Source organism: Pristiophorus japonicus, unplaced genomic scaffold, assembly GCF_044704955.1.
Source record: "Pristiophorus japonicus isolate sPriJap1 unplaced genomic scaffold, sPriJap1.hap1 HAP1_SCAFFOLD_709, whole genome shotgun sequence".
Taxonomy (NCBI): domain Eukaryota; kingdom Metazoa; phylum Chordata; class Chondrichthyes; family Pristiophoridae; genus Pristiophorus; species Pristiophorus japonicus.
Genome location: NW_027254623.1, coordinates 93,177 through 165,265, shown reverse-complemented (window position 1 = coordinate 165,265; position 72,089 = coordinate 93,177). Strand labels below are relative to the sequence as shown.

At 47.1% G+C, this 72,089-nt stretch overlaps 1 protein-coding gene across 4 annotated transcripts; it reads left to right on the top strand.

Annotated features, from left to right (window-relative positions):
- The first annotated feature begins 22,054 nt into the window (after positions 1-22,054).
- LOC139256311 (zinc finger protein 436-like) lies at positions 22,055-43,980 on the top strand. 4 transcript variants are annotated; one of them, XM_070874190.1, is made up of 4 exons: positions 22,055-22,165; positions 22,955-23,185; positions 29,158-29,261; positions 42,043-43,980. In XM_070874190.1, the coding sequence occupies exon 4, from the start codon at positions 42,398-42,400 to the stop codon at positions 43,322-43,324; it is 927 nt and encodes a 308-aa protein (XP_070730291.1). In that variant the 5' UTR covers positions 22,055-22,165; positions 22,955-23,185; positions 29,158-29,261; positions 42,043-42,397; the 3' UTR covers positions 43,325-43,980. The 4 variants fall into 4 exon arrangements, with proteins under 4 accessions (XP_070730291.1, XP_070730290.1, XP_070730292.1 ...); XM_070874189.1 differs by lacking the exon at positions 29,158-29,261 and having other exon boundaries at positions 22,056-22,165; XM_070874191.1 differs by lacking the exons at positions 22,055-22,165; positions 22,955-23,185; positions 29,158-29,261 and adding an exon at positions 23,192-23,638.
- The last annotated feature ends 28,109 nt before the right edge of the window (positions 43,981-72,089 follow it).

Sequence of the window (72,089 nt, the reverse complement as noted above, 5' to 3'; positions counted from 1 at the left end):
AGCAGTCGGGAGGAGGTAGTGAATCCCTTCCCACACATGGAGCAGGTGAACGGCCTCTCCCCAGTGTGAGCTCGTTGGTGTGTCAGCAGGTGGGATGAGGTAGTGAGTCCTTTCCCACACACAGTGCAGGTGAACAGCCTCTCCCCAGTATGAACTCGCTGGTGTATCAGCAGATGGGAAGAACAAATGAATCCCTTGCCACACTCAGAGCAGGTGAATGGCCTCTCCCCACTGTGACTGTGTTGACTAATTTCAAGGACAGATGGGGAATTGCATCTCTTCCCAGTTCCCACATTCCCACGGTTTCTCCATGGTGTGGGTGTCCTTGTGTCTCTCCAGGTTGGACGATCAGTTGAAGCCTCATCTACACACAACACGTGTACGGTTTCTCCCCGCTCTGAATGGTGCGATATTTTTTCAGGCTGTGTAACTGGTTAAAGCTCTTTCCACAGGCAGTGCACTGGAACACTCGCACTCGGGTGTGTGTGTCTTGGTGCTCTTCCAGTTACACTGATGTTGGAAATCTTTTCCCACAGGCAGAACAGACAAACATTTCTCCTTTCACATTCAAAGGCTGATGATATTCAGGTCCTGATAAATCAAGTGATTGCATCAGACCTTGACGTGATGTTTGGTTTGAGTTTCCCTTCTGCAAATCATGCCTTTAATACCCTGGAAAAGGAGTTTACAAAAACCATTACTGCAAATACAGGACAGAAATTCAGAACAGACAATTCTAGATTCTATGGAACATTCTTTCCTCTTGTTCCTCCAAAGCTGTAAATCACCATCCCATACCCTCTCCATACTCTCTGTCCTGAAATTCAAACACAATCGCACGTCTGAAGACAGCTTCTCCTCCACTCCCAGGTTTCACCACCAATTCTGGCTGGGTTCAGTTCTACACTCACTGGTTCCCCTCCCTCTCCTCCTCTGTAGGTGCTGACTCTGACTGGGTTCAGTTCTACACTCACTGGTTCCCCTCCCTCTTCTCCCCTGAAGGTGCTGACCCTGGCTGTGTTCAGTTCTACACTCACTGGTTTCCCTCCCTCTCCCTCCCCTGAAATCGGCATCTCAACACCCGGCCCACAATCATGACTGAATTACTGCTGATAAAAGGGAATTATTGATCCACATCACCATTAATCTATATCTATATATCCAACCGCAGTGAAGGGGGAATAGAAGGCAGCCGCTGCTGATGGGGTGATTTGGAGATTAGACTTAAAGGGAGGGAGTGAGAGTGAGATTGAGCCGAGCGAGGTGGTGGCTGGAGTCCAGCGCGGCCGGAGAGAGGGCGATAAAGCCCCGAAGCTGCAAACGCCGGTAGTTCAGGTTATTATTCATGGTTTGCGGCGTACACCAATTGTTTATGAAGCCTCCCGTCCATCTGTCGGACCATTACTGCCCTCCGCTCCACCGGCCCACAACCACCTCTCCCGCTACAGAGAATCCACCCACAGCATCTCAAATCTTCATTTCAAAACTAAAATCCTAAAATCCATCGTTCCTGTTTGTTTCATGCTGACTTGTAGCCAATTACATCTGGAGAGAGCAGAGTGGGAAGGCTGAAGGGATTTGCAGTGATCAGGATCAAACTACCCAGAGCAAGTGTGTGTCGGTGTAAACAATAAAGTGAGCAGAAAAGGACCTGTTTGATAGGACACTGTAGAGAGAGCTTCCCTCTGTTTTTTAAACTGAAACTATATAGAAATTATGAGTTGAAACTTTCACAAGACAGAGAGTGGAGAGCACCAGTTCATACAATCACAGGACAGAAAGTGGAGAGCTCCAGTTCATACAGTCACAGGACAGAGAGTGGGGAGCATCAGTTCATACAATCACAGGACAGAGAGTGGAGAGCACCAGTTCATACAATCACAGGACAGAGAGTGGGGAGCATCAGTTCATACAATCACAGGACAGAGAGTGGAGAGCACCAGTTCATACAATCACAGGACAGAGAGTGGAGAGCACCAGTTCATACAATCACAGGACAGAGAGTGGAGAACATCAGTTCATACAATCACAGGATAGAGAGTGGAGAGCATCAGTTCATACAATCACAGGATAGAGAGTGGAGAGCATCAGTTCATACAATCACAGGACAGAGAGTGGGGAGCATCAGTTCATACAATCACAGGACAGGGAGTGGAGAGCACCAGTTCATACAATCACAGGACAGAGAGTGGGGAGCATCAGTTCATACAATCACAGGACAGAGAGTGGAGAGCACCAATTCATACAATCACAGGACAGAGAGTGGGGAGCATCAGTTCATACAATCACAGGACAGAGAGTGGAGAGCACCAGTTCATACAATCACAGGACAGAGAGTGGAGAGCATCAGTTCATACAATCACAGGACATAGAGTGGAGAGCACCAGTTCATACAATCACAGGACAGAGAGTGGAGAGCATCAGTTCATACAATCACAGGACAGAGAGTGGAGAGCTCCAATTTGGACAATCACAGGACAGAGAGTGGAGAGCATCAGTTTATACAATCACAGGACAGAGAGTGGAGAGCTCCAGTTCATACAATCACAGGACAGAGAGTGGAGAGCATCAGTTCATACAATCACAGGACAGAGAGTGGAGCATCAGTTCATACAATCACAGGACAGAGAGTGGAGAGCTCCAGTTCATACAATCACAGGACAGAGAGTGGAGCATCAGTTCATACAATCACAGGACAGAGAGTGGAGAGCTCCAGTTCATACAATCACAGGACAGAGAGTGGAGAGCACCAGTTCATACAATCACAGGACAGAGAGTGGAGAGCACCAGTTCATACAATCACAGGACAGAGAGTGGAGAGCATCAGTTCAGACAATCACAGAACAGAGAGTGGAGCACCAGTTCATACAATCACAGGACAGAGAGTGGAGAGCTCCAGTTCATACAATCACAGGACAGAGAGTGGAGAGCACCAGTTCATACAATCACAGGACAGAGAGTGGAGAGCATCAGTTCAGACAATCACAGGACAGAGAGTGGAGCACCAGTTCATACAATCACAGGACAGAGAGTGGAGAGCTCCAGTTCATACAATCACAGGACAGAGAGTGGAGCATCAGTTCATACAATCACAGGACAGAGAGTGGGGAGCATCAGTTCATACAATCACAGGAGAGAGAGTGGAGAGCATCAGTTCATACAATCACAGGACAGAGAGTGGGGAGCACCAGTTCATTCAATCACAGGACAGAGAGTGGAGCATCAGTTCATATAATCACAGGACAGAGAGTGGAGAGCACCAGTTCATACAATCACAGGACAGAGAGTGGAGAGCATCAGTTCATACAATCACAGGACAGAAGTTGGATCAACGGTCTTTGCAATGATTACTTCTCATTGTGCCTTTTGATCGACCCGAGAATTGATTTACTGATTTAATGAGACAGCTCGAGACTGATTCAACTTTTCAATTACTCAAATTCTGATTTTAAGTTTATTTATAATTGATCTATATATTAATCAATTTTGTTTCAATATAATTGATCTTGATTATACTGATTGCACTATTGTAGAATCCCTATTGTAGTATTCCCAAGTCACTGTGTAAACTGAGTTTTTTTTTCCTGTGTCTATTTGCTGCCACTTCGGACCAGAGCCATTTCCCTTCTAGTTCCACTTCCTTCTCCCACTTTTTCTTTTCTAGCTATCCCTCCCTGACCAGTCTTTCCTGTCATAGAAACATAGAAAATAGGTGCAGGAGTAGGCCATTCGGCCCTTCGAGCCTGCACCATCATTCAACAAGATCATGGCTGATCATTCCCTCAGCACCCCTTTCCTGCTTTCTCTCCATACCCTTGATCACCTTAACCATAAGGGCCATATCTAACTCCCTCTTGAATATATCCAATGAACTGGCATCAACAACTCTCTGCGGTAGGGAATTCCACAGGTTAACAACTCTCCGAGTGAAGAAGTTTCTTCTCATCTCAGTCCTAAATGGCCGACCCCTTATCCTAAGACAATGTCCCCTGGTTCTGGACTTCCCCAACATCAGGAACATTTTACCCGCATCTAACCTGTCCAGTCCCATCAAAATCTTATATGTTTCTATGAGATCCCCTCTCATCCTTCTAAACTCCAGTGAATAAAGACCCAATTGATTCAGTCTCTCATACATAAGAACAGAAGAATTAGGAACAGGAGTAGACCATCTAGCCCCTCGAGCCTGCTCCGCCATTCAAAAAGATCATGGCTGATCTGGCCGTGGACTCAGCTCCACTTACCCGCCCGCTCCCCGTAACCCTTAATTCCCTTATTGGTTAAAAATCTATCTATCTGTGATTTGAATACATTCAATGAGCTAGCCTCAACTGCTTCCTTGGGCAGAGAATTCCACAAATTCACAACCCTCTGGGAGAAGAAATTCCTTCTCAACTCGGTTTTAAATTGGCTCCTCTGTATTTTTTGAGGCTGTGCCCCCTAGTTCTAGTCTCCCCGACCAGTGGAAACAACCTCTCTGCCTCTATCTTGTCTATCCCTTTCATTATCTTTTAAATGTTTCTATAAGATCACCCCTCATCCTTCTGAACTCAATCGAGTAAAGACCCAGTCTACTCAATCTATCATCATAAGGTAACCCCCTCATCTCCGAAATCAGCCTAGTGAATCGTCTCTGTACCCCCTCCAAGGCTAGTATATCCTTCCTTAAGTAAGGTGACCAAAACTGCACGCAGTACTCCAGGTACGGCCTCACCAATACCCTATACAGTTGCAGAAGGACCTCCCTGCTTTTGTACTCCATCCCTCTCGCAATGAAGGCCAACATTCCATTTGCCTTCCTGATTACCTGCTGCACCTGCAAACTAACTTTTTTTTGGGATTCATGCACAAGGAGATTGGAGGCGTGTCCTGCACAGTAGGAGCTGAGCTGCAGAGAGAGGAGAGCAGCTATCAACTTTTGCTCCTGCCTGGAGAGCCCTGAGACCAGCCCAGGAAGAGAAGGAAGGAAGGGGCTTCACCACCAACTTTCACCCAGAGGGAGAGGAGGAGAACAGAAAACTTTGAACAACTTTTTACCATTCTGCAAAGAGTTGGAGAGAGGGGGAAAAGACCAACAACAACAACATCCAGTGTGGAAGGAGGGAGACTCTACAATTCTACAGGTGGGTGTTGGTGCAGTCCCAAAAAGACTTTGTTGAATCGGTGGGGGGAGGAAAGAAGACCACCGAGGGCCGGAACATCGCGAGGGGTGTGTGTGTGTGGAAAGTGTGTGTGGGGGCCTTGCTTGCAACTAGGCCCCACACATATTTGACCCCCCCCCCCCCAATTGCCTAGCCTGGGATAGATGGAGCTACCAGGCTCAAGAATTTCCTTAATCACCCTAATTAAACATCGTTGGGAGTGTGTGCCTGGTGGCTCTAGCTGCCCCAGGTGAAGACATCTTCTTCCCTCACCTGAAGACAACCCCAAAGACTTTGTGTTTTGCCATCTGGGGATTGCACCCACCCACAGCTGCGAGGGGAGACCTGCCCTCGCAGTTCCCCCCCCCCCTTCCCACCCCCCTCTCTCTTTCTCTGTTACTCTGTTTCTCCCCTCTCTCTCTGAGGCCCCTTTCTCCTAATTTAAAAAAAAACAATTGAGACAACTGAGCAGAGGGAGCAAGGCCCCTCCCCAACTGCCAACTAGGGGAGTGGTGCCTCGTTAAGGGCTCCTCTGCTCAGTTAAATATACAAGGCCAATAAAGACCATTAAGGCCTGTGACTTTGGGGTGGGTGTAGCCCTTAAAGGGACCCCGTGATGGCGAGCCCATCCACGCCGGTGGCGGGGCCAGCGAAGACGTATGCGCAGGTGGCAACCGCTTCCACGGCACCTCCTGCGCCACCCGCTGCCCTGCCACCTTTTCAACTTATAACCAGGAAACACGGGGTCAAGAGCTACACTCACCCCACAATGAGCATTGAGGAGTGCGTGCGGGCGATGGCTGGGGTAGTCGGCCCCTCGGCCATTGTCGCGGCCTCCAAGATGTCTGGGAAGGCTGTTTTCTTCCTGGGGTCGGAGCGGGCGGTGTCCCTGGCCCTTGAAAAGGGGCTCACGGTGGGCGGGACGTTCCTGCCGGTGGACCCTCTCGAGGCCACCGCGCAGAGGGTCATCGTGTCAAACGTCCTGCCCTTTGTTTCCGCTGAGCTCCTCCTCCCTCACCTACACCAACTGGGGGAGGTAAGGTCGGGGATCAACCCCATACCGCTCGGCCTCAGGGAGAACAGCCTGCGCCACGTGTTCTCCTTCCGCCGCCAGCTCTTTGTCCGGCTGGCGCGGGAGGACATGACAGAAGGGCACTTTAATGTGGAGCACGAGGGGACTGCCTACCGCGTCTTCTGGACGTCGGACGGCGTGCGGTGCCATGCCTGCAGAGAGGTGGGGCACGTTCGCAAGAACTGCCCCGCCTCCAAGGCCGCCAAACCACCGAAGGCGGCCAAGGCCGGCGCCGCCGCCACCCCTCCCCCTAGTTGCGTCCGCGTGCCGGGAGCCATAGGTGCGCGGGCATCGTCGGAGGCCTTTGTTTTCAGGGCCTCCGGCGGGGGGGAGGGAGAGCGTCCGAACGGTAAGAAGGCGCGGAACAAGGAGAAACATCTAGAGGCGGGTCCCCTCGGTGCGCCAGACAATTTGTTTACCGCGCTCGGCCCAACCCAGTCACCGGCGAGCGCGGGGTGCCCCGAGCCCGTGCCCGAGCCCTTGAACAACACCGCAGAGGGGCCCGGGCGCGGGCAAGAAAAGAAAAAGGGGGGGGCGGAGCGGGAGGCCTCGGCAGACATGGAGGTCTCCCTGCCTCAGCGCACCTCCAGCAACAAAAGGAGGCGCCGCTCCGTTGAGGCGGAGGGGGAACGGAGGAGTCGGTGCCCGCCGCGTGTCCCGCGTCCCCCATCAGCGCCCCCAAGCAGCGCCGTAGGCGGGAGGAGTCTGTCCCCGGGGAGGGTGAGACAGTCGAGGCTGCCCAGCCTCTGCCTCCCGGGGATGGCGTGGAAGATCTGCCTGTCGGGGGGGGCGTGGGGACCGCGGAGGAATGCATTGCCGCCGGGCCGGGCGCCCCGGGGACTGAGGCGGGCGGGGCCGAAAAGGCCGAACCTGAGCCCGCCCAGCCAATACCCAACTTCCCCCGGGAGTCGCTCGACCCAGCAGAAACCGAAACAAATGTTAATTATGACACTGTAGATGCTGGGCCGGTGGGTGGCAGCGGGGAGGGGGAGGAACACCCACCCTCGCCTCTTGCTGTGGAGCTGGAGCACTTGGAGAGCCTGGGGATTTCCTATGGCTGGGTCTCTCCTTGTTCCCCGGTTCCTGGGGCGGGGGGGGAACCCCTTCCGCTGTCATTTCCCGACACAGCACCATTTTTTAAAAGAGCCCAGTGGGGACTCCTCTGCCGACGATCCTGGGGGTGGGATCGGGGCAGAGCCAGGGCCGGTTGGAGCGGCCGGTTCATTTGCCGTACCTTGTGCGGTCGATGGGCCGGCTGCTGGCGGCCACCTCCCGGAGGAGGACGGGGACTCGGTGGGGGACGCGGGTGAAGACCTAGAGACCACCGCCAGCGAGGCGGTGGATCTGCTCGCGGCCGCCGCCGAGACCATCCTCATTCCTGCAAAGGAACTCCGGGACTTTTTGGCCCAGAGCCGGGGTCGCTGCAACCAAGCCCGACTGGCCCTGGAAAAATGGTCCGAGCCAGAGCTGATCAAGGGGTCCGTCCGCGCCGCCGTCAAAACCTTGGCCGCGGGTGGGCCCTTGACAAAGGCGCAACACCTTGAGCTGCGCGAGCTCGAGGGACTCCTCGCTGGGCTGCGGAGGGAGCGGAGTTCAACAAAAGACTCCGCTCCCTCCCCCACAATAGGTTAAGGTAGAGGTTGCACTATGCTTTTGCCATGAAGATAACCATAGCCAGCCTCAACATCAACGGCGGCAGAGGGGCACGCCGTAGATTTGACAATTTTTCGCTCCTGCGGGAGGGGAAATATGCGGTGTGCTTCCTGCAAGAAACCCACACCGTTCCGGGAGACGAAGCCACGTGGCTCCTGGAATGGCAAGGAGAGGTCCGCATGAGCCACCTCACCGCCATTTCTAGTGGGGTGGCCATCTTGCTGGGCCCGCATTTTCAGCCGGAGCTCTTGGGGGTCGAGGAGCCCGTGCCAGGCCGCTTGCTGCACGTAACGGTTCGCCTGGGGGACGTGCCGCTCCATCTCGTGAACGTGTACGCCCCTCAGCCCGGCCCGCAGCAAACGCGCTTCTTTGAAGAGGTGTCCGCTCTTCTTGGCTCCATCGACGTCGGCGACTGCATTGTCCTCGGGGGGGATTTTAACTGCACCCTCGAGGCGAGGGACCGCTCCGGTGCCCCGCAGTGCATGACGGCGATGGAGAAGTTGAGGGACCTGGTCGGGTCCTTCGACTTGGTGGACGTCTGGCGAAATCTCCACCCCGACTCCAGCGCCTTTACTTGGGTGAGGCCTGGAGTAGGATGGTCTAGAGTCGACCGCCTTTACGTGTCTCGGGCGTACGTTTCCTGCGTCCCGGCGGCCTCCATGCGGCCGGTGCCGTGTTCGGACCACCACCTGGTGTGGGCGGAGCTCGCTTCGCTCCACGCGAGGACGGGGTCCGCGTACTGGCACTTTAACAACCGGCTGCTGGAGGACGTGCGGTTCCAGGACTCGTTCCGTCGATTCTGGTCCGACTGGAGAAGGAAGCAGGGGGGCTTCCCTCCTTGAGGCTATGGTGGGACGTGGGCAAGGCTCACGTCCGCGTCTTCTGTCAAGAGTACGCGAGGGGGTCGACCAAGAGGCGGGCGGCCAGAGTCGGGCGCCTAGAAAAAGAGGTGCTCGACCTGGAAGCCCGTCTCGGTCAAGTCGTCCAGGACCCGGCCCTGCGGACGGTGTACGAAGCGAAGAAGGCCGCGCTGAAGGACCTGCAGCTCGTCGGGTCCCGAGGCGCGTTCGTGAGGTCGCGGATCCGGTTCCTGCGGGATCTGGACCGCGGCTCCTCCCTTCTTCTACTCGCTGGAAAAAAGGCAGAGTGTCCGTAAGCAGCTCTTGACGCTGCTGGCCGACAACGGCTCTCTCGTCTCGGATCCGGAGGGCGTCAACAACAGGGCCCGTGAATATTACGGGGCTCTGTTCTCTCCGGATCCGTCCAGCGAGGAAGCGCGTAGAGTTTTGTGGGAGGACCTGCCGAAGGTCAGCCCGGAGGGCGCCGAAAATCTGGAAGCTCCGCTAAGCCTGGCGGAGCTGACCGGTGCTCTCGCCCGGCTCTCGAGGGGAAAATCCCCGGGGCTGGACGGGCTGACCGTGGAGTTCCACAGGGCGTTCTGGGACGTCCTGGGGAGCGACTACGCGCGGGTCCTGGGGGAAAGTCTGGCGACCTGGGAGATGCCCCTCTCTTGGCGCAGGGCAGTCATCGTCCTGCTGCCTAAGAAGGGCGATCTCCACCTCCTTAAGAACTGGCACCCGGTCTCCCTCCTCAGCACGGACTACAAAATCTTCGCCAGGGCGATGTCTGCTCGCCTTGGTGCCGTGCTGGACCACATGATCCACCCCGACCAGTCCTACACGGTCCCGGGCCGGACAATCCACGATAACATCCATCTGGTCCGGGACCTCATCCATTGTTCCCAGGAGGCTGGTCTGTCGGTCGCCTTCCTATCCCTCGACCAAGAGAAGGCGTTCGACAGGGTGGATTACGACTATCTGCTCGGAACTCTGCGCGCTTTCGGGTTCGGGACGCATTTCGTCGCCCGGATCCGACTTTTGTACGCCGCCGCGGAGTGTCTGATTAAGGTTAACGGGTCCTTGATGGCGCCCCTTCGCTTTAGGAGAGGGGTGCGCCAGGGATGCCCCATGTCCGGCCAGTTATACGCCGTTTGCGTGGAGCCTTTCCTGCGCCTCTTGCGGATGAGGTTGACGGGACTGGCTCTGCAAGGGCCGGGTGTGGAGGTCGTCCTCTCGGCTTACGCCGATGACGTGCTCCTCGCGGTAGAGGATCCCGCTGACCTGCGGAGGATGCGTGAGTGCCAGGAGATTTACTCGGCCGCCTCCTCCGCCAGGATCAACTGGGAGAAATGTTCCGGACTCCTGGTGGGTCAGTGGCGGGTGGACTCCCTGCCGGAGGAGCTCAGGCCTTTTGCCTGGAGCACGACCCATCTCCTCTATCTGGGAGTCTACCTTAGCCCCGACGAGGGAGCCTGGCCGGCGAACTGGCAGGAGCTGGAGGCCAAGGTCGCCGCTCGCCTAGGGCGCTGGACAGGACTGCTCCGAGTGCTGTCCTACAGGGGTCGAGCGCTAGTCATAAACCAGCTGGTGGCCGCAATGCTGTGGTACCGGCTGGTCACTTTGACCCCTCCCCCTGCGTTTGTCGCCAAGATACAGAAGAAGCTGGTGGACTTCTTCTGGAACAACAGGAAGCACTGGGTCTCTGCCGCGGTCTTGAGTCTCCCGCTTGAGGAGGGCGGTCAGTCGTTGGTGTGCGTCAGCGCCCAGCTCGCGACTTTCCGTCTTCAGACCCTGCAGAGATACCTTTACGTCGAGCCCCCTCCTAGGTGGTGTGCTCTGGCGAGGTATTTCTTCCGCCAGCAGCACGACCTCAATTATGACACGCAGCTCCTGTTTGTGAACTTGGGGGGTGCCAGGACCGCCCTCCGGGAGCTGCCTGTCTTTTACAGGGAACTCATCAGGGTCTGGAACAAAGTCTCCACCAAGTGCAGCTCTCCGCCGGCTGGAGTGGCGGCCGTCCTGCAGGAGCCGCTGCTTGGGAATCCGTACCTCCACGGCCGAGGTTTCATGTGGCGGTCGGAAGAGAGGGCTGTGGCTGGTGAGGTGACCAGGGTCAGGGACCTGCTCGATGGCGGAGGAGCGGGCTGGATGGCGCCAGACACGCTGGCGCGGCGCCTAAACTCTGCCAACGTCCGCCACGCGGCCGATGCCATCGAGTCGCTAAAAACAGCTCTGGGCCCTGACTCCGTTAGGTGCATTGAGGAGGCTCAAGCACGTGGGGAGATCCCGTCCGAACTGACCCCCGTCCGGACGGAATTCCTCATCGGCGCCAAACCCCGGAACCTCCCTCGGGGGCCGGCGCCTCACAACTTGAGCCGCCTCGGGGAAATCCCCTCCGTGCCTTTCAGTTCCGCGCGGAGGGGTTTCCTGTACGGGCTGCTCCTGCACACCCTCAACTTTGCCATCCTCGCCGGCCGTCCGGACACGCCATGGCGTACCATCTTGCCGTCCGGAGGAGGCGGGGGTCCCCGATGGAGGGCACTCTACGCAGGGGTCCTCCCACTATTCATCGGGGACTTGGCCTGGAGGGTGGTGCACGGAGCAGTGCCGTGCAACAAATTTTTAAGCCGGTTCACGGACTCCCAGGCCGCCTGCAATTTCTGCGGTCTGGAGGAGTCCGTGTTCCATGTTTTTATTGAGTGCACGAGGTTGCAGCCCCTGTTCCATTATTTGAAGGGGCTGCTCCTGAAATTCTGGCTGCACTTCAGTCCCACTCTCCTGATCTTTGGGCACCCTGTGCGGAGGGGAGTGGGTAGGTCCGAAGTCCTCCTCGTAGGACTGCTCCTGGGCACGGCCAAGGGTGCCATCAGCCGGTCCAGGCAGCGGGCGGTCGAGGGGGTCGTTCAACCTGACTGCCTGCCTCTCTTCCGCTCTTACATCCGGTCCAGGGTGTCCTTGGAGATGGAGCACGCGGTGTCCACCGGTACGCTCGCGGCCTTCCGCGAGAGGTGGGCACCGGAGGGACTGGAGTGCATCATCACGCCCGGCAACCAAATTTTAATTTGATTTTACGTTTTTAAGTTTAATTTGTTTTAATTGCCGGTGCTTTTAGTGTCCCCCTTCCCTTTTATAGGGGGCACTGGGGAAAATTGTGATTTTAGTGCCCAAAAAAAAAACCAAAAAAAGAAAAACACAAAAAAAAACAAAAAAAAGGGGGGAAAAAAAAAAGGGCCTTGTAAATGTCTGGAGTGTCACCCAGGTCGGGTGGCACCATTTAATGTTTTATGTTTTGCAGGTGAACTCCAAAAAGAGTTTCATGCACAAGGACCCCTCCCCTTTTATAGGGGGCACTGGAAAAAATGTGATTTTAGCGCCCCAAAAAAAAAAAAAAAAAAAAAGAAAAACACAAAAAAAAAACCACAAAAAAAGAAAAAAAGGGCCTTGTAAATATCTGGTGTGTCATCCAGGTCGGGTGGCACCATTTAATGTTTATGTGTTACAGGTAAACTCCAAAAGAGTTTCATGCACAAGGACCCCCAGGTCCCTCTGCACCGCAGCATGTTGTAATTTCTCCCCATTCAAATAATATTCCCTTTTACTGTTTTTTTTTCCCCCAAGGTGGATGACCTCACATTTTCCGACATTGTATTCCATCTGCCAAACCTTAGCCCATTCACTTAACCTATCTAAATCTCTTTGCAGCCTCTCTGTGTCCTCTACACAACCCGCTTTCCAACTAATCTTTGTGTCATCTGCAAATTTTGTTGCACTACTCTCGGTCCCCTCTTCCAGGTCATCTATGTATATTGTAAACAGTTGTGGTCCCAGCACTGATCCCTGTGGCACACCACTAACCACCGATTTCCAACCCGAAAAGGACCCATTTATCCCGACTCTCTGCTTTCTGTTAGCCAGCCAATTCTCGACCCATGCTAATACATTTCCTCTGACTCCGCGTACCTTTATCTTCTGCAGTAACCTTTTGTGTGGCACCTTATCAAATGCCTTTTGGAAATCTAAACACACCACATCCGTCGGTATACCTCTATCCACCATGCTCGTTATATCCTCAAAGAATTCCAGTAAATTAGTTAAACATGATTTCCCCTTCATGAATCAATGTTGCGTCTGCTTGATTGCACTATTCCTATCCAGATGTCCCTCTATTTCTTCCTTAATGATAGCTTCAAGCATTTTCCCCACTACAGCTGTTAAACTAACCGGCCTATAGTTATCTGCCTTTTGTCTGCCCTCTTTTTTTTTTTAAAACAGAGGTGTTACATTAGCTGCTTTCCAATCTGCTGGTACCTCCCCAGATTGCAGAGAATTTTGGTAGATTATAACAAATGCATCTGCTATAACTTCCGCCATCTCTTTTAATACCCTGGGATGTATTTCATCAGGACCAGGGGACTTGTCCACCTTGAGTCCCATTAGCCTGTCCAGCACTACCTCCCTAGTGATAGTGATTGTCTCAAGGTCCTCTCTTCCCATATTCCAATGTCCAGCAATTTTTGGCATGGTTTTTGTGTCTTCCACTGTGAAGACCGAAGCAAAATAATTGTTTAAGGTCTCAGCCATTTCCACATTTCCCATTATTAAATCCCCCTTCTCATCTTTGAAGGACCAACATTTACTTTAGTCACTCTCTTCCGTTTTATATATCTGTAAAAGCTTTTACTATCTGTTTATATCTTTTGCGCAAGTTTACTTTCGTAATCTATCTTGCCTTTCTTTATTGCTTTCTTAGTCATTCTTTGCTGTCATTTAAAATTTTCCCAATCTTCTAGTTTCCCACTAACCTTGGCCACATTATAGGCATTGGTTTTTAATTTGATACTCTCCTTTATTTCCTTGGTTATCCACGGCTGGTTATCCCTTCTCTTACCGACCTTCTTTTTCACTGGAATATATTTTGTTGAGCACTATGAAAGAGCTCCTTAAAAGTCCTCCACTGTTCCTCAATTGTGCCACCGTTTAGTCTGTGTTCCCAGTCTACATGAGCTAACTCTGCCCTCATTCCACTGTAGTCCCCTTTGTTTAAGCATAGTATGCTCGTTTGAGACACTACTTCCTCAGCCTCAATCTATATTACAAATTCAACCATACTGTGATCACTCATTCTGAGAGGATCTTTTACTAGGAGATCGTTTATTATTCCTGTCTGATTACACAGGACCAGATTTAAGATAGCTTGCTCCCTTGTAGGTTCTGTTTCATACTGTTCTAAGAAACAATCCCGTATGCATTCAATGAATTGCTCCTCCAGGCTACCCCGTGCGATTTGAGTTGACCAATCGATATGTAGGTTAAAACCCCCCATGATTACTGCCATTCCTTTTTCACATGCCTTTATTATTCCCTTGATTATTGTCCGCCCCACCGAGAAGTTATTATTTGGGGGCCGATAAACTACGCCCACCAGTGACTTTTTCCCCTTACTATCTCTAATCTACACCCACAATGATTCAATATTTTGTTCATTAGAGCCAATATCATCTCTCACAACTGCCCTGATATCATCCTTTATTAACAGAGCTACCCCACCTCCTTTCCCTTCTTGTTTATCCTTCCGAATTTTCAGATACCCATGTATGTTTAATTCCCAGTCTTGGCCACCCTGCAACCACGTTTCTGTAATGGCCACCAAATCATACCCATTTGTAATGATTTGTGCCGTCAACTCATTTACTTTATTTCGAATGCTGCGTGCATTGAGGTAAAGTGTTTTAATACTAGTTTTTAAACCATGATTCTTTGTTTTGACCCCTCCTGCAGCCCCTTTATATTCATACATATTGTCCCTTCCTATCACCTTGTGGTTTACACTTACCCCAGTGCTACTCTGCTCTGTTGCCTCCTGCCTTTTGTATTCTTTCTTGGGGTCCTGTTCATCTGCGCTCTCACCCACTCTAACTAGCTCAGAGCCCTCTCCTGGGTTCCGAATACTCTTCGCATTGAGGCACCGAGCTTTCAGGCTTGCCTTTTTATTACACTTTGACCCTTTAGAATTTTGCTGTAAATTGGCCCTTTTTGTTTTTTGCCTTGGGTTCCTCTGCCCTTCACTTTTACTCATCTCCTTTCTGTCTTTTGCTTCTGTCTCCATTTTGTTTCCCTCTGTCTCCCTGCATTAGTTCCCATCCCCCTGCCAAATTAGTTTAACTCCTCCCAAACAGCACTAGCAAACACTGCCCCTTGGACATTGGTTCCAGTCCTGCCCAGGTGCAGACCGTCCGGTTTGTACTGGTCCCACCTCCCCCAGAACCGGTTCCAATGCCCCAGGAATTTGAATCCCTCCATGCTGCACCACTGCTCAAGCCACGTATTCATCTGAGCTATCCTGCGATTTCTATTCTGACTAGCACGTGGCACTGGTAGCAATCCAGAGATTACTACTTTTGAGGTCCTACGTTTTAATTTAGCTCCTAGCTGCTTAAATTCGTCTCGTAGGACCTCATCCCTTTTTTTAACCTGTGTCGTTGGTGCCAATGTGCACCATGACAACTGGCTGTTCTCCCTCCCTTTTCAGAATGTCCTGCACCCGCTCTGATACATCCTTGACCCTTGCACCAGGGAGGCAACATACCATCCTGGAGTCTCGGTTGCGGCCGCAGAAACGCCTATCTATTCCCCTTACTATTGAATCCCCTATCACTATCGCTCTCCCACTCTTTTTCCTGCCCTCCTGTGCAGCAGAGCCAGCCACGGTGCGATGAACTTGGCTGCTGCTGCCTTCCCCTGATGATTCATCCCCCTCAACAGTACTCAAAGCAGTGTATCTGTTTTGGAGGGGATGAGCGCAGGGGACCTCTGCACTACCTTCCTTGCACTGCTCTTCCTGCTGGTCTTCCCTTCCCTAGCTGGCTGTGAACCCTTCACCTGCGGGAAGACCAACTCGTTACACGTGCTACTCACATCATTCACAGCATCGTGGATGCTCCAGTGTGAATCCACCCTCAGCTCCAAATCCGCAGCACAGTCCGTCAGGAGCTGGAGGCAGATACACTTCCCACACATGTAGTCGTCAGGGACACCGGAAGTGTCCCTGAGTTTCCACATGGTACAGGAGGAGTATATCACGTGACCAAGCCCTCCTGCCATGACTTAACCCTTAGATACACTTAATTTGGCGACAACAATGTTAACGGCTTACTTACTGATATAAAAAAGAAAAAGAAAAGCTACTCACCAATCACCAGCCAATCACTTACCCCTTTGGCTGTGACGTCACCTTTTGATTTCTTTCTACTTATTTTTTGCTTTTTCTCCCGGCTGGAGCTGCACAAGTTGGGCCTTTATAGGCCTCACCACGCACCCCGGACTCGCGCTGCTCGAACTGCTGCTCCTCCTCCGACGTTGGGCCTTTATAGGCCTCACCACGCACCCCGGACGCGCTGCTCGAACTGCCGCTCCTCCTCCGACATTGGGCCTTTATAGGCCTCACCACGCACCCCGGACTCGTGCTGCTCGAACATCCCGGGAATCAGTCTGGTGAACCTTCGCTGCACTCCCTCAATAGCAAGAACATCCTTCCTCAGATTAGGAGACCAAAACTGAACACAATATTCCAGGTGAGGCCTCACTAATGTCCTGTACAACTGTAGTAAGACCTCTCTGCTCCTATATTCAAATCCCCTAGCTATGAAGGCCAACATACCATTTTCCTTCTTCACTGCCTGCTGTACCTGCGTGCCCACTTTCAGTGCCTGATGAACCATGACACCCAGGTCTCGTTGCACCTCCCCTTTTCCGAATCTGCCGCCATTTAGATAATATTCTGCCTTCGTGTTTTTGCCCCCAAAATGGATAACCTCACATTTATCCACATTATACTGCATCTGCCATGCATTTGGCCACTCACCTAACCTGTCCAAGTCACCCTGCAGCCTCTTAGCGTCCTCCTCACAGCTCACACTGCCACCCAGTTTAGTGTCATCTGCAAACTTGGAGATATTACACTCTATTCCTTCATCCAAATCGTTAATGTATATTGTAAAGAGCTGAGGTCCCAGCACTGAGCCCTGCGGCACTCCACTAGTCACTGCCTGCCATTCTGAAAAGGACCCGTTAATCCTGTCTGCCTGCTTCCTGTCTGCCAACCAGTTCTCTAACCACGTCAGTACATTACCCCCAATACCATGTGCTTTGATTTTGCACATTAATCTCTTGTGCGGGACCTTGTCAAAAGCCTTTTGAAAGTCCAAATACACCACATCCACTGGTTCTCTGTTGTCCACTCTGCTAGTTACATCCTCAAAAAATTCCAGAAGATTTGTCAAGCATGATTTCCCTTTCATAAATCCATGCTGACTTGGACCGATCCTGTCGTCATGTCGCCTTTCAGCTCTCCTCTCTCGGATACTCTGCCCTCCCAAATCCCTATCCCAACCCTTCATTACTCTCCGACCTCCCTACTCTCCTGCCGCCATCCCAGGCTCGACCCCCTTTGAGACAAACCTCCAGCTTCCCTCTGTGCCTCTCTTGGCATCTGCCAAAGGGCCCACCATGGCACTCGTCACTGTCTGCTAACGACCAGCAACCCCAACTGTCCCATCCTCCTCTCACCGACATTGCCACTCAGCTTGCCCGGGGGGGGGGCGGGGGGCTAACCTTGCCAATCTTCTTCCCATCCAACTCACCCCTCCAATCCCTGACCCTGTGGATGCTGCAGTGGGTCAGTCATCATCGATGCTCTATGCATCTCCTTGCAGAATGTCCGTTCACTTGCAAAAAAGACCCTTGTCATCCATGAGCTTATCGTGGATGATTGCATCGACATCATGGCCCTGACAGAAACTTGGCTGAGGGATGATGACACATTACCTTGAAATGAAGCCTCTCCTCCCGGCTATACCTTCCACCACTTGCCCCGCCCAGACCACTGTGGTGGCGGTGTGGCTCTCATCATCAAATCATACCTTGGTCAGTCCCCTACTCCTCCGGCACTTTCTCCTCCTTTGAACATCTCACCTTATTCCACCCCTCTCACCTCATTTAAAATTCTCGTTCTCTATCGCCCTCCCAAGTAAGATTAAAATGTTATCGTGGATATATCCTCACTGCTCTCCTCCCTCAGCCTCTGCACCGAGTGACTTCTCATCCTCGGTGATTTCAACCTCCATCTCAATTCAAGTGAACTCCTCAACCCATACTCACACCCTCCCCCTTGACCTTGCCATCTCTCGTGGCCTCGATATTCCTACCGTGTCAATTAAAGATAAGGCCATCTCTGACCATTTCCTTGTATCGCTCTCCACCCACATCCCCCGTCCCCCCACCAAAATCTACTTCCTTCTGCATCCCCCCCCTGGAAAACACTTTCTTCAAACTCTCTTACAACTGCACTTACCAATTCCAAACTGTCCAGCCTTTGGCCCTCCTTTCACCGACATTTCCGCAGCCACCGATCTGCTCACCCACACCCTCACTACCACCTTTGATGCCCCAGTCCCTATTATTACTCTCTCTCACCCTGGCCGTTCCCCCTGGTGCAGCCCTTATCTTCGCTCCCTCAAGTCCAAGGGGCGCAGACTTGAACGGATGTGACGGATAAGTGGTTTAGTCATTCACCTCCAGATCTGGCTCGACCACATAAAGCATTCTCGGGTCCTACTCTTGTCTGCAAAAACTGCTCACTGTTCCAGAATCATTCTGGAATGCAAAGATAAACCCTGGCTACTATTCTCTACTGCTAACCATCTCCTTAAACCCCTCTCCCCTGTCTCCATCACACTCACCAACAACGTGTGAGGAGCTCATGGACTTCCTTGTCTCAAAGATTGAGACCATTCAATCATCTGCTTCTTCGAGTTCCCTTCCTTCCCCGAGCCCAAAGTTCCTCTGAAGTGCCCCCTTGCCCTAATTCTAAACTCGCATCTTTCTCTAATTTCGCTCTGATCTCCCCTCTTGACCTCTCCACACTCATCTTGTCTGTGAGACCCACTTCCTGCTCCCTTGACCCTATTCCCACTAAACTGCTGACCACACAACTTCCCTTTCTGGTTTCCATGTTAGCTGACATTGTTATCGGTTCTCTCTCCTCAGGTATTGTCTCCTTTATGGTCCACAGAGCAGTAGATAAAGCCGCCTCCTATATGCTTCAGAGACATGGACCACGTACAGCAGGCACCTCAAAGCACCGGAGAAGTACCAACGCTGCCTCCGCAAGATCCTACAAATCCATTGGCAGGAAAGGCGTACCAACATCAGTGTTCTTGCTCAGGACATCATCCCCAGCATCGAGGCATTGACCACGCTCAATCAACTCCGATGGACGGGCACATTAGTATCGAGCATGCGGACAGACTCCAAAACAAGCACTCTACTCGGAGCTCCGCAAGCCCCAGGTGGGCAGAGGAAACACTGCAGGGAAACCCTCAAAACCTCCTTGAAAAGGTGCAACATCCCCACTAACACCTGGGAATCCCTGGCCCAAGACTACTCAAAGTGGAGGAGAAACATCCGGGAAGGCACTGAATACCTTGAGTCTCCACGCTGGGAGCACGCGGAAGCCAACGCAAACAGCGGAAGGAGTGACGACAACCCAAGCACTCCACCCACCCACCCGTCCCTTCAACCAATATCTGCTCCACCTATGATAGAGACTGTAGGTCCTGCATTGGACTTCAGTCACCTGCGAACTCATTAAGTGGAAGCAAGTCATCCTCGACTCCGAGGGACTGCCGAAGAAGAACTGGCCCTCTCTCTTTCAAATCTGCGGTCATCACCCCTCTCTCAAAAAAACAACCCTTGTCCCCACTGTGTTTGCCAGCTACCGCCCCATCTCTAACTCCCTTTCCTCTCCAAAGTCCTTGAATGTGTTGCCTCCTCCTAAATTCCCGGAATTCTATGTTTGAATCCCTTCAATCTGATTTCTGCCCTAGCCACAGTACTGAAACTGCTCTCATCAATGTCACAAATGACATTCTTTGTGACTGTGACAAAGGTAAACTATCCCTCCTCGTCCTCCTGCAGCCTTTGACACAGTTGACTACTCCATCCTTCTCCAACGTCTCTTCACCATCGTCCAGCTGGGTGTGACTGCACTAACCTGGTTCCATTCTGATCTATCTAATCTTAACCAGAAAATCTCCTGCAATGGCTGCTCCTCCCACCTCCGCATTGTTACCCCTGGTGTTCCCCTAAGGATCTATCCTTGGCCCCTTCCTATTTCTCATCGATATGCTGCCCCTTGGTGATGTCATCCAAAAACACGGAGTCAGGTTCCACATGTACGCTGATGACACCCAGCTCTACCTCGCCACCATTTCTCTCAACCCCTCCCATGGTCTCTAAATTGTCAGACTGCTTGTCTAACATCCAGTACTGGATGAACAGAAACGTTCTTCAATTAAATATTGGGAAAACCGAATCCATTGTCTTTGGTCCACGCCACAAACTGTGTTCTCCAGCCACTGACTCCATCCCTTTTCCTAGCATCTATTTGAGGCTAAACCAGACATGTAAGCAACCTAGGCATCATATTTGACCTTGAAATTAGCTTCTGGCCACATATCCACGGCATAACAGTACAATGTGGATAAATATGAGGTTATCCATTTTGGGGGCAAAAACACGAAGGCAGAATATTATCTGAATGGCGGCAGACTAGAAAAAGGGGAGATGCAACGAGAGCTGGGTGTCATGGTTCATCAGTCACTGAAAGTGGGCACGCAGGTACAGCAGGCGGTGAAGAAGGCAAATGGTATGTTGGCCTTCACAGCTAAGGGATTTGAATATAGGAGCAGGGAGGTCTTACCGCAGTTGTACAGGGCATGAGTGAGGCCTCACCTGGAATACTGTGTTCAGTTTTGGTCTCCTAGTCTGAGGAAGGATGTTCTTGCTATTGAGGGAGTGCAGCGAAGGTTCACCAGACTGATTCCAGGGATGACTGGGCTGTCATATGAGGAGAGACTGGATCAACTGGGCCTTTATTCACTGGCATTTTGAAGAATGAGAGGGGATCGCATAGAAACATATAAGATTCTGACGGGACTGCACAGGTTAGATGCGGGAAGAATGTTCTCGATGTTGGGGAAGTCCAGAACCTGGGGACATAGTCTTAGGATAAGGGGTAGGCCATTTAGGACTGAGATGAGGAGAAACTTCTTCACTCAGAGTTGTTGACCTGTGGAAATTCCCTACCGCAGAGAGTTGATGCCAGTTCATTGGATATATTCAAGAGGGAGTTAGATATGGCCCTTACGGTTAAGGGGATCAAGGGGTATAGAGAGAAAGCAGAAAAGGGGTACTGAAGGAATGATCAGCCATGATCTTATTGAATGGCGGTGCAGGCTCGAAGGGCCGAATGGCCTACTCCTGCACCTATTTTCTATGTTTCTATAACTAAATCTGTCTGTTTCCACCTCTGTAACATTGCCCGCATCTGCCCCTGCCTCAGCTCATCTGCTGCTGAAACCCTCATCCATGCCTTTGTTACCTCTCGTCTTGACTACTCCAACGCACTTCTGAATGGCCTCCCACATTCTAACCTACGTAAACTTGAGATCATCCAAAACTCAGCAGCTCATGTCCTAGCTCGCACCTAGTCTCGATCACTGATCACCCCTTTGCTCACTGACCTACATTGGCTCCCGGTTAAGCAACGCCTCAATTTCAAAATTCTCATCCTTGTTTACAAATCCCTCCATGGCCTCGCCCCTCCCTATCTCTAATCTCTTTCAGCCTCACAATGCCACATGATATCTGCGTTCCTCAAAATCTGCCCTCTTGAACATTCCTGATCAGAACTGTTCAATCATCGGTGGATGTGCCTTCAGCTGCTGGGCCCCAAGCTGTGGAACTCCCTCCCTGAACCTCTCTGCATCTGGATATTTCTTTCCTCCTTTAAGACTCGCCTTAAAACCTACCTCTTGGACCAAGGTTTTGGTCATCTGCTGTAATTTGTTCTTATGTGGCTCGGTGTCAAATGTATGTGTTGTGTCCTGTAACACTGCTGTGAAGCGCCTTGGGACGTTTTACTCCGTTAAAGACGCTCTAAACAGAAAAGTTATTATTAATACTTCAGGAGTGTGCGATTGAGTGAGCTGGGAGTCCGGCGCAGGCGCACTACGAGCGGTCCCGCCTCTCAGCACCGACCGCCACATGTGATGTCACGTGGGTTGTGGGCGGGGCTATGACGTTTCCTGGCAACGGTTGAACGGCAGCAATTTTTGAAATCAGGAGCCACGTGACCCCCGAGCTGCCCAGCGCGCCTTCATCACAGGGGCACTGTGGCGCTGCCGGCTCCTATTGGTGGGAGTGGCTGGCAATCTGCTGCGTGCAGCTAATAGACGGTCCGGATGCTCTGAGAGTCATTAATTTTTGCAGGAACGCGCTCTGTGGCCGCAGTGCGCATGCTCGGTGCCTCCACACCCCCAGTCCCCGGATGCGGCGCAGTTTGCTGTAACCAGCGGTTGGACAATGTGGGGAACGGGGGGCCGCAGGGAACCGGACTGATGGTGGGCGGCTGGGGCTGGGGCTGGGGCAGAGCGTTCGGCCGGCGGGCGGGGAGGGTGCGGTTCGTCTGTGAGGGAAAATACCGAACTGAACACAGCCCCGGAACTCAGGGTTTGGGGACATGCGGGAGATAGAGTGAGCTCAGACAGTGTGTAACCCGGGGCCCAGTGCGGGGGCCCAGTGAGATCAGACAGTGTGTAACCCGGGGGACCAGTGAGATCAGACAGTGTGTAACCCCGGGGGACCCAGTGGGATCAGACAGTGTGTAACCCGGGGGGCCCAGTGGGATCAGACAGTGTGTAACCCGGGGGACCAGTGCGATCAGACAGTGTGTAACCCGGGGGTCCAGTGAGATCAGACAGTGTGTAATCCAGGCGCCCGGTGAGATCAGACAGTGTGTAACCCGGGGGCCCAGTGGGATCAGACAGTTTGTAACCCGGGGGCCCAGTGAGATCAGACAGTGTGTAACCCGGGGGCCCAGTGGGATCAGACAGTGTGTAACCCCGGGGGCCCAGTGAGATCAGACAGTGTGTAACCCGGGGGCCCAGTGAGATCAGACAGCGTGTAACCCGGAAAGGATGGACCCAGTGAGATCAGACAGTGTGTAACCCGGGGAGAATTCTGGTGATTTTCTGAGAGTCCAGATGAGCGGGACAGAGATCTGAGGAAAAGGACAAAATCAAACAGAAATACTGGACATATACTTTTCTGAAACATTGTAAAAACACTTCATACTGCATTCCACTTCACAACATTAATATTTTTCTAATTTTCTGCCCTGCCATAATTAGATCTCCCGGTAAATGGCGGAGTAATTGAGAAAGTTCCACAGCTGGAAGGAAACAGGAATTGTGGACTGAGAAACAACAGCAGGTGAACCAGCACAGGATTTTGAGAGCACCAACCAGTGAGCCCCTTCTGATTGAAAGCGCTTCAATAGATCGACTGGGGAGAAAGATAAGAGAAAGTGCCATTTACTCAGATACACACCGGTCCTGTAGACAGTACACACAGGTTACAAGGTAAGGCAGGAAATGAGACTGGGAGAGTGACCACCGAGCACAATTATCCAGCATGAGGCCGTGCAATGGGATGTGAAGTGAGATCAGTTTCTGTCTCTCAACACACAGTCACAGTGAATCTTGTGTGTGTTTTAGAGTAAAGAGCTTTGATCTAAGAGGTGACTCCAGTTTGAGGCAGAGCCCAGCAGATGGACCGGTCTCTGTACATTAGGTGGGACTGAACTCACACCGACACCATCAGATCTCAATGTTCAAATATTTCCCATCTGGTGAGAAAGCCATTGGAAAGATTGAACCGGAAGCACGTTGTCAATTCACTGATCACGATGCACAGACCAATCTGAAATACCAGCACGACCTATCACCGATAGAATCAATTATTCATTCATGAACATTTAGAATTATAAGTAAATATATTGATAACTACGAATATTGAAGTATTGATCACTCGAGGTATGTAGTATTCTAATATACTGAAACACAGATATGGAGAGTTGCAATTTATTGATTGGCATTGTACTTGACCTCGGGATGAGCTTCTGAACCCGTATTCCCTCAATCACCAAGTACGTTTACTTCCACCTCTAACACCAGTGGTCTCTACCCTTTCCTCAGCTCATCTGCTCAAACCCTCATCCGCTCAAACCCTCATCCATGCCTCTTTTACCACCACATTGGACTACTCCAGTGCTTTTCTGATCGGCCTCACACCATGCACTCTCCGTAAATTTAAGTTCATCAAAAACACTCCTGCCCGTATCCTTATTCAAGAACACAAGAAATAGCAGCAAGCATAGGCCGTATAGCCCCTCCCATCTGCTCCACCATTCAGTAAGATCTCTATTCGATAGAGATTTTCAAAGACTCACAAAAGTGAAGAATATCACATCTCAGTTTTAAATGGCAGATCTCTTATCCTAATAAAGTTCGAGACTATCCAGCCCTTGTCAATCCTTCTAAGAATTTTATATGTTTCAATTATATCACCTTCCATTCTTCTAAACTCCAGAGAATATAGGCCTATTCTACGCAATCTGTCCTCAGCCCTCTCATCCCAACTTGTACCAATTTCCTTTCACCCATCACCCCTGAGCTCGCTGAACTACATTGGCCCCTGCTCCATCAATGCCTCGATTTCAAAATGCTCATCCTTGTTTTGAAATCCGTCCAGGACCTTGCCCCTCCCTATTGCTGTAACCTCCTCCAGCCCTACAACCCTCAGAGATCTTTCCATTCCTCCAATTCTGGCCTCTTGAGCAGCCCCAATTTTCATCCCTCCAATATTGGTGGCCGTACCTTCAGCAGCTGAGGCCATAAGCTCTGGAATTCCCTCCCTAAACGTCTCTACAATACTCCTTAATACCTATCCTTTTGAACAAGCATTTAGTCACTTGTGCTAATATTTCTTTACATGATTGGGTGTCAAATTTTTGTTTGATAAGGTGCTGTGAAGTGCCTTGGGACATTTTACGACATTTAAGGCACCATATTAAAGCAATTTGTTGCTGATAACTGAAGATATTTCGAATTGTAATGACTCTCACTGGGGTACAGTTTCCTCTGGCACTGACTCTCACTGGGGTACAGTTTCCTCTGGCACTGACTCTCACTGGGGTTCAGTTTCCTCTGGCACTGACTCTCACTGGGGTACAGTTTCCTCTGGCACTGACTCTCACTGGGGTACAGTTTCCTCTGGCACTGACTCTCACTGGGGTACAGTTTCCTCTGGCACTGACTGTCACTGGGGTACAGTTTCCTCTGACACAGATTTACTGTGTATCTAATTCGTGCTGTTCCTGCCCTGGGAGTGCTTGATGGGACAGTTTAGAGGGAGCTTTAACCTGAAGCTGATCAGGAGCTGCGGGTGGAAAGTTTTCAGTGCAGTGGCAGATCGTACTGCTGCTGAATTTTAATTGATAAGCTGCTCAGCACGGTCGAGGCGGACACTGAAGTTTGCCCTGCAGCAGTGTAGAGGAAACTTTACTCTGTATCTAACCCATACTCCACCTAGTCTCTGGGAATTTAGTGGGATTTTGAAAGCAATTGCTTGGGTAGATAGAGAGAAAGTTATTCTGCTTGGGGTGTCTAGGACGAGGGAACATAACCTTAAAATCAGAGCCAGGCCATTCAGGAGAGATGTTAGGAAACCCTTCTTCACTCAATGGATGGTTGAAGTGTGGAACTTCCCACAATAAGCAATCGATGCTTGCCCATTGAATAATTTTGGGCTGGTTGTGATTTCTGCCCAGTGACCCATTGCTTGTTCCCTTGGATTGGATCTTTATTTATTCCTATGGTTTCGTTTCGGTTTCGTTTCAGTTTCATTGCTGGACCCACCACTCAAAAGCACTTTGTCTGATCTGCCCCTGGGAATGAGCAGACTCCTCCCTCATCTCCCACACTGTACCATGTCTCCTCCTCTTTCCCCCTTGGTTGTGTTCCACACTCTGGGCCTTGGGCCTTCCCTGGGGATTCTCAGTATGAACAGGGGGATGTGTATTGAGACAGGATATCCCAGCTCTCCTCCTCTTTTCCCCCTTGATTGTGTTCCACACTCAGGGCCTTGGGCCTTCCCCGGGGATTCTCAGTATGAACAGGGGGATTTGTATTGAGACAGGATGTCCCAGCTCTCCACCTTTAAAGGGACACGGAGAGGACCACCTGGGCTAAATGGCCTGCTTTATGACATCACTGCAGTGCCTAGCAACCAACCTCCCTGAGCCTTGCTCATTATGGGCTGGCAGTGTCTGATGGGACAATGTCGAGAGAGAAAGACTTGGATTTATTTAGTGCTTTTCAAGACCATCGGACCTCTCAAAGCGTTTTACAGCCAATGAAGTACTTTTGGATTGTAGTCACTGTTGTAATAAAGGAGATTTACTCTGTATCTAAACCCGTGCTGTGCCTGCACTGGGAGTGTTTGATCGGATAAGGTAGACTGAGATTTACATGTTTATCTAACTTGTGCTGTACGTGCCCTGGGAGCTTTTGATGGGATAGTGTAGAGGGAGCTTCACTCTCTGCCTAACCCATGCTGTACCTGCCCTGGGAATTTTGGACGGAGCAATGTAGAGGGAATTTTATTCTGTATCTAACTCACCCTGTACCTGCCCTCGCAGTCTTTGATGGGACAGTGTAGAGTGAGGTTTACTCTGTATCTAACCGGTGCTATACCTGCCCTGAGAGTGTTTGATGGGGCACTGTACAGGGAGCTTTCCTCTATCTAACCCGTGCTGTACCTGCCCTGGGAGTGTTTGATGGGACAGTGTAGAGAGAGCTTTACTCTCTGCATAACCTGTGCTGTACCTGCCTTGTGAGTGATTGATGGGACACTGCAGATGGAGCTTTGCTCTGTATGTGATCCATGCTCTCCCTGCCCTGTGAGCGTTTGATGGGTTGTTGTAGGGGAAGCTTTTCTCTGTATCTAACCCGTACACTACCTGCCCTGGCATTGTTTGAAGGGACAGTGTAGAGGTAGCTTTACTCTGTATCTAACCAGTGTCGTAACTGCCCTGGGTGTATCTTGTGGGATAGTGTAGATGGAGCTTTACTCTGTGTCTAATCATTGCTGTACCTGCCCTGCAAGTGTTTGATGGGGTAGAGTAGAGGAAACTTTACACTCTTTCTTACAGAAACATAAAAAATAGGTGCAGGAGCAGGCCATTCGACCCTTCGAGCCTGCACCGCCATTCAATATGATCATGGCTGATCATGCAACCTGAGTACCCCACCCTGCCTTCTCTCCATACTCCCTGATCCCTTTAGCCATAAGGGCCACATCTAACTCCCTTTTGAATATGTCCAACGAACTGGACTCAACAACTTTCTGTGGCAGAGAATTCCACAGGTTCACAACTCTCTGGGTGAAAAAGTTACTTCTCATCTCGGTCCTATATGGCTAGCCCCTTATCTTTAGACTGTGATCCCTGGTTCTGGACGTCCCCAACATCGGGAACATTCTACCTGTATCTAACCTGTCCAGTCCCATCAGAATTTTATAAGTTTCTATGAGATCCCCTCTCATTCTTCTAAATTCCAGTGAGTATAAGCCTAGCCGATCCAGTCTTTCCTCCTATGTCAGTCCTGCCATCCTGGGAATCAGTCTGGTGAACCTTCGCTGCACTCCCTCAATAACAAGCACGTCCTTCCTCAGAACAGGAGACCAAAACTGCACACAATACTCAAGGTGTGGTCTCACCAAGGCTCTGTACAACTGCAGTAAAACGTCCCTGCTCCTATATTCGAATCCCCTCGCTATGAAGGCCAGCATGCTATTTGCTTTCTTTACTGCCTGCTGTACCTGCATGCCTACCTTCAATGACTGATGCACCATGACACCCAGGTCTCTTTGCACCTCCCCTTTTTTCAAAACTGTCACCAGATAATAATCTGCCTTCCTGTTTTTGCCCCCAAAGTAGATAACCTCACATTTATCCACATTATACTGCATCTGCCATGCATTTGCCCACTCACCTAACTTATCCAAGTCACCCTGCAGCCTCTTAGCGTCCTCCTCACAGCTCACACAGGCACCCAGCTTAGTGTCATCTGCAAACTTGGAGATATAACACTCAATTCCTTCATCTAAATCATTAATGTATATTGTAAATAGCTGGGGTCCCAGCACTGAGCCCTGCGGCACCCCACTAGTCACTGCCATTCTGAAAAGGACCCATTTATCCCGACTCTCTGCTTCCTGTCTGCCAACGAGTTCTCCATCCACTTCAGTACATTACCCCCAATACCATGAGCTTTAATTTTGCACACTAATCTCTTGTGTGGGACCTTGTCAAAAGCCTTTTGAAAGTCCAAATACACCACATCCACTGGTTCTCCATTGTCCACTCTACTAGTTACATCTTCAAAAAATTCCAGAAGATTTGTCAAGCATGATTTCTCTTTCATAAATCCATGCTGACTTGGACCGATCCTGTCACTGCTTTCCAAATGCGCTGCTATTTCATCTTTAATGATTGATTGCAACGTTTTCCCCACTACTGATGTCAGGCTAATCGGTCTATAATTACCCGTTTTTTTCTCTTCCTCCTTTTTTAAACAGTGGTGTTACATTAGTTATCCTCCAGTCCATAGGAACTGATCCACAGTCGATAGACTGTTAGAAAATGATCATCAATGCATCCACTATTTCTATGGCCACTTATTTAAATACTCTGGGATGCAGACTATCAGGCCCCGGGGATTTATCGACCTTCAATCCCATCAATTTCCCTCACACAATTTCCCGCCTAATAAGGATTTCCTTCGGTTCCTCTTCCCATGAGACTCTCGGTCCCCTTGCATTTCCGGAAGGTTATTTGTGTCTTCATTTGTGAAGACAGAACCAAAGTATTTGTTCAACTGGTCTGCTATTTCTTTGTTCCCCATTATAAATTCACCTGAATCTGACTGCGAGGGAGCTACGTTTGTCTTCACTAATCTTTTTCTCTTCATATATCTACAGAAGCTTTTGCAGTCAGTTTTTATGTTCTTGGCAAGCTTCCTCTGATACTCTATTTTCCCCCTCCTAATTAAACCTTTTGTCATCCTCTGCTGAATTCTAAATTTCTCCCAGTCCTCAGGTTTGCTGCTTTTTCTGGCCAATTTATATGCCTCTTGCTTGGTTTTAACACTATCCTTAATTTCCCTTGTTCGCCATGGTTGAGCCACCTTCCCTGTTTTATTTTTACTCCAGATAGAGATGTACAATTGTTGAAGTTCATCCATGTGATCTTTAAATGTTTGCCATTGCTTATCCACCGTCAACCCTTTAAGCATCATTTGTCAGTCTATTCTAGCCAATTTACGTCTCATACCATCGAAGTTAACTTTCCTTAAGTTCAAGACTCTAGTCTCTGAATTAACTGTGTCACTCCATCTTAATAAAGAATTCTACCATATTATGGTCACTCTTCCCCAAGGGGCCTCGCACAACAGGATTGCTAATTAGTCCTTTCTCATTACACATCATCCAGTCTAGGATGGCCAGCCCTCTAGATGGTTCCTCAACATATTGGTCTAGAAAAGCATCCCTAATACACTCCAGGAAATCCTTCTCCACCGCATTGCTACCAGTTTGGTAAGTCCAATCTCCATGTAGATTAAACTTGCCCATGGTAACTGCTGTACCTTTATTGCATGCTTCCATAATTTCTTGTTTGATGCTGTCCCCAACCTCACTTCTACTGTTTGGTGGTCTATACACAACTCCCACTAGCGTTTTCTGCCCTTTGGTATTCCGCAGCTCCACCCATACAGATTCCACATCATCCAAGCTAATGTCCTTCCTTACTATTGCGTTAATTTCCTCTTTAACCAGCAACGCTATCCCACCTCCTTTTCCTTTCTGTCTATCCTTCCTGAATGTTGAATACCTCTGGTTGTTGAGTTCCCAGCCTTGGTCACCCTGGAGCCATGTCTCCGTGATGCCAATTATATCATATTCATTAATTGCTGCCTGTGCAGTTAATTCGTCCACCTTATTACGAATACTCCTCGCATTGAGGCACAGAGCCTTCAGGCTTGTCTTTTTAACACACTTTGCCCCTTTAGAATTTTGCTGCAATGTGGCCCTCCACTTTTACTTTTCTTCTTTCTATCTTTTGCTTCTGCCCCCATTCTGCTTCCCTCTGTCTCCCTGCATAGGTTCCCATCCCCCTGCCATATTAAGTGTCATTCTCTAGTCTATCCTAGCCAATTCACGTCTCATACCGTTGAAGTTTCTTTTCTTTAGGTTCAGGACCCTAGTCTTTGAATTAATTGTGTCACTCTCCATCTTAATGAAGAATTCTACCATATTATGGTCACTCTTCCCCAACGGGCCCCACACGTCAAGATTGCTAATTAATCCTCTCTCGTTACACAAGACCCAGTCTAGGATGGCCTGCTCTCTAGTTGGTTCCTCGACATATTGGTCTCGAAAACCATCCCTAATACACTCCAGGAAAGCCTCCTCCATCGTATTGCTACCAGTTTGGTTAGCCCAATCAATATGTAGATTAAAGTCACCCATGATAACTGCTGTACCCTTATTGCAGTCCCTAATTTCCTGTTTGATGCCATCCCCAATCTCCCTACTACTGTTTGGTGGTCTGTACACAACTCCCACTAACGTTTTCTGCCCTTTGGTATTTCGCAGCTCTACCCATATAGATTCCACATCATTCACGCTAATGTCCTTCCTTGCTGTTGCGTTAATCTCCTCTTTAACCAGTAACGCTATCCCACCTCCTTTTCCTTCCTGTCCGTCCTTCCTGAATATTGAATTCCTCTGGATGTTCAGTTCCCAACCTTGGTTACTTTGGAGCCATGTCTCCGTAATCCCAATTGCATCATACCCGTTAACAGCTATCTGCGCAGTCAGTTCATCCACCTTATTACGAATGCTCCTCGCTTTGAGACTCAAAGCCTTCACGCTTGTTTTTTTAACACTCTTTGTCCTTTTTAAATTATGTTGTAATGTGGCCCTTTTTGAGTTTTGCCCTCGATTTCTCTGCCCTCCACTCTTGCTTTTCTCCTTCCTACTTTTTGCTTCTGCCCCCTTTTTCCTTCCCTCTGTCTCCCTGCATAGATTCCCATCCCCCTGCCATTTTAGTTTAAACCCTCCCCAACGGTATTAGCAAACACTCCACAGAGGACATCGGTTTTGTTCCTGGCCAGTTGCAAAACGCCCAGTTTGTACTGGTCCCACCTCCCCCAGAACCGGTTCCAATGTCCCAGGAATTTGAATCTCTCCCCCTTGCACCATTCCTCAAGCCACGTATTCATCTGAGCTATCCTGAAATTCCTACTCTTGACTAGCACGTGGCACTGGTAGCAATCCTGAGATTACTACTTTTGAGATCCTACTTTTTAATTTAACTCCTAGCTCCCTAAATTCAGCTTGTAGGACCTCATCCCGTTTTTTAGCTATATCGTTGATGCCTATATGTACCACGGCAGCTGGCTGTTCACCCTCCCCCTCCAGAATGCGCTGCAGCCGCTCCAAGACATCCTTGACCCTTGCACTAGGGAGGCAAAATACCATCTGGAATCTCGTTTGTGGCCGCAAAAACACCTATCTATACCCCTTACAATCGAATACCCTATCACTATAGCTCCCCCACTCTTTTTCTGCCCTCCTGTGCAGCAGAGCCAGCCCTGGTGCCATGGACTTGGCTGCTGCTGCCTTCCCCTGATGAGTCATCTCCCCCAACAGTACCCAAAGTGTTAGATCTCTTAATTTCCAATGAAATACGAACTCCGATGGTAGTTTTAACTTTTTAATCTTAGCAGAGAGCAACAAACTGCTGGCTGATTGCCAGTTTCTTTGTCTTACTGAGACACATGGTCAAAATGGCTGTATTTTATACCTGGATCAATTTACAGAAAAGAACTCGCCTTCTTTGACCTTATTGGCTCAATCGAAAGTCTTTTAACGTTTTAATTAGCTCGCTACCCAAGGTCCGAAAATGTCAAGTTGATTGATGAGTTAATGCAACATGCCGAACTGCGTAGCAGCCTTGACTTGGAGGTCTGTGAATTTTCACAGTCTGTCTTAATGAGCCTGTTTGAATACTCTATCAATCCCCCCTTTGATTCTTTCACAAACTGAATCATAAAACATCAGGTATCACTGGTTAAACATTCTACAAAATAATTTCATACATGTTAATAGAGTTTCCTTCTAAAATTTGTTGATGTGTTTCGCCACATGTCCGGATTAGTAGCTTCCACACAAATTTACACCAACCCGAGTTCCATCGTGGCCACAATGGAAGTCTGGTTTTAATAGGTTAATTAACCTTATTCCAATTTAATCCAAATCAATATTTTAATTCAACCAGTAAACAACCTTTCCTTAAGCATAACATACTCCTGTGCCACATACAGATGGTCTGCTGGGACCTTCAAGGTGTCTTACCTGCGGGACAGCAGCTACAGCCGCCTGGCGCAACAACATTTAATCAACATAAACAAACAATATAAAAGTAAAACAATTACAACAAATAGAATTAAACCTTCCACCAATGAAGTTCCTATTGAACCTAGCCATTCAGTGGCTCCACTCCACAAAGTGAATGATGGGGGTTGCTTAAGTTTTTCTACCTCCTATTGGATATGCTCCGCTAAGTGGGTAATTTCTTCGGAGCTATCTGGGATATATGTGCAACACTCAGTTCCGAGTAGGGTGCAAGTACCTCCCTTTTCAGCCAGGATGTAATCAAGGGCCAGTCTATTCTGTAGGGCTACTGTGCGGATTGCTACCATTTCTACATTGATTTTAACTAGGGCCTCCGAGGTATCATTGGCTACTCGTTCCACAACGGATGCCATGTTAATGGATTCCCTTGCCAGTTTGGCGGTCCCATACCCAGGGATCAGGATGGCAAAGAACCTCTCTGTTTCTGTGATAGCTCTCTTAGGACGGTGTAAATGTTCCGACAGTAACTTTATATGATACATATAAGGCACAATGTAGGCTAAATAGCAGGATCCCATCCAATTCTGGGGCAGCCAAGGGTAGGCCTATGGCCACACACCCAATAGGTGCCATTATATGCAATGAATGTTAGCTGTTTCTTTGTCAGCAACACTCCGGGGCCTGTCCAGGCTTTTCCATTTGTTTTATTCAGAATCCCCGTTACGTTAAAAATTCCCACATCGGCCCAGTTTGGACGGTTCCGTGGCTTGATTATATTATAATTCTGGGAGCAGTTACTATACCCCATATTTTGGCCTCCTTTGATGTTTCTAATCAGACAGACCGATTTCCCCGGTCTTCCTAGTCCCGTTGTATTAGTGATAACAAAAAATGGGGGCCGTTTGGAATTATTGTAGCACGGTTGGTACCCCCCTTCAAAGGTAGTCAGATTGTAACCTGCTGACTTCCATTTACGTGCCCAGTTTTCCGTATCCTGAAACGCATTGCCTGTTTTATTTTAATTAATTATCCACTCAGCCATTTCCGAGATATTCAAGGGAACTGGCCTCAAGGGAATCCCTCCCTTTGAGTGAATAGGAATATGTGCACACACCCAACAACTAGAAATGTTACCTTGTTTGGCATAAATGTATGACGTATATAAAAAGGTATTTACATGTAATTCCCTTGCTACCCTACTATTTCCCTTTGGTGCAGAGGGTCGGCTAGTAAGAAGTAGGCCTATGCCTATAATACCTACAATCAATAATTAGATTTCAGCTTCAGTTACGGGTGCTCGTTTAACGGATCCAGGCTTTCTTTCCTTGGACTTTAACAGCTGCCTGGGTGGTCAATAACACTTGATAAGGTCCCTCCCACTTGGCACCCAAAGGTTTTTTATGCAACTTTTTCACATACACCAAGACTCCCGGGATGATGTCGTGTCCTCCTTCGGGTGGATTACCCCAAGCTGCCGATACCTGTCTGGAAACGGAACTAATAGCATTGGTTAAGTTCTGACAGTATGATAACAAAGTGTCACTCATTAAGTGAACATCAGCTTTCCATAAATCGTTGGTTCCTGGCAGCGGCATGGGTCTTCCTGTTATAATTTCAAATGGGCTTAGACCTGTAGTTCTGTTCGGGGTTGCCCTAATGCTACATAGCACTATTGGTAGTGCCTGGGGCCATGGTTATCCTCCTTTGTGATTTGTGCTTTGTCGATGCTGGCTTTATGTCCTTTCAGCCGAAGGTGATCCAGCAAAGCTCGTAAATCTTGTTCATGCTGTACTTCCGTGTTTGAAGCTAGCAGGATATCGTCTACATATTGTTGGGGTAAGCATGTTAATTCCGCCCCTCTGTCTAAAAGACAGTCCACATCCTTATCGCCCACCCTCACAGTTATATATATCCCATCTCCTCTCTGTTGTATTAGTGCGAGGAGGGGGGCCAGGGTGGGCTCTAATCGTTTTTTGCTATCCCAAGTAACTCCTTCTGTTGTTGTATTGTCAGTCGCTTAAATGCTTCTATGAGGTCGTTATCTTGTGACAAGCCTGGCTTGTTGGCTGAATTGTATCCCTGGCTGCGACCTCTTCCCCAGCCACGACCTTTCTGTTTTGCCCTGCACGTCTTGGCCCAATGACCTTCTTTCCCACAATAATGACATTTTCAGGGTAATTTTCCTCATAACTGTTTATCGGAATCCTGGGATTTCCATCCCATAGCCTGTGCAGCTCGGACTTCAGCTCCCATATCCCGATCTAATTGGTTACATCGATCCACCAATGCTGCAAAGGTAGTTCCTCTACCTTCCCAGTCCGGTAACACTACCTTAAGCATTTTGGACAGTTCTGGCTTTAGACCTGCCACGAAAGCTGCTTTCAGGGGTCCAAACGCTTGTTCATCCATTTCCTCATCCGTATTATTCATACCCGAATGTTCTAGCCACGTGCATCTAAACCGCTCGTCATACTCCAGGACCTCCTCTGTTCCTTTCTGTTGGCAGGCTGCAATTTTTCCCCAGTCTGTCTTAGCTGGACTGAAGGCTTGCAGCCAGTGTTTAATCGTCTCCCATCCTGCATCTAATTCTTGCTCATTCTGCCCCAAAGCTTCATCTACCTTGTCGTGCAATTTTCTTCCCTGTGTTTTTGGCACCATTATGGTCAAAATTTGCACTCCGTCCCAGGGATGAAGTTGATATATATTTCTTAAGCGGTCCAATTGGTCCCACGTTTTTACTCCCCCTTTCTTTGGATTGGGCAATTCCTTGGACCATTTATCAATTTTCTCTGGGTCTGCCGGATCATGAACTAAGTATTCTTCGTACACCCTTCTCTTTGTTTTTTTGGTTCCGCCCTCATCCGCAGTCTCTTCTGATTTGACTACAACTCGTCTTTTTTTAAATGGGGCAAAGCGCACCCCTAATTCTTCATCATCCTCCGACACTGTATTGTCGGAGGATTCAGAAACCGTATCTATTCCTCGGTCGTGTCTTCGGGTTTGCGCTTTTAATTTATCCAAACATGGGTACCCTGGGAATTGATCAATACATTTTCCTTTTCCTATTACTGTCTCTTGACCTAATGATTTTTTCCATTCTTTAATTTCACCTTTAAGATCTTTAACTTCCGCTTCCAGCTTTTCAAGTTCAAGCTTTTTCTGTCGCAGCTGTGCACAAACTGCTTGCAATTGATCCTTTGTACTGGTCAGTTCTCGATCATGTTGGGAACGCATTATAATTTCATTCCAGTTTCGAATCTGTCCCATAACCGCTAGGGACCATCTAGTTCGCTCTTTATTTTTCATATGGGTCGTTTTTCCCCAGACCCTTTTAATCTCGTCCAAGGACCATTGTCCTTTGGAGGTTCCGTACTTTTGTTCGATCTTAATACAGGTTTTAGATAAGTTGAATTGTTGCTCTATGTATTCTTTCAACTGTTCAAGAATTAAATCTAAAGAAACTTCAGGTGGTGCCTGCCCACCTTTAACAGTTGTAGGCAATTCTTTGCCCTTATCTCCTGCTGCCATTTCTTTACTGAGTTCTTTACTGGGGTCTCGAGTTGTAGGCCTGCTAGCCGATCAATAGGTCGGTGATTAATTAACTAACACACCGCCGAAGTTTAGACGTCTATGGGACCTCGAGCCGACTACCAACCGGAGAGTTCGCAAACCGGAGGTTTTCGGAATCGCATAGAAGGAGAGGCAAATTTAGACTTTTGACCGAGGACTTTTTTTTAAAAAAAGAGGAGTCCTTACCTCAATATATAGGTCCGATGTCCAAAATTCAGTTTCTTTCCTCAGCGATCCTGCTCGCAGCGCCAAAATTGTTAGATCTCTTAATTTCCAATGAAATACGAACTCCGATGGTAGTTTTAACTTTTTAATCTTGGCAGAGAGCAACAAACTGCTGGCTAATTGCCAGTTTCTTTGTCTTACTGAGACACATGGTCAAAATGGCTGTATTTTATACCTGGATCAATTTACAGAAAAGAACTCGCTTTCTTTGACCTTATTGGCTCAATTGAAAGTCTTTTAATTGGCTCGCTACCCAAGGTCCGAAAATGTCAAGTTGATTGATGAGTTAATGCAACATGCCGAACTGCATGTAGCAGTCTTGACTTGGGGGGTCTGTGAATTTTCACAGTCTGTCTAAATGAGCCTGTTTGAATACTCTATCACAAAGTGCTGTATCCGTTTTGGAGGGAGATGACCGCAGAGGACCCCTGCACTACCTTCCTTCCACTGCTCTGCCTGATGGTCACCCATTCCCTACCTGGCTGTGTAACCTTTACCTGTGGTCCAACTCACTAAACTTGCCATTCACGACATCCTCAGCATCGCGGATGCTCCAGAGTGAATCCATGCGCAGCTCCAGTGCCGCAATGCGGTCTGTCAGGAGCTGCAGCTGGATACACTTCCTGCACATGTAGTTGTCGTGTCCCTGATTTCCCAAATAGCCCAGGAGGAGCATGACACTGGTCTGGGCTTAACCCTTAGATTAACTTAATTGGTAACAATGCCAAAGGTTTCTGACTGATCAGAAAAAGAAAAAAGATGAAGAAAAAGAAAAACTACTCACCAATCAACCAGCCAATCCCTTACCCTCTTGGCTGTGACATCACACTACGATTCCTTTTTACTTCTTTCTTACTTTTGACCCTGCGGCAGCTGCAGCTCGCTGCTCCTCCCCGAACTGCCGCTGACCTGGGACCCCGCTGGGCCTTTATAGGTCGCTGCTCACTCCTCCCCGAACTGCTGCCAACCTGGGACCGCTGCTGGGCCTTTATAGGCCGCTGCTCGGTCCTCGCTCGCTCCTCCCTGAACTGCCGCCGACCTGGGACCTCCGCTGGGCCTTTATAGGCCACTGCTCCTCCCCAAACTGCTGCCGACCTGGGACCGCTGCTGGGCCTTTATAGGCTGCTGCTCGGTCCTCCCCGAACTACCGCTGACCTGGGACCACTGCTGGGCCTTTATAGACCACTGCTCCTGCCCGTCCTGTACCTGCCCTGTGAATAATTACTAGGATATTGTAGAGGGAGCTTTACTTTGTGTCTAACTCGTACTGTACCTGCCCTGGCAGTCTTTGATGGGACAATGTAGAGGGAGTTTTACGCTGTATCTAACCCGTGTTGTACTTGCTCTGCAAGTGTTTGATGGGATAATGTAGACGGAGATTTACCGTGTACCGAACCTGTGCTAACTGGGCAAGTAGTGAGGAGGACTCAAAAAATCTACAAAGGGATATAGACAGGTGGGCAAAAAATTGGCAGATGGAGTATAATGTTAAAAAAATATGAAGTTATCCAATTTGGTAGGAAAAATAAAACAGGAAATTATTATTTAAATGGGGAGTGATTACAAAATGCAGTAGTACAGAGGGATCTGTGGGTCCTTGTAACATGAAACACAAAAAGTTAGCATTCAGGTACAGCAATTAATTTGGAAGGCAAATGGAATGTTGGCCTTTGTTGCAAGGGGGATGGAGTATAAAAGTAGAGAAGTCCTGCTACAACTGTACATGGCGTTGGCTGCGAAGTCAGGTCGCTCATTGCAGTGCGGGCAGGCACAGCAAGAGGGGTGAAGGAGCAAGAGTTTGTCGAAGGAAGTGACCGGGGCCCAGGAGAGGCGTGAGTTTGGGACCTAAAAGGGTCGAGGGTCCAGGGGCAGCACGGGCCAGCCCACACTGCTATATGTGTGCGCGCTCGGTCCGTGCAGCAGAGCTGGTCTCCAGTCGTCTTGGATAACCCTTGCCACTGGGCCAAGACCAAGCTCTGTCAAGCCCGTGTGGTGGCTGGTGTGCAACGGCCACCACATGTTTAAAAAAAAATCCACGCACAGACATCTTCCACCCTTCAATATATAGTTTGGGACCTGCAATATTAGGGCCTTGATTGAAACACCTGTGAAATCATTGAACTCATCCCTTTTTGGCGTTGAAGCAAGTCATCCTCGATTCGAGGGACCGCCGAAGAAGAGGGGATTCGGCGAGGGTAATGCCTTTGAATGTTATGGGGCGGTGGTTAGACTCTCGCTTGTTGGAGATAGTCATTTCCTGGCACTTGTGTGGCGCGAATGTTACTTGCCACTTATCAGCCCAAGCCTGAATGTTGTCCAGGTCTTGCTGTAAGCAGGCATGGACTGCTCCATTATCTGAGGAGTTGCAAATGGAACTGAACACTGTGCAGTCATCAGTGAACATTCCTAGTTCTGTTTTCATACCTTTGTAGTCGCCTTTATTTAGAATCAGAACACTGGGTTGAGATCTGACGTTCTCACCCTCCAACTGAATTTGAAATTCAACCATGTTATGTTCACTTTTTCCAAGAGGATCCTTAACTACGAGATCATTTATTAATCCTGTCTCATTACACTACCAGATCTAAGATAGCCTGCTCCATGGCTGGTTCCGCAACGTACTGTTCAAGGAAACCATCTCAGAAACACTCTATGAACTGTTGGTCAATTTGATTTGTCTAATGAATATGAAGATTAAAATCGCCCATGATTATTGCCGTACCTTTCTTACAAGCATCGATTATTGCTTGATTTATACTCCATCCAACAGTGTAGCTACTGTTAGGGGGCCTATAGACTACACCCACCAGTGACTTCTTCCCCTTATTATTTCTTATCTCCACCCAAACTGATTCTACATCTTGATCTTCTGAGCCAATATCATTTCTCATCACTGCACTGATCTCATCGTTTATTAACAGAGTTACCCCACCTCCTTTTCCTTTGTCTATCATTCCAAATTGTCAAATACCCCTGAATATTCAGTTCCCAGCCTTGGTCACCTTGCAACCACGTCTTTGTAATAGCTTTCCGATCATACTCATTGTGCCGTTAACTCTTCTATCTTGTTACGAATGCTCCGTGCATTCAGATAAAGAGCTTTTCATTTTGTCTTTTTACCATTTTTCGCTGCTTTGACCCCACGGTCTGTTCCACTCTTATTTTTATACATTCTGTCCCTTCCTGTTACACTCTGGTTATCATTTCCCCCACCGCTACCCTGCTCTATTGCCTTCTCCTTGCTCTTTGACTTTTTAAATTTACGCTCACCTGAACCCTCCCACCCCCCAACCCCCCCCCCCCACTATTTAGTTTAAAGGCCTCTTTACAGCCCTAGTTATTCGCTTCGCCAGGACACAAGCACAAGCCTGGTTCAAGTGAAGCCTGTCCCAACGGAGCAGCTCCCTCTTGTCCCAGTACTGGTGCCAGTGCCAGTGCCCCATGAATCGAAACCCATTTCTCCCACACCGGTCTTTGAGCCACGTATTCATCTCTCTGATCATATTTACCCTATGCACATTTGCACGTGGCTCGGGTAGTAACCCAGAGATTGCTGTCTGGGTTCTGCTTTTTAATTTAGCCCCTAACTGCTCAAAATCCCTCAGCAGAACCTCTTTCTTTGTTCTACCTATGTCATTGGTACCTACGTGGCCCACGACAACTGGATCTTCCCCCTCCCACTCCAAGTTCCTCTCCAGCCCAGAGGAGATGTCCTGAACCTTGGAACTGCGCAGGCATCACAGCCTTCAGGACTCCCGCTCATGGCTGCAGAAAACTATACTGTTTCCTACCACTACAGCATTTCTTTTTACTCCCCCCCCACCCCCCTTGAATGGCCTCCTGTACCACGGCACTGTGGTCAGTTTGTTCATCCTCCCTGCAGTCCCTGCCTGTGTCCAAGCAGGGAGCACGAATCTCGTACCTGTTGGACAATTGCAAGGGCTGAGGATCCTCCATCACTACCCCCTGCATCCCCACAGCTGCCTCGCTCGTAGTCACACCCTCCTGTCCCTGACCATGGGCCAAAGTTGAATTAATTAATCTAAGGGGTGTGACTGCCTCCTGGAACACAGGGTCCAGGTAACTCTCCCCCTCCCTGATGTGTCGCAGTGTCTGCAGCTCGGACTCCAGCTCATCAACGTGGAGCTGAAGTTCCTCGAGCAGCCAACACTTACTGCAGATATGGTCACCGTGGACCTCAATGGGGTCAACCAGCTCCCACATGCAGCAGCAGTAACACATCGCCTGCCCTGCCATCTCGAATGTATTTAGTTAAGTTTTCACGTTTTGAAAGTTTAGATTTTTAATCCCAGCTCTTAATTTAAACCAATGCCAAGAAAAGAGAGAAAAACTGACCAACCAATCACTTCCCTGCTTTCCTGTGATGCCACACTTTGAATCTTTTTATTTCTTATCCTCCCAGGTCACTTGGTGCTCATTCGGCTGTCTGCTCGGCTGACTCACGCCCTTTGTAGGCTTACCACTGCTCCCACTCTCGCGCCCTTTCCGAAGGGATGGGCATAAGTAGGTTTTTTCCCTCGTGTTGTTTCTCTCACCACCTGGTCAGTAGTGGTGCTACCGAGCCAGTCTTGATGGACATTGAAGTCCCCCACCCAGAGTACATTCGGTGCAGCTTGCTACTCTCAGTGCTTCTTCCACGTGGTGTTCAACATGGAGGAGTACTGATTCATCAGCTGAAGGAGGGCAGTAGGTGGTAATCAGCAGGAGGTTTCCTTGTCTATGCTTAACCTGAAGTCACGAGACCTCATGGGGTCCTGAGTCAGTGTTGAGGACTCCGGGCCACACCCTCCCGACTGTATACTACTGTACCGCCACCGGTGGGACAGGACATACCCAGGGAGGTGATGGAGGAATCTAGGACATTGGCTGAAAGGTATAATTCTGTGAGTATAACGATGTCGGGCTGTTGCTTGACTAGTCTGGGCCATCTCTCCCAATTTTGGCACAAGTCCCCAGATGTTGGTGAGAAAGACTGGGCTGGGTGGGCCATTGTCGGGTCCATAGCCGGTGCGGAGGTCGATGCCGAGTGGTCCGTCCGGTTTTATTCTTATTATTGTTTTTCGTAGCGGTGGATCAATTGATGAATCAATATGATCTTATTGAATGGTGGAGCAGGCTCGAGGGGACAAAGGGCCTACTCCTGCTTCTAATTCTTATGTGCTTATACCCTAGCCCAGACCCTGTCTCTATATTAAGAGCAATGGTCCCAACACTGACCCTGGGGACACCACTGTTTACATCCCTCCAGTCTGAAGAACATCCATTAACCACTACTCTCTGTTTTCTGCCCTTTACCCAACTTCCTCTCCACGCAACCCCACTCCCTTTAATACCATGAGCCTTAATTTGATCAACAAGCCTCCTATCCGGCACCTTATCAAACATCTTTTGACAATCCATCTACACAACATCCATTGCATTTCCTTTCTCGCTGCACTTTGTTATTTCCTGCAATAATCCCTGCTGTCTATCCTGAATGAATCCATTTCACTACCAAATGTTGCAACGTTTACTTCTGTAGCTAGAATCCCCCTGCGCACGGGACCGGGCTGTGCTCTGAGCAGGCGCAGTGCCAATGTTGGAGGTGGTCTGAGGCGGAAGAGACATTCTGCGAGTTGGTAGGAGCTTGTGGGCTCAGCGGAGGAATTAGACCCCTGGGTGGGCTGGGCAGCTTCATAAATACTGGTGTAGGCCTCAGGCCCCAAATATGAGCCCGCAGGCTCCATGTTTGACCTGCGATGATAGACCCGACCGCTCGGGGTAACTAGCTGAATTCTTGGACAGGATCAGGGCGTCTGTGTGGCCATCTTGGTACAGGAGCAGAGGGCAGGCGGGGCTTTAGGGTCCCAGTGACCTCGAGAGAAAATCATTTCCTCATTTATTCTCAGTCTGCACACACGGGATGCAGAACTGAACCCAACCAGAGAAGAGGGAGTGAGAAAACTGCAGATGGAAGAAAGAAATGATGGAGGTGGTGCGATGAGTTTGGATTTCACCACAGGGTGGAGGGAGAGTGTGTGGGATGGGAATTTACAGCTTTGGGGAACAAGAGACGAAAGAATGCTCCATAAAAAGTAGGATTGTCTGTCCTCAATTTCTATCCTGCACTTCCAGTGCTGACTTTCGTAAACACCTTTTACAGGATATTAGAAGAGGAGGATTTACAGATGGGAAACTCGAACCAATCATATCAAGATCTGACAGAGTCACTCGATTCACTTGAATATCATCAGCCTTTGAATGTGAAAGGAGAAACGTTTGTCTGCTCTGTCTGTGGGAAAAGATTTCAAACATCAATGTGACTGGAAAAGCACCGAGACACACACACCCGAGTGAGAGTGTTCCAGTGCCCTGATTGTGGAAAGAGCTTCAACCAGTTACACAGCCTGAAAAAACATTGCATCATTCACAGCGGGGAGAAACCGTACACGTGTTCTGTGTGTGGACGAGGCTTCAACTGATCGTCAAACCTGGAGAGACACAAGGACACCTGCACCATGGAGAATCCATGGAAATGTGGGGACTGTGGGAAGGGATTCAATTGCCCCTCTGCACTGGAAACTCATCGACGCAGTCACACCAGGGAGAGGCCGTTCACCTGCCCTGCGTGTGGGAAGGGATTCACTCGTTCATCCCACCTCACTGAACACCAGCGAGTTCACACTGGGGAGAGGCCGTTCACCTGCACTGTGTGTGGGAAGGGATTCACTTATTCATCCAGCCTGCTGGCACACAAGCGAATTCACACTGGGGAGAGACCGTTCACCTGCTCCGTGTGTGAGAAAGGATTCACTTGTTCATCCAGCCTGGTGAGACACCAGCGTGTTCACACTGGGGAGAGGCCGTTTACCTGTCCCGTGTGTGGGAAGAAATTCACTGCATCTTCACACCTCATTGAACACAAGCGAGTTCACACTGGGGAGAGACCGTTCGTCTGTCCCGTATGTGGGAAACGGTTTGCTAAATCATCTCATCATCTGAGTCACCAGCGAGCTCACACAGGAGAGAGGCCGTTCATCTGCTCTGTGTGTGGAAAGGGATTCACTAATTCATTCGATCTTCATGCTCACCAGCGTATTCATACCGGGGAGAGACCTTTTACCTGTTCTGTGTGTGGGAAGGCATTCACTCGTTCATCCCACCTCACTGAACACCAACTTGTTCACACCAGTAAGAGACCGTTTAAATGTTCTGACTGTGAAAAGAGCTATAAAAGCAGAAATGATCTGATGAAACACCAACGCACTCACACTGGGGAGAGGCCGTTCATCTGCTCCGAGTGTGGGAAGGGCTTCACTCTTTCTTCCAACCTGCTGACACACCAACGCATTCACACTGGGGAGAGGCCATTCATCTGCTCCGAGTGTGGGAAGGGCTTCACTCGTTTATCCAACCTTCAGTCACACCAGCGAGTTCACAAGTGACTGCAGGGGTTGGATTCTGCTTTTATTGTTGCCGTTAATCACATCCAGGACTGAACCATGTTCACTCGGACAGTTGGAGTTTGTTGCTGCTGGTGTAATTAATCCCTCTAACTGGGCTGGAGTTTAATTTTCTGGATATCATAGAATCATAGAATAGTTACAGCACAGAAGGAGGCCTTTCGGACCGTCGAGCCCGTGCCGGCTCTCTGCAAGTCCCACTCCCCGCCCTTTCCCCGTGGCCCTGCAAATGTTTTATTTCCGGTACTTATCCACTTCCCTTTTTGAAAGCCACGATTGAATCTGCCTCCACCACCCTTTCAGGCAGTGCATTCCACATCCTAACCACTCGCTGCTTAAAGAAAAGTTTTTTCTCATGTCGCCTTTGGTTCTTTTGCCAATCACCTTGAATCTGTGTCCTCTGGTTCTCAATCCTTCCGCCAATGGGAATATTTTCTCTCTACTCTGTCCAGACCCCTCATGATTTTAGAGCACCTCCATCAAATCTCCTCTCAAACTTCTCTGTTCTAAGAAGAACAACCCCAGCTTCACCAGTCTATCCATGTAACTGAAGTCCCTCATCCCTGGAATCATTCTTGTAAATCTTTTCTGCACCCTCTGTCAAACAACGATGAAATAAATCAGCTTTGTTTCCTACATACAGTGAGTCGATTCCTTGATTTCTCCAAGAGGAGACTAATTGATGTCCTGTTACCGACTGTTCCTTTTCTCCTTTTGTATTTATAAAGTGCCATTCACGGCCTCTGTTTTAGTGATGTTGGTTGAGGGATAAATGTTAGCCAGGACACCAGAGAGATTTCTTCGAAATAACGTCATGGAATCTTTTATGCCCACTTGAGAGGTCAGATGGTTCTGATTCTCAGAAGATCAAGATGTAGAATCAGTTTGGGTGGAGATAAGAAATAATAAGGGAAAGAAGTCACTGGTGGGAGTAGTCTATGGGCTCCCTATCAATAGCTACACTGCAGGACAGCATCTAAATCAAGAAATAATGGAGGCTTATAAGAAAGGTACTGCAATAAGCATAGACGATTTAAATCTTTATATTGATTGGATATATCAAAATAAAGATTAGGTAGCCTTGAGGAAAAGTTCATAGAGTGTATTCGGGATGTTTTCTTAGAACAATGCGCTGTGGAACCAACCAGGGAGCAGACTATTTTAGAATTGGTAATGTGTAATGAGACTGGGATTAATTCATGATCTCATAGTAAAGGATCCTCTTGGGAAGAGTGATTATAGTATGGTAGAATTCCAAATTCGGTTTGAGGGTGAGAAACTTGGGTCTCAAAATAGTGTCCTGAAAAATAAAGGCAATTACAAAGGAAGGGTAAGACAGTAGATAAGGAGTGGCAGATATTTAAGGAGATATTTCATAACTCAGCAAAGATATATTCCAATGAGAAAGAAAGACTCTAAGAAGGATGAACCATCCATGGCTAACTAAGAAGTAAAGGGTGGTATCAAATTGAAAACAAAGGCATACAATGTTGTGAAGATTAATGAAGGCCAGAAGATTGGGAACTTTTTAGAAAATAGCAAAGGACGACGAAAAAAAAGGGAATAAATTGAGAATAAACTAGCAAGAAATATAAAAACAGACAGTACAAGCTTCTACAGGTATATAAAAAGGAAGCGAGTAGCTAAGTTGGTCCCTTAGAAGAGGAGACTGGGGAATTAATAATGGGAAACAAGGAAATGGCAGAGAATTTGAATAAATATTTTGTATCGGTCTTCACTGCAGAAGACACTGAAAGCATCCCAATAATTGATAATCAAGGGGCTATTGGGAGGGGAGAACTTAAAACAATCACTATTGCTAGGGAGAAAAGGTACTAGGCAAACTAATGGGACTAAAGGTGGACAAGTCCCCTGGTCCTAATAGCCTGCATCCTCGGGTCTTAAAAGAAATGGCTGCAGAGATGGTGGCCACATTGGTTGTAATCTACCAAAAATCCCTGGATTCTGGAGAGATCCCAGCAGATGTAATTCCCCTATTTAAGAATGGAGGGAGACAGAAAGCGGGAAACTGCAGACCAGTTAGACTAACATGTTATTGGGAAAATGCTGGAGTCCATTATTTAGAAAATCATAATGCAGTCAAGCAGAGTCAGCATGGTTTTATGAAAGGGAAATCATGTTTGACAAATTTGATGGCGTTCTTTGAGGATGTAATGAACAGGGTGGATAAAGGGGAACCAGTAGATGTCATGTATTTGGATTTCCAGAAGGCATTCGATAAGATGCCACATAAAAGGTTACTGCGCAAGAGAAGAGCTCACGGGATTGGGGGTAATATATTAGCATGGATAGAGGATTGGCTAACTAACAGAAAACAGAGAGTAGGGATAAATGGGTCATTTTCAGGCTGGCAAACTGTAACTAGTGGGGTGCCTCCACAGGGATCAGTGCTGGGGCCTCAACTATTTACAATCTATATTAATGACTTGGATGAAGGGATCGAGTGAATGTAGCTAAACTTGCTGATGATACAAAGATAAGTGGGAAAGCAAGTTGTGAGGAAAACTCAAATAATCTACAAAGGGATATAGATCAGCTTAGTGAGTGGGCAAAAGTTTGGCAGATGGAGTATAATGTGGGAAAATGTGAGGTAATCCACTTTGGTAGGAAAAATAAAAAAGCAAATTATTATTTAAATGGGGAGAGATTAGAAAATGCTGCAACACCGAGGAATCTGCGGTCCTTGTACATGATGCACAAAAAGTTAGCATGCAGGTACAGCGTAATTAAGAAGGCAAATGGAATGTTGGCCTTTATTGCAAGGGGGATGCGTATAAAAGTAGGGAAGTCCTGCTACAACTACACTGTTGGTGAGACCACACCTGGAGTACTGCGTACAGTTTTGGTCTCCTTATTTAAGGAGGGATATACTTGCATTGGGGGCAGTTCAGAGAAGGTTCACGAGGTTGATTCCTGAGATGAAAGAGTTGTCTTATGAAGAAAGGTTGAGCAGTTTGGGCCTATATTCATTGGAGTTTAGAATGAGAGGTGATCTTATTGAAACATATAAGATTCTGAGGGGGCTTGACAGGGTAGACGCAGAGAGGATGCTCTCCCCTGTGGAGGAATTTAAAACTAGGGGGCATAGTTTCAGAATAAGGGGTCGCCTATTTAAAATGGAGATGAGGAGGAATTTCTTCTCTGAGGACCATGAACCTTTGGAATTCTCTGCCCCAGAGAGCTGTGGAAGCTGGGTCATTAAATATATTTAAGGTGGAGATAGACAGATTTTTGAACGATAAGGGAGTCGAGGGTTATGAGGAGCGAGCAGGGAAGTGGAGTTGAAGGCAAGATCAGATCAGATCAGCCATCTTATTGAATGACGGAGCAGACTCGAGGGGCCAAATGGCCTACTCCTGCTCCTATTTCTTCTGCTTTTATGGGGTCTCATGTGAAAGAAGGCACCCCCGACAGTGCAGCGCTCCCTCTGCACTGCATTGGAATGATTTTATGCTCCATGCTCTGGGGGTGGACTTGAACCCACAACCTACTGACTCAGAGACTACCACTGAGCCACAACTAACACCGCATTGCTCGGGATTATTTGAGTTCTCTTGCCGTCTGTTACTCCCACGGGCAAGTCCGAGCTCCCCATACCTTCAAGAGTGCCTCTCCTAGCCTTGCGATCAGAGAATCATAGAAATTTACAGCACAGAAGAGGGCCATTCGGCCCATCATGTCCGTGCTTGCTGACAAAGAGCTTTCCAGCCTGATCCCACTTTCCAGCTCTTGGATCGTAGCCTTGTAGGTTACGACACTTCAAGTGCATATCCAAGTAATTTTATAAATGCTATGAGGGTTTCTGCCTCGACCACCCTTTCAGGCAGTGAGTTTCAGACCCCCACCAACCTTGGTGAAAATATTTCTCCTCAAATCCCCTCTAAACCTCCTACCACTTACTTGAAATCTATGCCCCATGGTTATTCAACCCTCTGCTGAGGGAAATAGGTCCTTCCTATCTGCTCTATCTAGGACCCTCATAATTTTATACACCTCAATTAGGTCTCCTAAGCCTCCTCTGTTCCAAAGAAAACAACCCCAGCCTATCCAATCTTTCCTCATAGCTAAAATTCTCCAGTCCAGGCATCATCCTCGTAAATTTCCTCTAACCTCTCTGGGGCAGTCACATCTTTCCTGTACTGTGGTGACCAGAACTGCACGCAGTACTCTAACTGTGGCCTAAGTAGTTTTTTATACAGTTCAAGCATAATCTCCCTACTCTTCTATTCTATGCCTCGGCTAATAAAGGCAAGTATCCTGTATGTCTTCTTAACCACCCCGCTTTGTCCCTCTACACTTCTCAGTGTCCTACCATTTATTGTGTATTCCATTTCCTTATTAGCCCTCCCCAAATGCATTACCTCACATCTCTCCGGATTGAGTTCCATTTGGCATTGTTCTGCCCACCTGACCAGTCCATTGATACCTTCCTGCAGTCTACTGCTTCTTCATTATCAAGCACAGGGCCAATTTTTGTATCATCTGCAAACTTCTTAATAATACCTCTTATATTCAAGTCCAAATCATTGATTATATATATATCACAAAAAGCAAGGGACCAAGTACTGAGCCCTGCGGAAGCCCACTGGAAACTGCCCTGGGAGGGTGGAGAAGGAGATTTACTCTGTATCTAAACCAGGCTGTAGTTGGCCTGGGAGTGTTTGATGGGGAGTATAGAGGGAGCTTTACTATATATATATATATATATATATATATATGTAGAGGGAACTTAACTCTGTACCTTGCCCGTGCTAAATATGACCTGGGAATGTTTGATGGGACAGTACAGAGGGAGCATTACTCTGTCACTAACCCGTGTTGTCTATGCCCTGGGAGTGTTTGAAGGGTCAATGTGGAGGGAGCTTTACTCTGTATCTAATCCCTGCTGTACTACATGTCTTATTACATTAATATATTTGCAGAATTGGCATATAATGAATTTCAACACTGATAAATGTGAGATATTGCATTTTGGTAACAGAAATAAGGAGGTCACATATTAGTTGGAAAACCAGAATCTAAATGGGGCAGAAGAGCAAAGTGATCTCGGAATACAAATGCAAAAATCACCAAAGTAGCAACGTAGGTTAATAAGGCCGTTAAAAAGAGCAAACCAAGCACTCGGGTTTATTTCCAGGGGGATTGAATTAAAAAGTAGCTAAGTTATGTTGAACTTGTATCGAACCTCGGTTAGACCACATTTGGAGTACTGTGTACAATTGTGATCTCCATATTATAAAAAGGATATAGAGGCATTGGCGAGGGTGGAAATTAGGTTTACAATTATGATACCAGAAATGCGAGGTTATGCCTATTAGGAAAGGATGAACAGGCTGGGTCTCTTCCTCTTGAAAAGAGAAGATGACTTTTGTTTTAATTCGTTCATGGGATGTGGGCTTCGCTGGCAAGGCCAGCATTTATTACCCATCTCTAATTGCCCTTGAGAAGATGGTCGTGAGCCACTTTCTTGAACCGCTGCAGTCCGTGTGGTGGAGCGGTGCGGTCAGGGCGAAGGAGCGGCGAGAGATTGTAGAGGGACATGATCGGGACCTAGGAGAGGTGTGAGTTTGGGGACCAGAAGAGGCGAGAGCCCAGGGGCAGCACGGGCCGTCCACACTGCGATATACGTGCGCATTAGGTCCGTGCAGCAGAGCTGGTCTCCAGTCGTTTTGGTTAATCCTTGCCACTGGACCAAGACCTAGCTCTGTCAAGCCCGTGTGGTGGCTGGTGTGCAACGGTCTCCATACGTTAAAAGAAATCCACGCACAGGCATCTTCCACCCTTCAACATGTAGTACGGGACCTGGAATTTTAGGTCCTTCATTGAAACACCTGTGAACTTTTTGACGTGGAAGCAAGTCATCCTCGATTCGAGGGACTGCCTATGATGATGGTGAGGGAGGGAGTGCCAGGATTTTGACCCAGCGACGAAGGAACGGTGATATTCTTACATATCAGGATGGTGTGTGACTTGGAGGGGAACGTGCTGGTGGTGGTGTTCCCATGTGCTTGCTGCCCTTGTCCTTCTAGATGGTAGAGGTCACTGGTTTGTGAGGGGCTGCCGAAGAAGCACTCTCATATCTCCACCTGTTTCTTTCTCAATTTCTCTCTCTTCCCCCACCTTCTCTCTCTCTCTCTCTCTAATTCACATTTGCTCTATTAAGAACATAAGAAATAGGAGCAGGAGCAGGTCATTTGGCCCCTCGAGTGTACTCCACCATTCAATAAGATATCTACCTCTCTCATTTCTCTCTGCCTCACTGTCTCTCACTCTTTCCACCTTTCTCTTCTCTGCTTCTCTGTCCCTTTTTCTGCTATGTTCTCAGTCTACCTCTCTCCACCTCGTTCATCCCTCTCTCTTCTCTCTGCCTTATTCTCTTCTCTCTTGCCATCCCGACCAATATCTTCTCTTCCTTTCCTCTCTTTCTCTGCCTCATTCTGTCTCTCCCACTCCCCCTTTTGGATTTAAGTCTCACTCTGTCTCACTTACTTTGCTGTCTGTTTGATCTCACTCTGTCCAGCTCTCTCTCCCTTCCGTGTCAATCTTCCTCTCACTCATTTGCTCTCTCTCCCTTCGTGCGGATTGGAAGGTACCAAATATAACCCCACTATTTAAGAAAGGAGGGAGAGAGAAAACAAGGAACCACAGACCAGTTAGTCTGACATCAGTAGTAAGGAAAATGCTAGAATCTATTCTAAGGATGTGGTAACAGGGCACTATTAAAAATAATAATAGGATTGGGCAGAGTCAATACGGATTTATAAAACTGAAATCATGTTTGACAAACCTGTTAGTGTTTTTTGAGGTGGTAACTAGCAGAATAGATAAGGGGGGAACCAGTGGATATGGTGTATTTGGATTTTCAGAAGGCATTCGACAAGAGATAATTAAACAAAATTAGAGCTCATAGGATTGGGGGTAATATACTCGCATGGATTGAGGATTGTTTATAAAATCATAAAATAGTACAGGACAATATAAGCTTAAACCAGAGTAAGTAATAGAATAGGTTAGATTATAATGTGTGATGTTTATACCTATAATTATGAAACTAATAAGATACAACAACTAACAGCAGGCAGGGGAGTTTAGGGATAATTGGAAAATTACTGAAGAAAAGTAACTGCTGGGAACCAGGGAAAGTGTCCTTGTAAATCACAGATTAGAGAAGTTCCAGCTGTCTTTTCCCAGCTTCCTGCCAAAACCCAGCAGAGAAGACAAAGAAGAGTCAGGTGCCAGAGATGGATCACTGCAGGATATAAAAGTGAGGGGAGACTGATGTAAGGGGGCAGTCGGGACTGGAGACACCTGAGATCAAGCTCAGGGCGCCCGAGGTTCCATCCAGTGGGCTGACCTTGTGTCATTTACTGTGGACACGAGCATGGATTGAGGATTGATTAACGGACAGAAAACAGAGTAGAAATAAACGGGTAATTTTCGGGTTGGCAGGCTGTAACTAGTGGAGTGGTACGGTAAGGATCAGGGCTTGGGCCCCAGCTATTCACAATATATATATCAATGATTTGGATGATATCCAAGTTTGCTGATGATACAAAGCTAGGTGGGAATGTAAGTTGTGAGGATGATGCAAAATGCAAAGAAACTTCAAAGGGATATAGGTGGGCAAGAAGATGGAAAATGGAATATAATGTGAAGTTATCCACTTTGGTAGGAAAAATAGAAAAGCAGAGTAGTTTATAAATGTTGAAAGATTGGAAAATGCTGTTGTTCAGAGGGTCCTGGGTGTCCATGTATATGAATCACTGAAAGTTAACATGCAGGTACAGGAAGCAATTAAGACAGCAAATGGTATGTTGACCTTTATTATAAGAGGATTTGAGTATAAGAGTAAAGATATCTTACAGCAATTACATACTGCCCTGGTGAGACCACATTTGAAGTATTGTGTACAGTTTTGGTCTCCTTGCCATTGAGGAATGAAGGTTCACCAGACTGATTCCTGGGATGAGGGGATTGTCCTATGAGGAGAGATTGAGTGGATTAGGCCTACATTCTCTGTAGTTTAGAAGAATGAGAGGTGATCTAATTGAAAAATACACAATTCTTAAAGGGCTTGACAGGGTAGATGCAGGAAGGATATTTCCTCTGGCTGGGAGTCTGGAACCAGGAGTCACAATCTCAGATTAAATGGTCGGCCATTTAGGACTGAGATGAAGATAAATTTCTTCTCTCAGAAGATGGTGACTCTTTGGAAGTCTCTACCCCAAAGGGCTATGGATGCTCAGTCTTTGAGTATATTCAAGACAGGTTGATACATTTTTGAATATTAAGGGGTGAAGGGATATGAGGGAAGTGGAGTTGAGGTAGAAGATCAGCTATGATATTCTTGAATGGTGGATCAGGCTCGAGGGGCCGAATGGCCTGCTCCTATTTTTTTATGTTCTTATAACGTAACATAAGTGGATTGGAGTCACTGTTAATCTAGTGGAAAACTTGCTTTAGGTTCTAACCTCTGCTGCACCTCTGACACAGTTGACTACTCCATCCTCCTCCAATGCCTCTCCACCAATGTCCAGCTAGGTGGGACTGCACTCGCCTGGTTCCATTCTTACCTATCTAATTGTAGCCAGAAAATATCGTGCAATGGCTTCTCTTCCCACTCCTTGTTTCCCTCTTATTTCTCATCTATATACTGCCCCTTGGCGATATCATCCAAAAACACGAAATCAGTTTCTGTATGTATGCTGAGGACACCCAGCTCGACCTCTCCACCACTTGTCTTGACCCATGCTTGGTATCTAAATTGTCAGATTGCTTGTCCGACATCCAGGACTGGATGAGCAGAAATTTTCTACAATTAAATATTGGGCCGAAGCCATTATCTTTGGTCCCCGCCACGAACTGCATTCCCTAACCACTGACTCCATCCCTCTCCCTAGCATCAACCGGAGGGAGAACAAGATTGCTTGCAACCTAGGTGTCATATTTGACCCTGAAATGAGTTTCCAGCTACATATCCGTGGCATAACTAAAACCGCCTTGTTCCACCTCCGTAACATTACCCACCTCCGCCCCTGCCTCAGCTCTTGTGCTGCTGAAACCCTCACTCATGCCTTTGTTACCTCTAGACTTGACTACTCCAACTCACTCCTGGCCGGTCTCCCACATTCCTCACTATGTAAACTTGAAGTCATCCAAATCTCAGCAGCCCCCCATGTACTAACCCACCGCATCAAGTCAAGATCACCCGTCACTCCTGTGCTTTCTGACCTACATTGGCTCCCAGTTAAACAAAGCCTCGATTTCAAAATTCTCATCCTTGTTTACAAATCACTCCATGGTCTTGCTCCTCCCTATCTCTGTAATCTTTTTCAGCCTCACAACCCCACAAGATATCTTGCTCCTCAAATTCTGGCCTCTTGAACATCCCTCATTATAACTGCTCAACCACCATTTTCCAATCCTCTCTGGCTTTAGATATGGTGCTGGAGGACTACTAATGTGGTACTTTTGTTTAAGAAGGGTGAAAGGGATAGACCGAGTAATTACAAACCAGTCAGCCCAACCTCAGTGGTAGGAAAATTATTGGAAAAAATCCTGAAGGACAGGATAAACCTTCACTTAGAAAGATACGGATTAATCAAGGACAGTCAGCACAGATTTGTTAAGGGAAGGTCGTGTCTAACTAACTTGATTGAATTTTTCGAGGAGGTAACCAGGAGGGTGGATGAGGGCCAAGCATATGATGTAGTGTATATAGATTTTACAAAGCTTTTGATAAGGTCCCACATGGCAGATTGGTCACGAAAGTAAAAGCCCATGCGATCCAGGGCAAAGTGGCAAGTTGGATCCAAAATTGGCTCAGAGACAGGACGCAAAGGGCAATGGTTGATGGATGTTTTTGTGACTGACTGGAAGGATGTTTCCAGTGGGGTTCCGCAGGGCTCAGTACTAGGCCCCTTGCTTTTTGTAATATACTTGAATATAGACTTGAATATAGGGGGTATGATTAGGAAGTTTGCAGATGATACTAAGCTGCGTGGTTGATAATGAAGAAAGCTGCGGACTGCAGGAAGATATCAATCAACTGGTCAAAACAGTGGCAAATGGAATTTAATCCAGAGAAGTGTGAGGTAATGCATGTGAGGAGGGCTAACAAGGAAAGGGAATACACATTAAATGGTAGGACACTGAGAAGTGTAGAGGAACAAAGGGACCTTGGAGTGCATGTCCACAGATCCCTGATAGTAGCAGTACAGATAGATAAGGTGGTTAAGAATGCATACGGAATGCTTTCCTTTATTAGCCGAGGCACAAAATACAAGAGCAGGGGGTTATGCTTGAACTGTTTCAAAAAAAATAGCTGGAGTACTGCGTGCAGTTCTGGTCACCACATTACAGGAAGGACATGATTGCACTGGAGAGGGTACAGAGGAGATTTATAAGGATGTTGCCAGGAGTGGAGAATCTTAGCTATGAGGACAGATTGGATAGGCTGGATTTGTTTTCCCTGGAACAGAGGAGGCTGAGAGGAGACCTCATTGAGGTGTATAAAATTATAAGGGCCTAGATATAAAGGGGATAGAAAGGGCTTATTTCCCTTAGCAGAGGGTTCAACAACCAGGGAGCATAAATTAAAATAATTGGTAGAAGATTTAGAGGGGATTTGAGGGGAAATTTCTTCACGCAGAGGGTTGTGGGGGTCTGGAACTCACTGCCTGAAAGGGTGGTAGAGATAGAAACCCTCACCCACATTAAAAAAATACTTGGATGTGCACTTGAAGTGTTGTAACCTGCAGGGTTACAGCTGGATAGCCTCTTGTTGGCCGGCACGGGCACGATGGGCCAAAATGACCTCCTTCTGTGCTGTAAACTTCTATGATTCTACTTCCAATATAAATAGCTGTGACGTGGTACATTTTGGTAGGTGGAATAGGAGGCCATGTACTCCGTGTCAGGTGTGGCTCAGTGAGTAGCACTCTAACCTCTGAGTTATAAGATTGTGGGTACAATTCCCACACCAGGGATTTGAGCACAAAAATCTAGGCTGACAATCCAGTGCAGTGCTGAGGGAGTGCTGCACTATCAGGTGCCGTCTTTCAGAAGCGACGTTAAACCGCAGCCCCGTCTGCTCCCTCAGGTGCATGTAAAAGGTCCCATGACACTATTTCGAGGAAGAGCAGAGGAGTTATTCCCAGTCTCCTGGCCCATATTTATCCTTCAACATTACAAAAACAGATTGTCTGGTCGTTATCCCCTAGAGGATGAGATGGGGAATTAATAATGGAGAACAGGGAAATCACAGAGATGTTGAACAAATATTTTGCATCGGTCTTCACGGTAGAAGGCACTAAAAACATCCCAATAGTGGATAATCAAGGGGCTATATGGAGGGAGGAACTTAACACTATCACTAATGAAGTCGTACTCGGTAAAATAATGGGACTAAAGGCAGACAAGTCCCCAGGACCTGATGACTTACATCTTAGGGTCTTAAAAGAGGTGGCTGCAGAGATAGTGAATGCATTGATTGTAATATACCAAAATTCCCTGGATTCTGGGACGATCCCAGTGGATTGGAAAACCGCAAATGTAACGCCTCTATTTAAAAAAGGAGGCAGACAAAAAGCAGGAAACTATAGACCAGTTAGCCTAACATCTGTCGTTGGGGAAAATGCTGGAGTCCATTATTAAGGAAGCAGTAGCGGGACATTTGGAAAAGCATAATTCAATCAAGCAGAGTCAGCATAGTTTTATGAAAGGGAAATCATGTTTGACAAATTTGCTGGAGCTCTTTGAGGATGTAACGAGTAGGGTGGATAAGGGGGAACCAGTGGATGTGGTTTAATTGGATTTCCAGAAGGCATTCGATAAGGTGCCACATAAAAGGTTATTGCACAAGATAAAAGTTCACGGGGTAGGGGGTAATCTATTAGCATGGGTAAAGGATTGGCTAACTAACAGAAAACAGAGAGTCGGGATAAATGGGTCATTTTCCGGTTGGCCAACAGTGAATGGTGGGGTGTCGCAGGGTGCTAGGTCCTCAACTATTTACAATGTATATTAATGACTTGATGAAGGGACCGAGTGTAATGTAGCCAAGTTTGCTGATGATACAAAGATGGGTGGGAAAGCAAGTTGTGAGGAGGACACAAAAAAATCTGCAGAGGAATATAGACAGGCTAAGTGAGTGGACAAAAATCTGGCAGATGGAGTATAATGTGGCAAAATGTGAGGTTATCCTCACATTGACCCACTTTGGCAGTAAAAATAGAAAAGCAAATTACAATTTAAATGGAGAAAAATTGCAAAGTGTTGCAGTACAGGGGGATCTGGGGATCCTTGTGCACGAAACACAAAAAGTTAGTATGCAGGTACAGCACGTAATCAGGAAGGCAAATGGAATGTTGGCTTTTATCGCAAGGGGATAGAGTATAAAAGCAGAGAAGTCCTGCTACAACTGTACAGGGTATTGGTGAGGTCACACCTGGAGTACTGCATACAGTTTTGGTCTCTATTTAAGGAAGGATATACTTTCATTAGAGGCTGTTCAGAGAAGGTTCACTAGGTTGATTCCGGAGTTGACTTATGAAGATGGGTTGAGTAGGTTGGGCCTATACACATTGGAGTTCAGAAGAATGAGAGGTGATCATATTGAAACATACAAGATAATGAGGGGGCTTGATAAGGTGGATGCACAAAGGATATATCCACTCATAGGGGAACTAAAACTAGGGGACATAGTCTCAGAATAAGGGGACCGCCCATTTAAAACTGAGATGAGGAGGAACTTTTTCTGAGGGTTGTAAATCTGTGGCATTCTCTGCCCCAGAGAGCTGTGGAGACTGGGTCTTTGAATATCCTTAAGGCGGAGATAGACAGATTTTTGAGTGATAAAGGAATACAGGGTTATAGGGAGCGGGCAGGGAAGTGGAGCTGAGTCCATGATCAGAACAGCCATGATCTTATTGAATGGCGGAGCAGGCTCAATGGGCCGAATGGCCTACTCCTGCTCCGATTTCTTATCTTCTCATCACATTGCTGTTTATGGGAGCTTGCTGTGCGCAAATTGGTGCTGCGTTTCCCACACTACAACAATGACTACACTCCAAAAGTACTTCATTTGCTTTAAAGCTTTGTTTTGAGATGTGTGGTGGTGGTGAAAGGTGCAATATAAATGCAAGTCTTCCATTTTTGGGAAAAAAGTGTCTAAATGGTGTTGAGGAGCAAAGAGATCGAGGGCAGGGGGGGCAATTATTTGGGCTGGAGGGCCATTTAACAAAGTTTTGGTGAGCTGTTGAGTGCCGCCCACCAATATTCCACCAATCGCTGGGTCCCGCGCAGACCGATCCCCAGCTCCTGCCACTGGAAGAGACACTGCGCATGTGCAGCTGCATCATGCCCGGCTGTGCAGCAAATTTAAAGGGACCGTGCGCAAAAAAAATTAGAACATTGCATAAACATAAATTTATGTAGTAGTCAGATGCTATCTTACATACACAACTTGTATCTGGTACTGCTTAGAAATGAAACATAGAAAATAGGTGCAGGAGTAGGCTATTCGACCCTTCGAGCCTGCACCACCATAGAATATGATCATGGCTGATCATGCACTTCAGTACCCCATTCCTGCTTTCTCTCCATATCCCTTGATCCCTTTAGCCGAAAGGGCCACATCTCACTCCCTTTTGAATATATCTAACGAACTGGCCTCAACAACTTTCTGTGGTAGAGAATTCCACATGCTCACAACTCTGAGTGAAGAAGTTTCTTCTCATCTCGGTCCTAAATGGCTTACCCGTTATCCTTAGACTGTGACCCCTGGTTCTGGATTTCCCCAACATCGGGAAGATTCTTCCTGCATCTAACCTGTCCAATCCCGTCAGAATTTTATTTATTTCTATGCGATCCCTTCTCATTCTTCTAAATTCTGTTGAATATAAGCCTAGTCAATCCAGTCTTTCTTCATATGTCAGTCCTGTCATCCCAGGAATCAGTCTGGTGAACCTTCGCTGCACTCCCTTAATAGCAAGAATGTCCTTCCTCAGATTAGGAGACCAGAACTGTACACAATATTCAAGGTGTGGCCTCACCAAGGCCCTGAACAACTGTAGTAAGACCTCCCTGCTCCTATACACAAATCCTCTCTCTATGAAGGCCAACATGTCATTTGTCGCCTTCACCGCCTGCTGTACCTGCATGTCAACTTTCAATGACTGATGTACCATGACACCCAGGTCTCGTTGCACTCCCCTTTTACTAACCTTTCACCATTCAGATAATCTGCCTTCCTGTTTTTACCACCAAAGTGAATAAGCTCACATTTATCTACATTATACCGCATCTGCCATGTATTTTCCCACTCACCTAACCTGTCCAAGTCACCCTGCAGCCTCTTAGCATCCTCCTCACAGCTCACACTGCCACCCAGTTTAGTGTCATCTGCAAACTTGGAGATATTACATTCAATTCCTTCGTCTAAATCATTAATGTATATTGTAAATAGCTGGGGTCCCAGCACTGAACTTTGCGTTACCCCACTAGTCACTGTCTGCCATTCTGAAAAGGACCTGTTTATTCCTACTCTTTGCTTCCTGTCTGCCAACCAGTTCTCTATCCACGTCAGTACATTAACCCCAATACCATGTGCTTTAATTTTGCACACCAATCTCTTGAGTGGGACCTTGTCAAAAGACTTTTGAAAGTCTAAATACACCACATCCACTGGCTCCCTCTTGTCCACTCTACTAGTTACATCCTCAAACAATTCTAGAAGATTTGTCAAGCATGATTTCCCTTTCATAAATCCATGCTGACTTGGACCGAATCAAAGATAAAAGTTGAAAATGTTGTGGTATCTTCTGGTCTCTCTAAATCAGTGCTGTGAAATAGAACTGTAGCCCCTTTAGAGCCTGTGTCAGCATCATTTTCCCACCTCAGTCATCATTATGTCCCTCTGCAAAGATTACTAATGCCGTCCCAATTGGTGCGAGATGAGAACTCCCCTGCCATTGTACCGGGAGAAGAAAGATGCAGAGCCAGTCACTGTGTTCGGTAAAAGATTTGTGGAGATCAGCAGTCATGACTCCACTCTAAATTGGATACGGCATATTCTAATACGCAGTGCATTCTGGGTACTGATGTCTGCCATTGGCGTCTAGAATTACGGAACGGATCCTTTTAAGATCGGGCCAGAGAGAATCGCTTTGGCGAATTATTAATTTGAATGAAGTATTACTATGTTTTTTCTTTGGCTGCAGTTCGGGTCTGTCTCTGACTCATGAGAAGTGAAAGTGGATAGACGAATGTGCAGCTCGAGATCCGGCTCGCTTTCTATTTCTGTCCCATCCAGCGGGCCGGATGGAATGTCTTGGCAGGCCGGAAATGGTCCATGGGCCGTATTTTGCCCACCACTGATCGAGGGGGACAGATGCACAAATCATTAAAAGCAGGTTAACAAGGCAATGGAAATGTAAATAAAGCACTGGATCTCATTTCTAGAGTAAGAGAATTGCAAAGTAGCGAAGTTTTGTTAAACGTATATAGAACTTGGTTGGACCACACTTGGAATACTGTGTTCAGTTTTGGTCTCATATTATGAAAAAGATATACAGGCACTGTGGCTGTTGCAAAAAAGATTTCCAAGGATGACACCAGAAGTAAGAGGTTATAAGTATCCAGAATGGCTGAACATGCTGGGGCTCTTTCTCTAGAAAAGAGAAGGCTCATAGAGATCTTTATAATTATGTTGCTGTTTGTTAGGGTCAATGTAGAGAAGATGTTACCACTTGTGGGGAGTCCAAAACTAGGAACTAAATATAAGATAGTCACTAATAAATCCAATCAGGAATTCAGGAGAAACCTCTTTACCCAGAGAGTGGTTAGAATGTAGAGCTTGCTAGCACATGGAGTTAAGGTGAATAGCAGAGTGCCTTTAAGGGGAAGCTAGATACGTACATGAGGGAGAAAGGAATGGAAGGATATGATAGGGTGAGGTGAACTAAGGTGAGAGAATGCTCGTGTGGAGCATAAACACCGTCATGGACATGTTGGGAGGAATGGCTTGTTTCTGTGCAGTAAATACTATGTAATTCTCTAGTGAATTCTGAAAAGACGTGTTACAGCATTCGAAACAATCTTCAGCAGTCGGCTGGGTGTCACAGAGGGTCAAAACACTGACCTTTCACCCCTACCAATCTGAAGGATGTGTAAAATGAATGTGGGGAGTTCAAACACAGTCCTTGGTGAGATTTGTACCAAACCAAGCCCGAAATCAGCAGACAGACTGACGAACAAGTGCCTTTAAAAGTCTGCTTAAACCCTTAACCCATGTGTGTGTTTCAGCATGTCTGTGCATGTGTGTGTTTGTCTTTGTGTGTCAATATACAGACACAGAACCCAACCTAACAAAAATCAGTCAGTCTGAGTCTTGAACGCTTCAGTTGAGCTCCAGCTTTTTGGGGGAGAGATTTCCAGATTGCGACTGACGTTTGTGTGAAGAAGTGCATCCTGGCCACACCCCTGAATGGTCTCGCTTTCATTTTAAGTTTATTCCTTGTTCTGGACTCTTCCACCAGATGAAATAGTATCTCTCTCTCTCTCTCTATCATCATAAACATGTCAATAATATCATCCTTCATTTTCTATCTTCAAGGAAGTAAAAGACTTGTCTATGCCACCTGCCCTCATAATTTAACCCTCAAAGCCCCGGTATCAATCTGCTGAATCTGTGCTGCACCCCCGCCAAAGCTAATACATCATTCGTGAGGTCCAGAACTGAACACAATTCTCTCGATGACCTCTTCCTTTGCATGGTTTAGTTTGCGCGGATGCAATTCATCCAGTCCCGAAGATTTATCGTTTCTAAGTTTTCCTAGTTTATAAATTCAGGAACAGAAATGGTTTAGAGTAGGGCTGGGGACAGAGTGACAGTAGTAATGCCAAGGTAATGAGAATGTGCTCAGTATTGTATGTGCCCTGTGAGTGCTTGATGGTGACACTGGAGATAAAGTGGAGGAAGGAACATCGGAACAGGAACAGGCCATTCAGCTCCTCGAGCCTGTTCCCCCATTCAGTGAGATCAGGGCTGATCTGTCTCTTAACTCCTTCTACCTGCTTTATCTCCGTATCCTTTTATACCCCTGCCCCGAAAAATCTGTTCATCCACAGCTCCGAGCTTCTCGCCAGTTAGAGAAGTGTATATGTGTCTATCTTTGTGGCTGTGTATGTGTTTATGTATATATTTTGATATATGAATGTGTATGTGCTTCTGTGGGTATGTCTCTACATGTGTGTATGTGTCTGTGTGAGATTGTCTCTTCCTCCTTGTTCTATTGGTCACTAAATACAGTTTAGTATCAATGTGTCTCGGCCATTCACCTCCCCAGAAAGTGCTGAATTTTCTGTTTCAATTGGTGCATTCTAATCAATTTGATTCTGGTATTTAACAGCAGAAAACAACTGTTCCAGAGTCTCAGCAAATGAATCTCTATTTGGATTAGTTCACCCTATGGAGCAGTTGCCAGGACTGAACAGGAGTAGGCCATTGAGCCCCTCGAGCCTGTTCCCCCATTCAATGAGATGATGGCTGATCTATGACCTTACTCCATATACCCACCTTTGGCCAGATCCTTTAATACTTTTAGTCAACAAACAGCTATCAATCTCCGATTTAAAATTAACAACTGACCTAGCATCAATTGGTGTTTGAAGAAGCGAGTTCCAAACTTCTACCACCTATTATGTATAAATGTGTTTCCTCATTTCACTGCTAAAAGTTCTGGCTCTAATTTTTAGACTATGCCCCGAGTCCGAGAATCCCCAAGGGAAATAGTTTCTCTCTATCTACCCCATCTGTTCCGCTTAATATCTTAAACTTCGATCAGATCAGCCCTTAACCTAAATTCTAGGGGATACAGCTCTAATTTGTGTAATTTTTCCTCATATCTTAAACTTTCGAGTCCGAGTATCATTCTGGTAAATCTACGCTGCACTCCCTCCAAGGCCAATATAACCTTCCTAAGGCATGGTGCCCAGAACTGCTCTCAATGCTCCAGGTGTTGGCTAACCAGGGCTTTGTATAGCTGCAGCATAACCTCTACCCCCTAGTATTCTAGTGCTCTCGATGTAAAAACCAGCATTCCATCAGCCTTTCTGATTATTTTCTGTACTTGTTCATGACATTTTAATGATCTATGTACCTGGACTCCCAAGTCTCTGTGGACCTCCACTGTTTTTAGCTTTTCATCATTTACTAAGTACCCTCTTGTATCCTTTTTAGGTCCAAAGTGTCTACATTGAAATCGATTTGATGCAGTTTTGCCCATTAACTTAATCTATCGCTATCGCTATCCCTTTGTAATTTGATGCTTTCAACTACACTGCCTGCAATGCCGCCTATCTTTTGTCAGGGGCAAATTTTGATATATGACTTTCTATGCCATCAACTAAGTCATTGATAAATACTGAAGATAGTTGAAGCCCCAACACAGATCCCTGTGGGACACCACATCCTGCCAACTTGAGAACCAACCTTTGTCCCTACCCTCTGTCTCCTACAGCTCAGTCAATTTCCTAACCAGGTCAATAATTTGCAATGAATTCCTACTATCACCACATTCCTCCACCCTGCTTGTGATCCACTTATCTGTGATGTTACAAGACAAAAGCTAAATTCCAATCTAGTGACTATTTACCTTATTCAACGAATACCTACCAGTGAATTCGTACTATCACCAAATTAATCCACTCGGCTTGTGTGAACGATCCAGTGATGGATTCCCACCAGCCCGAGCTCTCTCTCTCTCAATCTACTGGGCCTTGTTTTTCATTATTTTTGACAGCCTGTGTCTGTTTTTGAAGCAGTTTGGTCATTTTGTGCCTTTATCTGAAACTTTTGAATAATTGGCAAGATGATCTGCTGAGTGTATTTCCAGAGAACACCTATGCCGCGAGGGAGCAGGGTTCATAGCCAGGTTAAAATAGAATAAACCCAAACTCACATTCCAGAGATTGACAGGTACTGAAACAAAACCTACACTCACATATTAGAAACTGACAGGTACAGAGTAAAACCCACACTCTCCCACCATAAACTAAGGATAAAAAAACCACACTCGCATACTAGAAACTGACAGGTAGAGTAAAACCCACACTCGCATCACAGAGACTGACAGGTACAGAATAAAACCCACATTCCCATAGCAGAGACTGACAGGTACAGAATAAAACCCACACCCAGTTATCAGAACAATAATATGCAGCAAGTAAAACCCATAGTCCCCTATCGGAAATGACAGGGGCACACTCACACACCAGAGACTAACGGAAAGAGTAAAACTCTTTAGGAAATCCCACTCCAGTGTCTGGCTCACCGAATCATTTTGTTGGTAATTCGGATTATAATTAAAATCCTCTCAATGTGGCCTATTTAATTAGAGATAAAATCAACTTATGAAACAATCCCATTTTTGCTGATTTAGATGTGACAAAAAGATGTCTGAGCATGCGCTAAATACATGCTGCTCCGCTCCTCCCATCCCCGCCCAGTGTTTAAACCGACGGGAAGGGCCCAGGCGAGCTCCCCTCATCCAGCTCTGTCAGTGGCTGCAGTTTCCTCTGTGCTGGGCTGATGATCGTTGAACACATCAGGGAGCAGAAATATCCCGGGCCAGAGTAAGAGAGCAAACAGCAGCCTCCTTACAGCAGCTCATCACATTGGGACTGTGTCCGCAGATGGGCTTTGAGTCGGGGTAAGTTCAGCGGCAGTCGGGGGCTGTTTGTAAGGGGCAGAGTGGAGCAGGAACTAGTTCCGGAACATGGAGTGAGTGGGAGAAGGGAGAGGCCATTCTCGGGCTGTGTGTGTACGGTGTAAGGTAACAGAGAAAGTAAATCACCTCGCTCTTTCAAATCAGTGCTGCTTTCTTTCCCCAAATCAGTAGTGGATGTTCCTGTTGTTCTTGGATAGTGAACAGTGGAAACACAGCCTGACAGTGAGGATGTGAGGAGTGTCACAAAGTGCATCTATTGCAGGCACCAGGATAGGAGTGTGACAGGAGACATTTCAAAAATGGGTTATTTTGTTTTGGTGTGTTGAATTCTCTAGAACCATGTTGCAGCTGATCGAGAGATACATTGTCGCTCCCTCAGATATATCTGTGACATTCTGTTAACTGTACAGGCTCTCAGCTCTGTTTCATTAGACTGAAAACAATTGTTGTACAGCCCAGGTACCTGCGCTTATAATCCAGGAAGCGATTCAGAATTTTACAGATTGTCCCATGTGAGTGGGAGATATAAACCTGGACTGTGCCAATCGGGTGTTCCCATTCATGGACCAGTGCTGGGTTTGGGTTGTGTCTGGATGCTGATAACTTACTATCGAACCGTCTGACACAGCTGGTGTGGGGAATCTGATCACTCGCTGCACCTCCGCCACAACCGTCCCGCTCCTCTGCTCATGGTCGTGGCGGAGGTGTGGTGAGTGATCGAGGCGGAGGGACATTGAGGGATCATGGCTGAGATTCGGTGGGTGATCGTGGCGGAGGTTCGACGAATGTTTGGTGTGGATGTGCGGTGGGAGATCATGGCGAAGGTGCGGCGAGTGTTTTGTGGCGGAGGAGCGCTGAGAGATCATGGCGGAGGTGCAGAGAATGAGGGTACAGGGCCCAGAAGAGCCGAGGGCCCAGGGGCAGCACAGGCCAGTCCTGGTCAACCCTTGCCACTGGATAAAGTCCTAGCTCTGTCAAGCCCGTGTGGTGGCTGATGTGTAATGGTCACCACACGTTAAAAAAAATCCACGCACAGGCATCTTCCACCCTTTCAAATGGAGTTCAGGACTGGAATATCGGGTCCTTCATTGAAACATCTGTGAACTCACGTGGAAGCAAGTCATCCTAGTTCGAGGGACTGCCTATGATGATGATGATGAGAGAATCTGAGTGCCGCTGCACTGCAGTGAGGTCAGACAATGTCACTGTTTGTATCGCGCATTCCTCTCTCCAGATACTTTACTTTATTATAAAAATATACATTAATTATAACTTTATTGTTATAGTCTAAGGGCACCTGTCCATGACTTGTACCTAATATTTTTCTCATTATTCTTGGAGCAAAATACTTCACCCCCAGAATAAATGTGATCTTTCCTCCACCCGGAACACAAGGAACAGTGCAGGCAGCTCCTTCTCACACACAGTAAGTACATTATCACTCACAGCGCGCAGAGACACAGAACTGACCTCAATCATATTGTCACAGGCAGCAGAAGCTGTCAGTCCCACAGTGATCCAAATCCCAAAGTTACATTATGAATCTTACAGTCACTTGGAACAGTACAATAAGTCCAAACATATCGCTCTGAGAGGCAGATCCATTTTCACCCCCTTACTCACACACAAGGACTGACTGACACGGTGTCAATCCACACTGGTGTCGGTACACTGACTCTCAAACCCAGCAACTAACATACAAGAGCAGAGAAACGGAGGTAATGGACTGAACCAAACCTCCTCCTGAGACAATCACAGATAATCGCAAACTAGCATAGGCCTAAAGAAGGAACAGAATCCAACAGTCACACAGAGCAAGAATAGCACGTACAAGAGACTGTCAATTACATAATGAATCTCGCACTCTCACACATCACCATTTTAACAGAGGCAGAGTGAATCTCACACTCTCAAACAGTAGCAGAAACTGACAGCTACAGAATGAACCCCACACCCACAAACAGTGCCATGGACTGAGAGACACAGAATGAACCCCACACCCACACAGTGCCAGAGACTGAGACACACAGAATGGACCCCACACCCACACACAGTGCCATGGACTGAGAGACACAGAATGAACCCCACACCCACACAGTGCCAGAGACTGAGCCACACAGAATGAACCCCACACCCACACACAGTGCCAGAGACTGAGACACACAGAATGAACCCCACACCCACACACAGTGCCATGGACTGAGATACACCCACACAGTGCCAGAGACTGAGACACACAGAATGGACCCCACACCCACACGCAGTGCCAGGGACTGAGAGAGACAGAATGATACATACTCTCGGGCACACTGAATGACAGATTGAGATTGAATCACAATCACATATGGTAACAGACTGACTGACTGGCAGATATAGGTTAAAATCCATACTCACATATCAGAAAGTGACTGGTACAGAGTAAAATGGATATTCACATAACTTTTATTCTGTACCTCTCAGTTTTTGTTAACACATTCTGTAAACCAATAGATACAGAATAAAATACACACTTGCATTCCAGAGTCAGACAGCTATAAAGTAAAACACACATTCACATACCAGAGACTGGAAGATATGACTAATATCCACACTCCTGTACAAGAAACTGGCAGGTACTGATTAAAATATACAATCACATACTGGAAACTAACAATTGGACAGTAACAACAACAGACAAATACCAGAAACTGACAGGTAAAGATTAAAACCAAACTCACATTCCAAAGACTGACAGATACAGAATAAAGCCCACACTGACACCACAGAGAGTGACACATACAGTCTATAACACACTCACACATGAGAAAATGACAGATACAGAGTCAAACCCACGTTCACATCCCAGAGAGCGACAGCTACAGAGTAAAATCAACAGCCACATAAAAGACACTGACCGATGCAGAGTCAAACACACGCTCACATCCCACAGCCGAACAGGTACTGATTAAAACAGACTCACACATCAGAAACTAATAGATACAGCACAAATGCAGCACTATCACAGCAGAAACTGACAGGTACAGATTAAAACCCCCTATTCATATACTAGAAACTGACAGGTACAAAATAAAACCCAACTCAGATTTGAGAAAATGAAAGTTACAGCGTACAACCCAGACTCACGTCGCAGATATTAACATACAGAGTAAAACTCACACTTTCATCCCAGAGCCTGAATGATAGAGGAAAACCACACTTGCATACCAGAAACTGACAGATACAGAGTAAAACTCACACTCTCACATCAGAGACGAACAGATACAGAGTAAAATCCACACTTGCATCACACAGACAGACAGCTATAGAGCAAAATCCACACTCCCATACCAGAGACTAAGCTATACAGAGTAAAACTTACACTTACATAAAAGACAAATAGAGATACTCACTCTCTCATATCATAAACTGACATATATAGGCTAAAATCCACTCTCGCATATCAGAAACTGGCAGGTACTGATTAAAGCCCACATTAACATACCAGAAAATGACAGATACAGAATAAAACCCCACTCACATACCAGAGTCTGACAGATACAGAGTAAAACGCACACTCACATCCCAGAGACTGAGAACTACAGAGTTTTACCTACATTCCCATACTGGAAACAGACAGGTACATGCAAAAAAATCACACTCACATCCCAGAAACTGGCAGGTACAGAGGAAAACCCATGTTACAAATTTAGAAAATCACAAGTACAGAATAAAACTCACATAACAGAAACTGACACGTTCTGAATAAATCCCCAACCACATACGAGAAACTGACAGGTACAGGGTAATACCCACATTGACATACCAGAGACAGACAGATACAGAGTAAAATCCACACTCACATCCCGGAGACAGGCAAAAACAGAGTGGAACTCGCAGTCACATTCTAGAAGCTGACATAGTGTATAATAAAACCCACTTTCGCACACCAAAAATTGAAGAAAGAACAACACTCACGTATCAGATACTGACAGCTGGAAGAGAATAAGAAATAGAAGCAGGCCATAAGACCCCTTGAGCCTGCTCCACAATTAATTACATTCATGGCTGAACTTCACCCTGAACTCCTGCCTGATACCCATTTTCCTTGATTCCCTTTGTTCTCTGTCTTAAATATACTCATTGACTGAGTGTCTCAGACCTATGTGTATAGAATTCCAAAGATTCACATCCCTCTGAGTGAATACATTTCTCCTCATCTCAGTCCGAAGTGTCTGATCCCTTATCCTGAGACTATGACCCCTAGATCTAGACTATCCAGCAAAGGGAAACATCCTCACAGCATCTACCCTGCCAAGCCTTCTAAGATTTTTTTTTAGGTTTCAATGAGCTCAGCTCTCCTAAACTCCAGAGTGTATAGGTGCATTTCACTCAATCTCCCTATCCCAGGATTCAATGTTGCACCCCCTCTAATATCCTTCCTTGGGCAATGAGACCAAAACTGTGCCCAGTAATCCAGGTGTGGTCTCACCAAAGCCCGACATAATTGCAGCCACACTTCTTTACTCTTATACTCCAAACCCCTTGTAATAAAGGCCAACATATACTTTACCTTCCTAATTGCTTGCAGTAGCTGCAAGTTAACTATATGTGATCCGTGTACAATGTCACTCAAATCCCGCTGAATAACTACATTTACTAGTCTCTCTTTTAAACATTCTGCTTTTCCATTCATATAAAAATTAACACACACTCACATCCCATAGTCTGAACAATACAGTGTAAAACCCACACTCACATCCCATAGTCTGAACTATACAGTGTAAAACCCACACTCATATCCCATAGTCTGAACAATACAGTGTAAAACACACACTCATATCCCATAGTCTGAACAATACAGTGTAAAACACACACTCACATCCCATAGTCTGAACTATACAATGTAAAACACAAACTCACATCCCATAGTCTGAACTATACAATGTAAAACCCACACTCATATCCCATAGTCTGAACAATACAGTGTAAAACACACACTCATATCCCATAGTCTGAACTCTACAGTGTAAAACACACACTCACATCCCATAGTCTGATCAATACAGTGTAAAACCCACACTCACATCCCATAGTCTGATCAATACAGTGTAAAACCCACACTCACATCCCATAGTCTGAACAATACAGTGTAAAACACACACTCACATCCCATAGTCTGAACAATACAGTGTAAAACACACACTCACATCCCATAGTCAACAATACAGTGTAAAACCCACACTCACATCCCATAGTCTGAACTATACAGTGTAAAACACACACTCACATCCCATAGTCTGAACTATACAATGTAAAACCCACACTCATATCCCATAGTCTGAACAATACAGTGTAAAACACACACTCATATCCCATAGTCTGAACTCTACAGTGTAAAACACACACTCACATCCCATAGTCTGATCAATACAGTGTAAAACCCACACTCACATCCCATAGTCTGAACAATACAGTGTAAAACACACACTCACATCCCATAGTCTGAACTATACAGTGTAAAACACACACTCACATCCCATAGTCAACAATACAGTGTAAAACCCACACTCACATCCCATAGTCTGAACTGCACAGTGTAAAACCCACACTCGCATCCCATAGTCTGAACTGCACAGTGTAAAACACACACTCACATCCCATAGTCTGAACTGCACAGTGTAAAACACACACTCACATCCCATAGTCTGAACTATACAATGTAAAACACACACTCACATCCCATAGTCTGAACTATACAGTGTAAAACACACGCTCACATCCCATAGTCTGAACTATACAGGGTGACAGATTGAGCAGAGACCGTGGCCTCTGAGCTTCCAGAACAGCCTCGAGGCTTCACTCTCCAGCATTGAAATACTTGCCTGCTCCCCCCACCCCGCCCCCCTCTCCCCGCCCAGTGTTTAAACCGACAGGAAGGGCCCATGCGACCTCCCCTCCACCAGCTCTGCCAGCGGCAGCCATTTCCTCTGTGCTGGGCTGATGATCGTTGAACACATCAGGGAGCGGAGATATCCCGGGCCCGAGTAAGGGAGCAAACAGCAGCCTCCTTACAGCAGTATATCACATTGGGAATGTGTCTATAAATGGGCTTTGTGTCGGGGAATCGGGGGCTGTTTGTAAGAGGCAGAGTGGAGCAGGAAGTAGTTTGGGAACATGGAGTGAGTGGGGTAAGGGAGAGGAGATATCCCGGGCTGTGTGTGTACAGTGTAAGGTAACAGAGAAAGTTAATCACCGCACTCTTTCAAATCATTGCTGCTTTCTTTCACCAAATCAGTAGTGAATGTTCCTGATTCAGTCCCAATCTCACCGTGACTGCTGTTCTTGGACATGAACAGTGGAAACACAGCCTGACAGTGAGGATGTGAGGAGTGTCACAAAGTGTATCTATTGCAGGCAGCAGGACAGAAAGTAGACATTTCAAATTTGGTAATTTTGTTTCAGTGCATTGAGTTCTCCAGAACCATGTTGAAGGTGATCGAGAGATACATTGTCACTCCCTCAGATACATCAGGATCCGGGCTCTCTGACATTCTGTTGTCTGCACAGGCACTTAACTCGGTTCCAATAGACTGAGAACAATTGTTGTACAGCCCAGGTACCTGTGGTTATAATCCAGAAAGCGATTCAGAATTTTACAGGTAGTCCTATGGGAGTGGAAAGATATACACCGCGACTGTAACAATCGGGTGATCCCATTCATGGACCAGTGCCGGATTTGTATTGTGTCTGGATGCTGATAACTTTCTGTAGAACCGTCATACACACCTGGTGTGGAAAATCTGAGTGCCGCTGTACTGCAGTGAGCTCAGACAAGGACCCTGTTTGTATCACGGTTTCCTCTCTTCACATACTTTACTTTATTATAAACATAAACATTCATTACTACTGAAGGATATCCTTATTAGGGGGAAATTGTATTAGGGAAATTGATGGGATTGAAGGCCGATAAATCCCCGGGGCCTGATAGTCTGCATCCCAGACTACTTAAGGAAGTGGCCCTAGAAATAGTAGCTGCATTGGTGATCATTTTCCAACAGTCAATTGACTCTGGATCAGTTTCTATGGACTGGAGGGTAGCTAATGTAACACCACTTTTGAAAAAAAGGAGAGAGAGAGAGAAAGCGGATAATTATAGACCAGTTAGCCTGACATCAGTAGTGGGGAAAATGTTGGAATCAATTATTAAGGATGAAATAGCAGCGCATTTGGAAAGCAGGCACAGGATCGGTCCAAGTCAGCATGGATTTATGAAAGGGAAATCACGCTTGACGAATCTTCTGGAATTTTTTGAGGATGTAACTAGCAGAGTGGACAAGGGAGAACCAGTGGATGTGGTGTATTTGGACTTTCAAAAGGCTTTTCACAAGGTCCCGCACAAGAGATTGGTGTTCAAAATCAAAGCACATGGTATTGGGGGTAATGTACTGACGTGGATAGAGAACTGGTTGGTAGACAGGAAGCAGAGAGTCGGGATAAACAGGTCCTTTTCAGAATGGCAGGCAGTGACTAGTGGAGTGCCGCAGGGCTCAGTGCTGGGTCCTCTGCTCTTTACAATATACATTATCGATTCAGATGAAGGAATTGAGTGTAATTTCTCCAAGTTTGCAGATTACACTAAACTGGGTGGCGGTGTGAGCTGTGAGGAGGATGCTAAGAGGCTGCAGGGTGACTTGGACAGGTTAGGTGAGTGGGCAAATGCATGGCAGATGCAGTATAATGTGGATAAATGTGAGGTTATCCACTTTGGGGGCAAAAACACGAAGGCAGAATATTATCTGAATGGCGGGAGATTAGGAAAAGGTTCATCAGTCATTGAAAGTTGGCATGCAGGTACAGTAGACGGTGAAGAAGGCAAATAGTATGTTGGCTTTCACAGTTAGTGGATTTGAGTATAGGAACAGGGAGGTCTTACTGCAGTTGTACAGGGCTTAGGTGAGGCCTCACCTGGAATATTGTGTTCAGTTTTGGTCTCCTAATCTGAGGAAGGATGTTCTTGCTATTGAGGGAGTGCAGCAAAGGTTCACCAGACTGATTCCAGGGATGGCTGTACTGACAAATGAGAAGAGACTGGATCAACTGGGCCTTTATTCACTGGAGTTTAGAAGGATGAGAGGGGATCTCATAGAAACTTAAGATTCTGACGGGACTGGACAGGTTAGATGCGGGAAGAATGTTTCCGATGTTGGGGAGGTCCAGAACCAGGGGACATTGTCTTAGGATAAGGGGTAGGCCATTTAGGACTGAGATGAGGAGAAACTTCTTCACTCAGAAAATTGTTAACCTGTGGAATTCCCTGCCGCAGAGAGTTGTTGATGCCAGTTCATTGGATATATTCAAGAGGGAGTTAGATATGGCCCTTACGGCTAAAGAGATTAAGGGGTATGGAGAGAAAGCAGGAAAAGGGTACTGAGGGAATGATCAGCCATGATCTTATTGAATGGTGGTGCAGATTCGAATGGCCGAATGGCCTACTTTGCACCTATTTTCTATGTTTCTACTTTATTTTCTATTCTCCCCATCAGTTGTCCATATCATAACTAATATTTTTCTGGTATTATTATTCTCAAAGCAAAATACTTCATTGATGCAGTATAAAGGTGATATTTTTTCCACCCGGAACACAATGAAAAGTGCAGGCAGCTCCTTCTCGCATACAGTAAATACATTATCTCTCACAGAGCGCAGAGACACAGAACTGGCCTCAATCCTATTCTCACAGGCAGCAGAAGCTGTCAGTCCAACAGTGATCCGGAGTGGCTGAGTTACATTGTGAATCTTACAGCCACACAGAGCGGGAGGATCAAATGCTGTTTCACTATCGAAACAGACCACATTCATATACCAGATACTGAAATATACAGAATAAAACCCACACTTGCACACCAGAAACTGATAGGTATAGATTAAAACCCACACTTTTTACCAGAAACTGACAGATGCAGATTAAACCCCACACATATACCAGAAACTAACAGCTATGGGATAAAACCAAGACT

Bases quoted from the DNA above. Each gene is read 5' to 3' on its own strand.
- LOC139256311 (XM_070874190.1), top strand. From the start codon at position 42,398: ATGGAGAATCCATGGAAATGTGGGGACTGTGGGAAGGGATTCAATTGC.